At 43.4% G+C, this 72089-nt stretch overlaps 2 protein-coding genes and 1 pseudogene across 5 annotated transcripts; all 3 read left to right on the top strand.

Moving 5' to 3' along the window:
* Positions 1-11505: 11505 nt before the first annotated feature.
* On the top strand, positions 11506-14616 carry LOC133931026 (probable FAD synthase; annotated as a pseudogene).
* A 12518-nt stretch (positions 14617-27134) lies between these two features.
* LOC133909262 (uncharacterized) lies at positions 27135-35710 on the top strand. 3 transcript variants are annotated; one of them, XM_062351620.1, is made up of 18 exons: positions 27135-27425; positions 28021-28978; positions 29813-29938; positions 30968-31013; positions 31121-31284; positions 31389-31506; positions 31621-31703; positions 31793-31852; positions 32122-32367; positions 32808-32904; positions 33053-33103; positions 33178-33258; positions 33594-33665; positions 33787-33849; positions 34223-34369; positions 34763-34820; positions 34916-34968; positions 35322-35710. In XM_062351620.1, exons 3-18 carry the CDS (start codon positions 29925-29927, stop codon positions 35403-35405), a joined length of 1437 nt encoding a protein of 478 aa, XP_062207604.1. In that variant the 5' UTR covers positions 27135-27425; positions 28021-28978; positions 29813-29924; the 3' UTR covers positions 35406-35710. The 3 variants fall into 3 exon arrangements, with proteins under 3 accessions (XP_062207604.1, XP_062207597.1, XP_062207613.1); XM_062351629.1 differs by lacking the exon at positions 29813-29938 and having other exon boundaries at positions 27136-27425; XM_062351613.1 differs by lacking the exons at positions 28021-28978; positions 29813-29938.
* Positions 35711-56938: 21228 nt separating this feature from the next.
* On the top strand, positions 56939-68325 carry LOC133909250 (serine/threonine-protein kinase RUNKEL-like). Of its 2 annotated transcripts, XR_009908335.1 has the most exons (11): positions 56939-57130; positions 57300-57389; positions 57998-58050; positions 58205-58280; positions 60350-60411; positions 60497-60575; positions 60676-60735; positions 60981-62552; positions 65673-66542; positions 66729-67980; positions 68069-68325. XR_009908335.1 is itself a non-coding variant. In XM_062351601.1 (10 exons), exons 1-10 carry the CDS (start codon positions 57083-57085, stop codon positions 67845-67847), a joined length of 4029 nt encoding a protein of 1342 aa, XP_062207585.1. In that variant the 5' UTR covers positions 56939-57082; the 3' UTR covers positions 67848-68325. The 2 variants fall into 2 exon arrangements, 1 of the variants encoding a protein (XP_062207585.1); XM_062351601.1 differs by having other exon boundaries at positions 66729-68325.
* Positions 68326-72089: the final 3764 nt, after the last annotated feature.

Raw genomic sequence — 72089 nt, 5'->3', positions numbered from 1 at the left:
GCGAGTATGGCGACGGCGAGTTTGCAGCCATGGTTGGTACGAGAGGAAGAGGAAGAGTTGAGAGAGCTGAGCAAGGGAGAGGGAGAGCGATGCCCGGCTTTGATGGGCATCCCTTTTATAGATGCCATTTCTGAAGGAAAGGTCGGTGAGAAAATTGAATAGACCGCAATTCTGGAAAAACCTTGAATGCGCTATCATGTGCAGATTTTTCAAGGGGACACAACACAGACTGATTGGACAGGCTGATTCGATAGGATGATGCAGCACATGCATGCGCTTCGTGATCTTTGCTCCCTACGTGCAAATTGAATGCATCATGCCATTACGGATTGATAGACATCAACAGATGTACTGATCAAGCTTTGGACGTTTTGGTCCAAATAACATTGATAATTCCAAATCAAAGCTTCTCGAATACTCCCTTGCATTGCAGTACATACACACGAGTGACTATCGGGAATCAATTACAGTACTAATTATCAGGTAAAGCCATGTACTGAACGAAGCAGAAGATTATATACGAGCCCTTTAAGTGATCCTGAAAGCTGATGGACACCCTTTTATGTTGTTTTCCACGTCAGAGATTCCACGTCCTATGACAGACCAACTTTCCGACGACGAAAATTTGTCTAAGCGCAAAAGCTATGATGCGATATGTGTCCGAATGGAGCGCCATGCCGCCGTGCACCCAGCTCGACTCATGCACATGATTCTTGCAGCACGGCCCTGCCTGATTTCCTCTTGCCGTGTTCTGTCCACCCCCCCCCCCCCCCCCTCCATCACTCCCAGCCTTTCCCTGACAGGGAAACAGCTCGGTGAAAGGAGCTGTCCCGGAATTGGCAACGGCGTCCTTTTCCTCCCGTTTATGATTGCGAGGATTGAATCAAATCTGTGGCTGGCCGGCATGTCCTGGACGGCGAAAGGGCGCGCGCGGCACGATCGCGTAGGAGGATCGCCCGCGGTTTCATTCAAGCTGTTCAGACTGATCAGGCAGGCAGGAGGTGGTGTCAGCGATCAGAGCTTGCTCCCTGAATCTATTGGTTGGAACTTCTTTGAAAAAGTGAGTTACTGGTTGAAACTTGAAATTTAATGTCTTATATTTTCTTGTTATTAATAACCGTATTCGTTATAATTAGGGGTTAAAATTTTAACAAAATTTTATAAATTTTGAAAGAAAAACGAAATATCTAATTGCAAAATTTTCTTTTCACTGACGTATAAGATCGATAAAACACGATAAGATAAGTTTCAATAGAGACATCATTTTGCGATATATGTTTGATTTATAAGGCTCAATAATAAAAGCTCCATAAGATAACTTTGTTAATGTAAACTAAATTAACCTCGAACCTAATCGGACAACTCAAGCTCAGCTTGACAAGCTTAGTTGCAAGCTCGAGCTTGACTTGTTCACTATTCAAGCCCTGCTTGAGTTGGGGCTAAGTTAAGCCGAGCTTGAAGACACACTTCTAAGCCATCCAGTGGCCCACAAAATGATGCTTGATTGTCTAATCGGCTTTCCTCGTCGAGCACGGGTGTCGATGCGTTAGGATGTTCCGAATTTGATTACAGCCACTAATGGTGATACATAATTATTTATTATATATTTTACAAATATAATATATCTAAGGTTATCCGCATAAGAACACATAGAAATCCGTCTACCCTTTGAACTAGATCTACTATTCCAATTGTAATATATATTCTTAAGAATAATCAATGAAAATAGGACATTAAAATCCATATATCTTCCTGCAAGATTCATGTGACCAATAGGCATCTCTATATTACTTATACTACCTCTGTTTTTCAATACTTATCACTTTTAACCATTTTATTTATTTTTAAATACTTATTACTTCACATTTTTTAGATGTAATTTTCAATTTTATCCATACGAAATATCTCTTATCCACTTATTTACAGTAGATTCTAGAATATTTTAATTAAGTTTCTAAAAGTATTTTTGTTATTTCACATTTAATCTTTGATATAACTTAGTATGTGTGTTTGATAAAAAATGATCAGTATTGAAAACGAAGAGTAACTATTTGACAATCTTTTTCCAAATCGTCGACAGCCACTCTTAAATTGATCACTTCCAATGCTCCACATTGAACAGTGTCTTAAACATTAATTCAACAGTCACAGAAAAAAATGGGTTAAATAATTAAAGAAAATAGAATGATGGCGTTACATTGGATGTGCCCTTCTAAGCTTTCCCCTTTCCCCCTTTCACATCAGGGGTGCTCAAGGCTTAGGAACCTAAGACCCAAATCTTAGCCTAAGGAAACATAGGAAAACGTCACATCATCTCGACATTTCGGGCTGTTTGATATATCCCGCGGTTCAGTGGGCTTTCTTTTAAATTTAGATTATATACCTCAGCATACACATCTAAACACTAATTAAGCGATTGAGAACTACAACCTAAAGAATTATTCTTCATAATTTCTAAAATTATCGTTCCGAGTATGCACTCCCATTTTTAAGGAAATTCTCCCATTTTTAAGGAAATTCTGCATTTAAAAGAATCAGAGTTAAGTTTGAAGGGGGAGTTCACAGTTGTACCCGATATCTAATTTAATGTTCTGACTCTACGATGCAAGTCTCAATTTTTATTGAATCGAAAGTTGAATCTGATGTTTAAAATTCTTAGCTTCTCTCGTTAAACGATTAAGAGCTGCACCCGACAGAGTTCACAGCTGTTGTATCTCTTGTTTGCAAGTTCGTGCTCTCTGATTGCGCCCCGAAACCGCACGGTTGTATGCGCGTACGCATGCTCTTCGTTTGCGTTGAGATTCATGTTAGGGGTAGTGCAAAAAAATCACGAACATCTGAGGAAAACATTCCACGTGGTGATTCTAGAGCATCAAACAGAAGGAATGCGGAGTTGCATTTGCCCAAAGGACTCCGAAGCTGCGTACGGAGCACGGGGACGCAGCATGACCGCGTTCAGCGAGGAGGATTTGGCGAGCCACGATGGATAAAATGTGCGGCCAATCACAGACGGAGCGAGCAGATCTCGGAAGCATCTGCACACTCGAAAAAAGCGTGAATTCGCCAAGAGAAAACTTTCGCACACCAAGGTTAGGAGCCCAAGTATTCAGGATCAGAACTTGAGGCCTCTTTACATGTGCGTATTCGCCGGTCAAAGACAGAACAGATGCATGGAGCAAACATCGCGGCGGCGAACATGGCAAAAGCTCTTCCAACGTTCAAACGCGTGCACCGGAAAAACCAAGCGAGAACGGGAAGAAGAAAAAAAAAAAGCAAAGAAGACTAAGCAAACAGAGCAGAACGAATCAGAGACGGGCTTCTCCGGATTTTCGATCCAGAGGAGACGAGCGCCGCAACGACGACGGAGGGGGATAGGTTAGGGGGCGCGGTAGGGTTTAGTTGTTGGTTGGGGGGTGGCTTCATTTATAGAGGGGGCGGATCGACGTGGGCCGTCGGATCTGTGGCTGCCCCCACTCTAGCTGTAAGGATCTTCTCACCCCCGATTTTTTTTAGGGAATTCTCACCCCCGGCTGGACGACCAGTGTTCACTGGGCTGCACGACCTGCCCCACGCGCGCGAATAACATGGGCCCGCCTCCCGCGTCTCGTCAGCCCAATGGCCGAAGCCCGTGAACTTTCTATTTTTATATTTTAAATCAAAAAATTGTATGTATATATATATATATATATATATATATTTGAAAAATTGTAAGTCTACACTCGTGTAGCCTAGTGTAAGGGTAATAGGAACATGTCGTCCTACGGACAGATAACAAATTTAAAAATAAAAAATATTATTTCTAATATTTCAAAACCTGTGGCATTTCGTCCTTTGGCAACAACACTTAAAAGACTTGCAATTCTTCAAAATGAACGGATATAGTTGCAATTTTTTTCTTTAAAAATATATAAAAATAAAAAGTCGAAGCGTGTCGACCACGTGCTGCGCCGCTCGGGCTCATGCTTGTGAGTTGTGAGACCATCCTCAAGAGAGTCCTTTCACGGACAAGAATTTTTTCACGAAGTGATTTTTGTTATTTTCAGTTTTGCAACGGTTTTTCTTCGTAATTCTCATTATGAAAGAATTCTTAAGGCCATTACCTCTGAGACGAGATTATACCTCTTTTAACTTTCACAAATCTTTTTAAATAAAAGTTGTAAAGATAAGAGAAAATAAAATAGATAAGAATAAAAAGAATCATGAAGAGAAAAAATAAAGGAATGTGGTTCGGAATAATGTAAGAGCGCGCACTGTGCCCTTCCTACGCACCGACGCGGCACCGTACCGCCGGTGGTACTACATCCTACGTGGCAGCTAGAGCTAGGCCCTTCAGGTTCAGGATCTCCGCGGCGAGCCTCAACATGGCCGTGTGGCCGTGTGGCTTCAAAAAGAAAGAAAAAAAGTGTCTACGTGGAGCAACATCAGTTTACGAACATGTTATTTGAACGAAAAATAACCAACCTTTTTTATGCAACCGGAGGCCGAACCGGCCGAGCGCGAGCCGCGCCAGCGAGTTCTTGGCAAGGAACACGCTTCCGGAGAGCTCCAGCAACGCGCTTCCGTGATCGGCGTCAAGATGGGCCCACTGAAGACAATTATATCATATATTATTTCTAAATATATTATTTGTTTGTGGAACTTTTTTTATATCATTATATTATTCTAATTTGATCACTGATAATACATCATTATGATGATTCATAAGACTAGTAAATGTATTGATTCATGACTATGTTTCACGGAACATAGGTATGAGATACAAAATCAATAATGTGGGCATTCATATTAGAGAACATGATATTGAGATAGACCACTTTGTGTATATTCGAAAGTCAATATGTCCTGCAAGAGATCGCTATTGATTTCGATTTAGAAAAGATTTTTGAGTCATAGCCGTTTCTACATGTACCTAACATGTCACACACTTAATAGGTTGAAACAAAATATATTAATTGAATTTCGTACATGAGTTTGATTAGATTGTGATCCATAAGGTGTTTGAGTTATAAAGGGTTTTTAATGTGGGAGTCCATTAGCGAGTTCTTTATAAGGAAAGGCTTGGGATGGAGCGTGAGGGGTAGATCTACTTTGAAACCCTAGCCTCAACCCTCTACACGATCTCTTAAAACTGTGTGTATGGTGTTAGCACATCAGCGCTCATCGATTTTGTCCAATATGTGTGGATATCGTAGAGGCGCTACTGCTATTATAGCGCTGATCTCCTTGGCGTGTACATCTTAACGTTGTTGCTCGACTAGTCGAGGGCCTACTCGACTGGTTGATATATTTGCTCGGGGCTGGTCGCGGAGCGTGACGTGACCACTCGGAGCTGGACGATGACGCAATGGATCTGCTCAGTGGACCTACTCGACTGGTCGATATATTTTCTCGATGCTGGTCCCGGAGCGTGATGTGATCACTCGAAGCTAGTCGATGACGCAATAGATCTGCTCAGTGGTTGGTCGAGTAGCACAACCACCGGCTCGAAACTGGTCGATGAGCGCATGACCATGTACTCGGAGTTGGTCGAGAAGCATGACCACCTGCACGGGGCTGGTCGCGAACTTGATCGAGAAGCTGTTGGAGGAGTTTGACGCGTACGACGTTAGATCAGTCTGCTCTAACTCTTCTTTCGCTACACTGCGCGTCAAGTGGTAACGATATATGATCTCCTATTTGCATGTTTTTCTAAATGAATGCGGTCAATTTTTTTATTTTAGACTAGTGTAGCTTACCTATTTCTCAATAGTGATATCATAACCTATATACGTAGTTTTTGATCTGGATTACCTATTGACTTGATATGCATGTATGACTTGTTTTCTCAGCCCCTTATGCTATTAGTACTTTTATCATAGAAGGTTGCAACATGTTAGAACCTGCATGGTTCATTGCAATTGTTGTCCTCTGCTGATGAGTTTGAGTAACCGGTTCTACATATCATAATGATTAGTTGTGGTATTTGTTTGATAGAATCTTAGAATTTCGACCTCGTAGAGCTGTTTAATTTACTTGGCACTGCTTTTTGATCCTGATAATGAGAACTCTAATATAGCTCTGGAATCTATTAATTTTTGGAAAAACTTGGAATCACACTCTCTATGCTCCTTGTGGAATTGCTCTCTTGTGATAATTCTAGAATATTTCCTACCTACCATAGCCAAAATACAACAATGTTCATATGAAAAACCCTTTGATTTGGTGAGTTGAGACAAGTTTGTATTCATTTGGTAAGATACTTAGAAGCCGGCCATTCCGTTTTGAGTAAACTTCTTTATTGCTAGCTTTTCTATCCATGCATTGCCTATTCTATACTGGATTGTGTGTAAACTTTATAAATATTTTCCCTAAAACCGATATTTCCTTTTGGTATTATCATTGCTTGTCCACAACCCATTTATATGAGTTTCTCGTCAAGCCAATGCACTCCTTTATGGATCTATGCACATATTATGAAAAAAGATATTCTACAAAGACAATGTTAGAAGAAGGACCACGAAGCCCACACGACGATAAAAGCTAGAAAATGAAGCCAAGTACAGTGTTGCATGTCACCTCCCTTGGTGCCGCATGGCACTATCCTCTACTACCTCGGTTCATGTGACATAAAATTTCGAATTACAGAGTATAAAGTTCCAAGGGTATCTGAGCTTTGAGAGAGAGAAGAGAAGAAAAGAAAAGAAAAAAGAAAGACAAAGGATTTCAGATAAAGTTGAGTACACCTGATGTTAATCAGTGCATCTCCTCTAATGTATTATGCTTGAGGACAAGCATCATTTGAGCGTGGGGGAGGGTTCATCATATCTATTCCGAAGCGTTGTTTAATAAAGATTCATCATAAGCAAGTTCGTTCAAGAAAGAAGTGTGCATAGACCATTGCTCATCCAATAAGTGCATCCATCGGCTAAAACTCTATTCTTCCAACCATGTGCAATCCGATAATGAAGACTTCTCTTGTGCCCCGTGATCACCCTTTGGCACTTGCACATGTACAACTTCCAAAAGCGTGTGTTTTTCCTCTTTCTCTTACATTATTTTCTAGCGGCCTTTTTATTACAAGTCTTCTATAAATCTAATTTGAATTACCTTTTGACTGGACAACATTTTGAGTTGCAGGTTTACGCTACATTGGCATTTTCCCACCTAGCTACACATATAAGTCTTCCACTAAATATTTGTAGAGTAGGAAAACACTTTGTCATTTGGCTTGTGAGGATCTTTTGTGAGACGAGTGTAATCCTAGAATTTTGAGAAAAATGCTTTTATCACTTAACCCAACCCCTCTAGCTTAGTTAGGTACCCACTCATAGGCTGGTAGTGGCAACAGGAGGTAGGAGAAGGCTCGGACGATCTAAGTGAACTCTCATGATCCGGCTAGAGACTCTAAGTGGGCCATGTTTACATAAGTTTTTAGTTGAGTGTCCCATTGATGGTTATCTTGACGATATGAGGATGCGGTGTCCCATTACGCCAGCTCGGTCAATTGCTAAGATTAGAGTCTATGCATATCTTGTAGATAAAATGTGCAACATTTGTATAGTGTAAACATATATGAATAGTTGTGTCCATAGTAATAACACCACTATGGTTCGGTCATAATGATTAACTTCATGGTGTGCGTACTTTCTTGATGTGTGAATAGGCTATATGTCGCATTTTGGAAATTCAGGCTAAGTGTCGTGAGTTGGAGAGGATTGGGCGTCCGCAAACTATAAAATTTGGGAACTAAAAGAGATGGATGTATCTCTCACAGGGTCAACAACTGCCTAATATTGACTTAACCTTGATTTTCCTCAAATGCTTTAAAGCTTGTTTGCAAACTCTCTTGCATAACAACTGGCTTTCTGCTAAAATTAAGCTCTATATCCTTATCCTTGGCTTTCACATATCTACATATTATAGTCATTGTTCAAAAAATCAGTGATCGGTACTTGCTCGACCGGCTGGAGAGTAAGAATTAATCGGTTAATCAGGGATTAATTGAATTAATCGATCGACCATTAATCGGTTGATCAGCAAGAAATATACCTTATTTTTTATGTAATCTAGCAATTTAATATACTGGAATAGACATATATAAGAAGAAAAAAAATACTAAAATAGATATATCTCTCTCTGGGTGGGCCTCTTCCTGGCCGGTGGCCCACCTCTCTCCCCCTCTTTCTCTGCCTCTCCCTCAGCCCCTTTCTCGATCTCACTCACACGCACATAGGATGGCGGCGGCAGCGGATAGGGTTTGGCGGCGATGGCGGATAGGGTTGACAGTACCTCCGACGAGGGAGGAAAAAGGGCAGGACGGCGGTGGCTTACCTCGTTGGCGTCGAGGCGATGTAGTCGTGGCAGCAGCGCCAACAGGGAGAGGGAGGCGACAGTGCAGGAGGAGCTGGGTGGTCGAAGTGGCACCGACACATGAGCTGGGGGGAGCAGCATAGCGACGCTAAGGTGCGCGGGGGGGGGGGGAGCCACGGCGAGATGTAGGAGGGGTGGTGGTGGTGGTGGGCGGCGTGAATCCCCCAAGCGGGCCGCTCGGGACAAACCGATTGACGACGGTTTTATAGGTAATCAATCGATTAACTCCAATTAATTGGCCACCCTGATTTTCTCGCCGATAACCATGAAATCGAGTCGGAAGCTCACCGATCATAAGTTACTCGGCCGATTAATCGGCTGATCGACCTATTTTTTCAACACTGATTATAGTAGGATTTATGGAGTACCTTACTCACTCTTGCAACTATTAAATTTAGATGAAAAATCGGAGAACAACTATGCTGATGATGAAGACGAAGAGTAGAAGAATAAAGCTATGTTCGCGCCCAATTTGTCCATAGGCATTGGGCTTATCCCTTTTTTTCCATTATCACGGTGTTGTAGAATCCTTTTATTTAGGCTTGTCAGCTATGCATATATGAACTCTATGATATATGTCCTATGTAAGAATATTTATGTTATTGTAATATAATTTATGTATGATTTTTATGCTATATTACTAAAAATATGTATATTAGCTAGATTGATACAAGATACATAGTGAAACCCTAAAATAGGGTTCTAGCCAGAGTTTTATTTACCTTTTTTCAAACGGTATCTGCTCTCGAGCAATAATAAAAAATGCGTGGTTATCACGATAACCGCTCAAAATTCGAAATTTGGATAAAAAAATATCAGATTCTCCGTTCGGTAACCGATCGAATCGGACTGGTTACCGAGCGATTTTCTCAATTTACCGAGCGGTTTTCTCGAATTTTCTGTATTATCGGTAACTTTTCGGTTTTATCAATAAGCACTCGGTTTTCTCGATTTATCGAACGATTTTCTCGATTTTCAGTGAAGTTAAAAAACTCAAAAATTGGCTCAATCTTGTAAAATCAATAACTGATTCATCTGAGCTTCAAATCAAGTGAAATAAATTTTGTTGGTTTTCTTGTAACATGATCTACATGATAAAAGTATTTATACTCATAAAAAGTTGAAAATGTATTTGTTAAACCAAGTAAAATACATAGTTTACTCTTTGTTAATCCAAAAATCATGAAATTAATTTTGTTAATCTTCTTACATGATCCTATGTTTTTTAAAAATACATGAACTCATGAATTAGTTATTGTAACATGCAGTATTGTGTAAATATGTTGCGACTAGATTAATTCATAACTGAGCCATCACATCTCTAAAATTAGTGAAATCACTTTTATTAGTTTATTTATACTATTCTTTATGTAGAAAAAATAATGATAGATATGAAAAAGTTAATTACAATGTTGTTTCTTAACATATTCACTTTGTGCTTGTGAACTTTGTAAAAATTATGGAGAAATTAATAAAACTCTAAATGAAGTGAAATCAATTTTAAAGATCCTCTTAAGATATGTGCTACATAAAAAAAATATATGTGTTTGCATGTTAAGATTTTCCTTAACATAAGTTAATAACTGAGCCGTACGCTTCAATTTTTTTTATTTTTTTCAAATTTCCTCCCTATAGAATATAGTGCAAACGATATTATTTTTGATTTTTTTCACAGAAGGTCTTAGAATTATCTCTAGTTTTTTTACCGTTCGGTTTCTGAAACTGGATCGGAGCGGTAAGTTCGGTAACTGCGAATTTCGACCAGTTACCATCGATAAATTGAACATATGCCAAAGAACAGTAACAACTAACAAAACATACAAATATACAAGGGGTGCTACTGAAACAAAATACGCTAACTCAATTTGTAGCAAGCAGGAGCACATCTACCAAGTAAGTTTTAATCTGAACAAACACTGTCAAGTTTTTTATTGTAGACAGATGTTATGATCAAACTTAGCATTATTTCGTTGTATTCCATGGCTGGTGCAGTCGTGCTTAAGCAGTAACAAGCATCGAATCGCAATTACATAATGCTTTCACAGTCGAAACGATAATTGGTCCAGTTTATTCAGAAAAATGAGCATTCGAGCCGTCCTGCAGCGATGCAAGTTCCATGCAATAGAGAAACAAATCAAGGCCTGGTTGACTCTTGAGACCAACTACATGCCAGTACGAACAAAAGGAGAGCAGGAGAATGCTTGAATCATACGGAAACCTTGCTGCCCCCTTCACCGTGTCTTCTCTACCGCAGACCAAGCCTCTTATTTTCCCGCACCCGTACCTCGGGTATACTGATCTTGCGCGCTGAAGGAGAAGAGCCAGGCAACAAACAAATTTGGAAGTAAGAATCGAGTACCAGTACAGGGCGGGAAAGAAGAGGAGCCTGACCTCGGTGGTGGGAGGCCTGGTTAGTCGTGTCTCGTCGCCGAAGGTGTGTTTGGCCGGCGGTGATGAGGTGCCCACAACAAACTGTGGCGGCGGTAGAACAGCGAAAGGCAGAGCGAGCGAGCAGAAGAGGAAACCCTTAACCTTGGGCTCTTTGGGCCTCTCTTTCCCATCCTACCCGCTCGTCCGTGGGCTCAAGCACTCGGGTTGGCCCACTGTTTGGGCCATGCACCTCGAGAGTTCCTCCACCTTAGCTGCATGAATGCACATCGGCCTCCTGCCTGACAACCAGAGAGTAGATCTTAGAATTTTTTATTTTTATATTTTTTAAATAAAAATACAAATATATGCTTTCGTTTTAAAAAATTGCAGTTCATTCCTATCGCCCGTCGAAGGATATAATTTTTTCAGATTTTTTTATAACTATTTTAATATTGTTTTGAATTTCAGATGATTGAAATGTGAATTTTTTTATTTTTAAACATGTCTCGTTTGAACGGGGCATGAGTCTGTATCTGCAAATTTTCAACAATACGACTCCATCTATACAGTCTTTATTAAAAGTCCGGAGCTAGATGTGGAATGTGAGAAGGAGCCCACCCTATGCCCGACTCTACCGTAGAGTCAAGCCCCCATGTTCCGAGCGTGCTAGTGGAATGGTACGATATATTTATAATTTTTTATTTAAAAAATAAAAATGTAGATCTTGTCCTACTCTACAGTCCTACTCGACTACATCCAAATAAAAGTCATACTTCGTCCGTGCCGATGCCGTCTGACTTCTTCCCAAACGAACTTTCAGCCCTCGCCGATCGTCTGCTCGTGCGCCTCAAGGCCCAGTCATGCACGCACGCATGCGCGCGCCTACAGACTTCACCGCGTCGCCGCGCTGGTGGATCGACCAACCGTGCTCGTCTTGCTCGTGTGCCGATCGATTCCCCGCGTCGCCACTGCTACAGGTCATGTACAATAAAGCGGACGGGAGGGATGGTCTGCAAATTTGTGGATGAAAACCAAAGATCGTATCATTGTTTACAGAGTATGCTTATGGGTTTGAGAGGAGAAGAAGAGTAATAAAAGATAGGAAATAGAGTAGCTGTTAAAGATGAAAAAAATAAGCGATATTATAATAGTGTTAATGGATACTATACTTAATATTACAGAAACGAAATTTTGAAGTATCTGTTAGAAATGGTTTAGTCCGTACCAATGCCGTCCGACTTCTTCCCAAACGGACTTCCAGTCCTCGCTGGTCTCCTCGTCTGCTCTCGTGCGCCTCAAGGCCCAGTCACGCACGCACGCGCGCGCGCGCCTCCAGACTTCACCGCGTCGCCGCGCTGGTGGATCGACCAACCGCGCTCGTCTTGCTCGCGTGCCGATCGATTCCCCGCAAGCCGCGCGCAGTCGGCCGATCGCGGCGTTAGATGCAGATCGAACGGACGGTGCGGGGGAGCGGCGACGCGCCCGGCTGGGCGCCAAATACGGCGCCGCCGTCTACGTCATCCGCCGGGCCTTGGCGTTCCACCCGTACGCACGCCCTCCTCCGCTTCCTCTTTCTACTACACGTGCATGCACCATGGGTTGGTTGGTCCCTTCGTTTCGTCTGCCGCCTCGCGCGGCAGCGCAGATCGCCACCGCCTCGGTGTTTCTCTAGGGCGTAGCAGCGGTGCGGCGTGAGCACTCGTGATTCGTGAATCACACGTAGTATGCTTCGATCACAGATTAGTCTGGGTCTTCGCTTAAGGATGTTCATGCTCCGTGTAGGATGGCTCGATTCAGGGCCGGTCTATGATCGATGGGCATCAGTCATCTGAACTTAAATTTGGCTGAAGCTGTTACGGCACTTGTACATGATCTCTAAGGGCTTGTTTGATAAAACTTTAGCTTTAAGAAGTTTTAGAGTCGGTTATTTTTAGTTTTATAAATTTTTTAGAGCTTATTCTTATTTTAGATTGAAAACATATATTTAAATTATTTTATTTTATCTTATAAAGTCTAAATCCTATACAGATCTTGGAACTGGAGCCCTGCAAAATATAAGTTTGAGTATACCAACTAGATCCCCTTAAAAAAAAGGGGTATTAATTCAAACTAAAAAAATGCATGTGCTGGACATATGAGTAAATAATAACTCTGCTCTCGTTCTTGTACACATGGCACATGGTAGGTGCTTTGAAAAATGCAAGACTGCCGGTAGTTCATTCCAAAATCTCTTTTCTTCTCCCTTTTGTTTGGTTTGATTTATTTTTTCTATATGAAAGGTTTGATTTCTTCAAAGGATTTGAGCGTTGGTGGGTGATTGCAGTTGGTTTCATTCTCAGAATTTTCCCTTTTGCAGGTTTGAAGAAATAGCCTTCAGCTTCAACGGTGGCAAAGATTCAACTGTACTTTTCCTTTTGCTCTCTTCTGCCCATCGTTTAACTATGTTCACTGGTTGTTGATATCCATTGACAAGATGGCGATGTGATAAAATCAATCAACAGGTTCTACTGCATTTGCTTCGGGCTGGCTACTACCTTCACAAAACAAGTTCAGGCCATGGAGACAGAACGGACCATACCCTTCTAAACTGCCCTATGCTGACCATCTACTTCGAGCACCCTAGTACTTTCCCGGAAATCGATTCGTTCACGTATGAAACAGCGTCAACGTAAGAACTCGCAAGATTTGATTTAATTTGTTACTAATTTTTATGTTCGTTTTTTTCATTCTTGAGACGTGGAGTGGCATAAAGACTCAATGCTATTCTTTCTCATCCATGTTCCGCAGCTATGGTTTGCCACTGGAAAGTATTCGGACAGATTTTAAGTCTGGCCTGGAGGTCCTGCTTAAGAAGAAGCCTACCAAATCCATCTTCCTTGGCACTAGAAACGGCGATCCGAATGCGGCAACTCTCTTGGGTGATTGATTATTTTGCAATGGTCAAGTTTATAAAATATGCAATTTGTGTTTTTGCCCATCTTCATGCGCGATCTATCTCCATGTACCTAGCTGTAATTACAATGTGAAATTGATGTAGATTGGTCAACAACAGTTCTTCCCTAGTTCACCTGGCTAGCCTCTTTTCACGAGGGTGAACCCTATCTTGGATTGGCCCTACAGGTCTGCCTCCTAAATCCTGATCATGTAACTCGACCAGAGATTGCCTTTTCCCTGACTGCTAAATGCTAATTCAAATGCTGTGCTGTGACAGCGATGTTTGGTCTTTCCTGTTAACCTGCAAGGTCAAATACTGCAGCCTCTATGATCAAGGGTACGTTCTTCCCATATTCAGACTCCATATTTTTTGGTAGCTGTTAAGTTTCTTTCTGCCCTGTACGTCGAGGTACAACCTATCACGATGAACTAGTAACCCTAAAAACGTTCGAATTGTTTCGATCCCTTTGCATATATTGGGCGGTGTTGCTGTCACCTGGCACTCTGAACTTTCAGCTCATTTTGTAAAATGCAACTTGTCATCTCAGTAGCTGCAGAGAATTACCTCTGCTCTTCCATACCAATTTTTCTGAGCTATCATGCATCTTACTAGACTTGCTCTGGTTTCAGATACACTTCTATTGGTAGCATACATAACACAGTTCCAAACGAGGTCCTGCGTGATGGCTCAGGTGGGTTTAAACCGGCATACACGCTATCAGATGGAAGGCTTGAAAGGGCCGGTAGAGCAAAGAAGACGGGAAAGGAAAATGTTGCAGCGAATGGTGTGAGCAGTAATGAGACACGGCAAATGAGTAGGTTGTAGAAAGCAATAGCCACAGTAAATCTAGTCGTTTTCGTCTTCCCTGCGTCAAATTCCTTTGTGACGTATTTTGTGTAGAAAATGGCAGCTATATGTTCAGTGGTACCCTGCCTGAATATTTATATATACACAACTGAATTTCCTGGAAGTTACAAATTGGTGTATTGGTAAGACCAATCACTATTTCTTTACTTGTGGGTGTTGACCAAGTTTCATGTACGCTTTAGCACGGGGTAGATAAAGTGAGGCGGCCAGAAAATCGCAGGTTCAAAGTGCACATTGAATCTGAATACTTTACTCTAAAAGATACTCCACATGTGTTCAATCCAACAAGTAAAAAGTATTTTCTTTAGAGTAAAGTACATGAAAAAAATATAACGAGGTTCCTCACATGTAAAGCCATACTATAACGACATTACATGATATGACTGATCCTTCGTGCGAAGTGAAACGAAAAATTCAAACATTGGTCCTTCAATATAAGCCGATTTATCCTCTTTGTAAAGAAATTCAAATTTGTTATTTCTCATAAAAGTTTTCTTAAATATTTTTCTCTCCTGTGCAACTAGTGGCGGATACAGAATTGTAGATAAAGGTGATCCAACTTAACACAATTTAACATGCGGACCGTGCTACAGTACCTGTCGGTGACATGGGAACCAGGGGTCCCCGAGTCCCGAGTCCCCGAGATCCGAGAAGACCAAGTGTCGGGAGAGGGTGCTCGGGGCCATAAACAGTGGTCCCCAAGTACCCCGATGACCCGAGAAAGTCAAGTTCCGGGAGAGGGTGCTCGGGGCCATGAACAGCGGTCTCCGAGTACCCGAGTTCCCCGATGACCCGAGAAGGTTAAGTTCTGGGAGAGGGTGCTCGGGACCACAGACAGTGATTCCCGAGCACCCGAGTTCCCCGATGACAAGAGAAGTCAGTTCTGGAAGAGGGTGCTCGGGGCCATGAACCGTGGTCCCCGAGCACCCGAGTTCTCCGAGAACCCGAGCAGTCAGTTCCGGGAGAGGGTGCTCGGGGCCATGAACAGTGGTCCCCGAGCACCCGAGTTCCCCTAGGACCCGAGCAATTAGTTCCGGGAGAGTGTGCTCGAGGCCATGAACAGTTGTCCCCGAGCACCCGAGTTCCCCGAGGACCAAGAGAGGGCATATCCAGGAGAGAGTGCTCTGGACTGTGAACAGTAGTCCCCGAGCACTCATAGTTCCCCGAGGGCCTGAGGAGTCCTTCGCCGGTGGTTCCCACAGGGGCTCAGCGGTGAGGTGTCAACTGGTGAGAGGCCCGATGCTGCATTTAAGAGGGCGCGTGGCTTGTCACTTCCAACCACTCCTCCCACGCTTGCTGTCAGTCCCTGCAACGGTCTGGCAGGGAGGCGTGGGGACATTTAATACGCGGGTCCCATCGCACGTCATCCGGCACGCCTCGAGATAACATCGCAGGGCTCGAGGTGCGAAGCCTGCCGCTCTGCTGTGTCAGACTCGCTCTGATCGGGCGGGCATGCGGGGCTGCTCGGTGGCTGCCTGACGGGCCCTCCCCGCTGCATCCGCTGAAAAGCGGAATGATGACGACGAAGACCGGACGGGGCGCGTTTTCAACTCTCCCCGTCACCTCAAGCTGCAACCCATGATGGTTGCTTTCCATTTATGGCGCCTTGGAACTTGCGCCAATCCTTTCTGGGCACGCCACCCGCCCCGCCGGGTATAAAAGAGGGGCGGGCTCCCCGGAGAAAAGGGGACGAAGACAGAGAGGAGAGCCTGAAGAACACATCGGACGGAGATCGGTCAGGGCACATCCGACGAGCTCCAGACGACGACGATGGAAGAAGCACAAAGCTCTAAACTTAGACAAACATTCTTGTAACACAGCAGATCCTCAGAGAGAAATTCTTAGAGCATTTATAGCATACACACAGGACTATGGTATTTACGCTCAGTGCGACCCGAACCTGTCTAAAAATCCCCTTAGTATTTACTTCCTCCTGCATCCGATCATCAACTCCACTTGCATCTCATTTACTCCCATTTATTTCACGTACGAGGCGGACTCAGAATCATCCCCCGGCCGAATCTCAAAGGGGGTCCCTCCGGATCCCCGCTTGAGGAGTTCACCCTCCGACAGTACCGGAGCTACAGTAAAATTCAAGAGCTGGTGCAAATCTTAGGATGGTCCATGGCCCACCGTACCACCTGCTGGATACGCCACTGTGTGCGATGAGTCATGTGCATTTATGAAAAAGAAATATAACCTGGAAGATGATAAACCGTTGATGTCCTATTCTCAAAAAAAAATACCAAAGGTATGATATCAATTTTTTAATAATATTATTTTTATGAAAAATTGTAAAAATTATAGCCAAATTAAAAAAATTATAAGAATAGTTACCTGTCGACATGCGAAGTGCTGACTAGTGACTGTCGGCACTTCACGTGCCGACACCCTATGTGGCAGTGGGCCCGGGGTCCTGTCGACACGCATGTGGTGCCGAAAAGGCCTGTCGGCACTCCGCGTGCCGATAGGCCCCCGATTGGACATTGATATGGCTATCAGCCAAGGGTATAGCCGATCGGCTTATCGGTACTTGGAATGCCGATAGGCCTGCCAGCAAACCGAGTACTGATATGTGCCATTTTAGTAATTTTTTGATTTTTTAGTAATATTATTTATTAATTTTAGAATAATCAATTAATGAGATACATGTAGAGCAAAAGTCATTGTATATATCAAAGCTAAACAATACCACTTGTATCATTAAACTGTTGAAGTGCGGGAACCACCATAGGCCATACATGACTGTAACAACGATGGTGGCATGTTCGGTACATTTTTCACTCCATCATAGTCATGTACCGATGATAAACTTAATATGCCTTAGGGAATTTAAATAAGGCACATACAGAAAGTAACTACGACATTAGCATGCACGGTTCAATTTTGCAAGTAACCTAGATATATACTGATTCTAAACCTAACATACCTTAGGGAATTGAAACTAGTTGTTTACTATTGACACTCTATTGGGTGCAGCGTGGGTACTTTCCCTTCATCGCTGCCTCAGGTCTAGCTTCACGAGCCTGATGTGCCCTCTCGCGCTTCCGCTCCCTATCTACCTCACGCACTTCCACTTTGAGGTGGTTCCGCTCCTCTCTCCTATTCTGCTCTTCCTCCTATAGGCGTTTGCGGGTCACCTCTCTCCTCTCATCGGCTTCCATTTTATGGAATCGTCTCCATGTCACCCGGTGTTGTGTGTGCAGGAGGAACACATCTGCTTCACTCTGCTCATTATTGATCCACTGCATGAAGTTGCATAGTGGTAGCAGAGACTAGGAAATAAGGAAAAATTTATAAGTGGTAAATGACAGATAGTTATGTTTTAGTTCTGTAATATGTGAGTACCTGGCTGCGATAGCCACCACGAATGATGCCCTCAGGTGGGTCGTACTCTTAGTTGGAGCACATGAAGAACTTCCTGTCGTTAGTGTCCGAGAAGTCATTAGACTTCCAAACCCTACACAGGTCTCCACACTAGCGCAACGGAACTTCAACCCTAGTAGGCAAAAAATCCGGCATTGACTTATTCGAGGGAGGACTAGAGGCCATTTTTGTGAGAGGATGAGGCTTTGGTTTGTTGGGACAAGTTGGCTCCTAAGCTGCTATTTATACAAAAAATCAGTGCTAGTTCATGGACTGAGTCCATGGAGATTTCACTTGAAAGCCAGAGTCAGAAAAGGCTACCCCTGACAAGGCTACGTCCGAATAGTCTAATTCTAAAAAGTCTATTTCTGAAGAGCCAATGTCTAAAAAGCCTAATTTTGAAAAGACTATGCCTGAAAAGTGTACTTATGAAAAGGCTATGTCTAAAAGGCTATGTCTGCAAAGGCTACTTCTTAAAAGATTACGTTTGAAAAGGATACATCATAAAAAGCTACTTATAAAAAAGCATCAAGTTTTAAAAAGCTTACATCTTAAAAGGCTACATCTTAAATCGTTACGTTAGGGTAAAATGTTGCGATTATCATCGTACATAAGGCTTAACGGTAATGTTAGTGTAATTAATTTGTATGTAAGGTTTAAAAGTAATGTGGAGGGTTTTAATTTGGAAAGTTGTAAGTGAACGATTTATTGCCTGACACGTGGCATGCTAATACTTTTTTAAAAGTGGATACAATTGTATGATGCTATGCTTTGGGATCGAATGAGAACACATCTTATAAAGACATGCCTTATTACACAGTACCGATATAAACATTCTACATGACATGACAACCACATGATAGAAATAACATAAACATGTTAAAGTATTGTCTAATGGCGCAATCAAGGGGCATCACCATGGCCACGGGCGTGCTTGTTTGGCACGCCCACCCACCTACGCTGCCCAACTGCTCTGTGTAACATGTGGTCCATGGAGTACATCAAGGGATCGCGCGGAGGATGGTGAGGCTATGCAACGTTAGCAGGGGTGCTAGGGTCAGACTGTGATATCTGCGTTGATAGAGGTGCCCTGCTGTTTGTGACAGGCCCTCCTCATCGGGCGTGATGGTGAACCAGTCGTCTAGGAGGGAGTGCGTCAAGTCGAAGGAACATGGAACTGTTGCATGGTTCCACCATATCAAATATTTGTCGGTGATATGCCCTAGAAGCGATCGCATATGCAGATTTGATCTGCGAATGTGATTTAATATGATTGAATGTCCATTAGGGTTTATAGTCATGATGGGTTTTAATGCGATTAAAGGCATATTAGCATACTCTATATAAAAGGAGGCACGACCCGTGAGCGGTAGAGTTGATTTCGTCACCAAAACCCTGGCCGCCACCTCTTCGCGATCGAGGAAGTGGTCGAGGCTCCCTATCCATGGTACATGAGGTGGTCGACGTGATCAACTACTTTCTCTACGTGGTCGTGAAGCTGGTCGAGAACACGGTGCCCGTGGTTAGAGCTAGTCGAGGATGCAATGCATGTGGTTAGGGCTGGTCGAGGACGCGCATGAAGTTGGATCGGTCTACTCCCACTCTTCTTCTACTACGCCGCGTGTCAAGTGGTAATGATCTATGATCTCATACTTGCTTGGTTTCCTAGGTGAATGTGGTAGAAATTTTTTGTTTTTAGGCTAGCATAGCCAACCCGTTCCCAACAATATCATGCATAACATTTTAAGTAAACTAGAAGGTGCAAAGCTCAAGCAATCAAATTGTGAGTGACGAACCTGAAAATGTACCACCAAAGCAGAAACTAGGAGTCGACATCTAGCACAACGGTGGTGGCTGAGACGTCAATGCTAGTTCCATGTAAAAGCGTGGCGTCGTAGCCTAAGCACATGGCGGAAATCTCGTGTGTGTGGTAGGATCGATGACATATGGTAACCTCTAGCACGAAGTGTGTCGAAGCCCATCGAGGCAACGACATGTGAGCCGACGCAGACCAATCATTAGCTCGGCCGAGTCAACCTGAGGTGGGATAGACTCTCAGTGGTCCACAAAGTTTAGTAGCCGTGGGGAACTATCCAAATAGTATTCTAATTAATCATTAAGCTGGTCATTTATATAATCACAACTTCAATGATTAATTAGAATACTATCCTGGTAGTCCTAGTATGTGTTTTATGCTCAAGATCGGAACACATACCTTTACAACATGATTCACCATATCAAGATATAATAAAGAGCGAGTAATAAAATTAGATTACAAGTCTTTAAGTGATTACAATTTCATAATAATTTACATAACGAACACTAGGAGGATAAAAGATAGTTTTATCTCCTAGTGGGTTAGAATCACTACGCAGCAAAAAAACACATGAGCGACAAAAGATGGGTAGTGCTAGGTGCCCATAAGCACCACCCCAAAGACATCTCCCGAGTAGTTAGCGCTACTCTTGACCATCGCCAACGTCAGTGGGCGTGAAATAACCAAAAACTAATTCTTCCTCACCTGAAAAGCAAACAAGCAGCGTGAGTATGAAGGTAATCACAAGGCTTAATCTATATTGGGTACTTAGTAATAACCCGACTCCAAAGAGAATGCATTTGAGGATGTGTAGCAAGGGATTGGCCGTAAAGGTTAAATGAACTTATTATGCAAAAGCGATTTCGACTCAAGTATGAGCTTCTACAATCTAGCCAAAACCCTTCTATTATGAGATTATCATCATATCATATATGTCATTAGAACCGTCTCAACTCGCCATCAATATCACCATTCATTTCCCAACATACCATGACATCATCCAAATATCGAAACTCTAAGATTGATGCAAATTGACAGAAGCATGCTCATAGCCGAGAGCACGGTAATTCGAATTGATCTTACACCTTGTAGAGGAGTACATCTTTACCCACACGACACGAGGACCATTCAGCTTATGCTACCCGCTAAAGTACACACAAGGGGTACTCGTGACAATCTTTTTCCAATTGAGCCCCGACCATTTGAACATACACCTATAGGTGCGAAGGTCCACTAGGGCTACTCCTGGAGCACCCTAGTTATGCCTAATAGTTTGGAGGTAGCTAGAACTACTCATCGAGTAAAGTAGATACCTCTACAAGCCTATTATGCCCACAACACCTTTACAACGTTACCTCCACAAGCCTATTATGCCCACGACACAATAGGCCAACAAACCAAAAGATCAGAGCTACAAAAGTTATTCGGATCATCTTACCATTATCTCGATATGTGGTAAGTACAGAAAGTGCTAGAGCCAATTGTAATAACGGACGGTGCTTAATTGATGCAAGCCGTCTATGGCATCCGAGACTCCATTCCCGACCTACCCCTAGTACCGCCCACATCTCGTCTCATCCTCACACTCATACAACCCAACATCTTCATTATATTTATGAACAAATAAATAAGCTCTAAACTCAAAAACGATGGCCGAACCACCGCTCGACTTCTATCGATGACCTAAGTTTGCTAAGCACATCACATTCATTTTACGTTTGACAAATACATGAGAGCCACCCAGGTTACAACGGATCAAGGGATAAACAAGGTCAAGGTAGGGCAATGCAAAGTTAGGATCCACCCTCAAACCGACATTGACTCGCTACCATGCAAACATACATAAGCATAATTTATCATATTAGCATCACATGATCCAAAGTAATAGGTAGAGTATGTGTAGATACTTGCCTTGCTGCTCAGCTTCACAACTATCAACCACAATGTCTTGATCACCCCCGATCACATCCACATCACACTCTGGTCTTTCGTTCACTAAAGAAGAGCATATGTAATGTGATGAGCATGAATGAGGTGCAAAGATGTATGCTACAAGATGAATAGTAGTAGAGGATGTAACACAACAACAAGTGAAAAGTACAAGACATGCGAAGGAACAATGAAGTCTACAATCTAAACAACATCAGAAAAACTGACAGAAATCTGAAAGTTTCGGGTTGAAGTAGGAACTTCGGGGTTGGGCCGAAACTTCCGGGTAAGGTTCCGAGTAGGGCTCTCGGGTTGCAAAGAAGATGGATTAAACCGGAAGTTCCGAACTAAGGTTGAAACTTTCGGGTTGAGCTGGAACTTCCGTGTTAGGTTCCAAGTAGGGCTTTCGTTTAAATTCAACTCGAATTACCCGGAACTTCCGGGTAAGACTGGAACTTTCACGTTCTGGCATACTTGAGTTTGCGATGATTTTGATGGTCGATTCAACATGCATGTTAAAACCTATCCTCCATAAACACGTATAAGCATTAGCCCAAGGGTTTTAGACTCAAGTTACACACTAAAGAACACGATTCTCGGGTTGGTTTTAACTAGGTTTACCTGTAACTTTAGGATTATAACCCGGAACTTCCAGGTTGTTCTAGAGAGCTACTTCGCGAAGGAACTTTGGTCGAGATGATTTACAGGTTGGATTCTAAACCACATAAACAAGTAATGGCACAAAAGCATGGATTCTAGACCTATTTTACTCACTCCACAACACGAATCACTAGCTCAACTCAACCCAACTTCCCCTGCGAGCTTCATTTCATCAAGAATGGACATGGTGCTCCGCCACTTCAAGAACACAGCTCCTAAACTCAAAATCAACCAGCTCAAGACATGCATTCACAGCAGGGGAAACCTAAAGACTTACCCTACATCCTTGTAGAGGTTGGTGACCATCGGCGAAGGAGAAATTGGAGGGGAAATCTTGAGGATTGCTACTAAAATTTCAGAGAAAGAAAGGGTGACGAAATTGGATTGGAAAACACCCAAACCTTCATGCATGCAGGAGATTTTTGGGTGGATGTGAAGCTAATGAGCTAGGGATTTCATTGGTGTGGCATGCATACCTCAAATCCTTGCTCTTGAAGGAGAGATTTGGGGGAGAATATGAGAGGGTTTGAGAGGGAGGAGAAGAGCAACAGCTTTGCTGCCTTTGGCCAGTTGGAGAAGAGAGGGAGGGAGCACCTGAAAGAGTGAGGGAGTGAGGTGGAGGGGTGGGACTGCTACCCTAGTGTTGACTAGTTAGGGGCGGCTTCATCCTCACCATTCTCGTCATGTCTGGATTTATGCTCTCCAAGCTCCTTATCAATGATGCCCCACACAACCTTACACTCGGTTAGGTCATGGGTAGGGATGGCAATTTATCTCGATTACCCGTTTACTCGCGGTTAAATATCCAAATAGGTTAGGATATGGGTAACAAATGATACCCACATGTATGTTCGTGGGTAAAAAATAAAACCCGACAGGTAAACATGTATGGGTATAGGTAATACATACCCATTCCCGTGAAACACGTATACCTGCCATATAAATATCTCACCTTCAAACCCTAACATTCTACAGCATATAAATACCCCACCCCACCGTGCTACCGCCGCCCCACATCACACCGCCCTAGCCCGCTTCGTCTCGCCGCTGTTGCCATGTGCCTCTCCATGCCACCCTGCCCCAGCCCACCCCACCGCCCTATCTCGCCACTACCGTCGTTGCGCCACCCACGGGTAAACATGTATACCCACGGGTAACGGGTTTGGGGCCGGCTCTTTATCCACGGGTGTTCGTGGGTATACCCGCGGGTGGGTAAAAAACCAGTGGGTACAAGTATGGGTGAGTACTACCCGTACCCGTCATACCTGATTACCATCCCTAGTCATGGGCATCTGTGCGGTGGATCGGGTAGTAGTCACTGCCCTTCTTCCCCTCCTTTTTCTTGAAGAGTCAACGCGGTTGGTCGGTCTGCTCAACTATCATGACGTTAGACGGTCCTTCCTTGCGTTTGTTCTTTTTCTCCTTCTGGCTGACCCCTTTGGAGGAGGCGGGCTGATCGGAGGTCGACCGTGACCTGGCGTCAATCTGATGCTCTCGGGCTTTAGCGGCCTGTGCACACTTGTCTGCAAGCTTGAAGAGCTCGGTAGTGCTTCGAATTTCCTTGGTGGTTAGCTTCTCGACCATCTTTTGGTCTCTAACCCTCTCTTGAATGCTATGACAACGGATTCACCCATGATCCTTGAAATGGTGTTTTGACGCTCGATGAAGCGCCCGGATGAAGTCTTGCAACGACTCATCTTGTCGCTGCTTGACTTGGTATAGGTCATCCTTGACCCCAGATCGGGCATAGGTCCCTTGGAAGTTAGCGAGAAACTGGTTGCGCAGATTCTCCTAGGAGCAAACCAGCTCGCGAAGGAGGTTCATAAGCCAGGACCGGAGTGAACTGGTCAAGACGGTCAGGAAGTTGGTGGCCATGACTTTGCTGTGGCCTCCCGCGGCCTACACCATGGCGGTGTAGATCTGCAAGAACTACTCAGGGTGGTCAAGCCATCGTACTTTTCAGCTAGGACTGGCCAGAACTTGTTCGGCTAGAGCACCTCTCATAGTCGGGCTAAAAGGGCATTGCACCATGTTCCGTAATGGGGAGTCACCTGCTGATGGGTAACAACGCGTGCTTGGGGAGAGAGACGACGGTCACACGGTCATGGGGAGGGGATGGAGGAATCTGACGCCTCCCTGTGTGGTAGAGGCGAGTGGTAGGGCTGCTTGCCCTTTTCCTGCTCTCGTCGGGCACGGTCCTCCTGGTTGAGTGGCCACCTAGCTCTAGATCACGCTGCGGAGGTCGTGTTGGAGCAGAGAGTTGTGCAGGTCAGAGGGTTGGCTGTCCCGACGTGGCGGGGGTCTCCGAGTGCTCTCTGTTACCAAGGGAGGACATGATCTTTCCCGCTGTGGGGCCTACCACGATTATTGGTGATCGCGACCTTCATCAGTCCTAGCGACGGACGTGGTGTTTACCGCAGCAGTTTGGCATCGGGTGGTCTCAACTAGGAGGACGAGGTGAGGCAACCATGGTGCTACTGGCGAACCCTCCAGTACTGCTACTGGTGGGTGGCTATGAAGCATTCGCACAGTCTACAGATTCTGTGCATGCATCATGGCCTCATAGTCGAGCTGCTGAGTGTGAATGATGACATATCGCGAGGGGGGGGGGAGCCCATGGTTTTTGTGTGACGTGATAGCCTTGGTGACGACACCGCCAAGGATCGTGTCCTCTGCGGCGGTCCTCTGGGCGACGTTGTGGTGGTTGGGGCTGTGCCAGAGCATCCCCGTGTCCAGCGCTGGTCTGGTTCCCCTCTGGCACGTGGCCTGGGGATCATCGTTGGCACCCGGAACACAAGAGCCTCCGCTACCCCCTGTTGCATGAACTGTCATGCAAACTTCTTGTTGAGCCTTAGAGCCTTCGCACTAAGATTAGGTGTCCCATGATTGGAGCACACCTAGCTCATCTAGGTTGTACCCCATGACAAATACCTCACGGTGACCGGGGTCCTCGGAACGTGACTCAACGGTTGTTGTGGATCCAACCATGGGTAGCCTACTAATCTAATCTCCAAAACTTACTGAAACGTAGAAACACGACCCCTATCCGGCGCACCAACTGTCGAGGGTTAGTCCCTGACAATGATTCTAGAGTGTACCAGTTGATGGGCGCATGAACAACGCTTGTGGTGTGCGTATGTTTGTGATGAACTTAAGAACACAAGGATTATCCAGGTTCAGACCTCCCGAAGGATAACAACCATATGTCATGTCTATTTTGTTATCAATGTTTGTGAACTGGTTACAAATGAGTCCCCCTTTGCTAGACTCATTCTCCTTTTTATATACAAGAGAAGGAGAACTTACAAGTGAGCCTTTTTTAGCTGACCCATACATAGCTAGATGTACTTTTCTCAAGCCCTCATCACACGGAGCATGCGTGTCACACCTTGCGTCGGTGGTACTGCAGGGCCCGTCCCATCCTCTTGGACGCCTCCACTCTTACCTTACCTCGGTAGCCCTACCTGTCCCCTCGCCTTGCGTCGCAAGCTCATTGCTAAACTGTTCCGTCCCAGCCTTTCATGAGTCCACCTGCAAACTCGTCAACTTGCCTAGTCGTTCTGCAGACCATGCCCTATCTATTGCGTGGTGCTAAGTTGGTCCGCAACAACCCACTTTGTAGCAATTAATGCTATGGGACGGGGCATTGCCCATTTGCGTCGCCCACGACTTCGTTCGCTGGAGGAGGAACCTCAGGCAGGAAAACACTTGAATAGATATCAATAAATGCAACTAAACAGGTTAGGTATAAATGCCCCGCGACCAATAAGGGCTGGTCACAGATCACATTAAATTGCAAGGAGGCTAGTCGTGCAAGCCTCGTGTTGGTCGTGCGAGCCAAGTGGTGGTCTCACGATGGGTCAGGGTTCAGGAAATATCTCCCGCCGGACGCTACATCCTACGTGATGCTTGTTAGCCAGGATGCCCTCTTACTCAATACTTTGACACGCCTCTCTGTTGCAATGGTCGTGTGTGGGAAAGAAATCGGTGATCGAAGAATATAAATAAGCATATCGACACTCCGCGTGCCAATAGATCTAATGTGGCACATGTCGGTATTTCTTATACTGACAAGTAATGACGCATCATCGTCCCTTTGCACCGTAAACAACCTACGTGGCACCCTTTTCACTGGGCCCACCACTTGTCGGCAAGTCCTTGGACCCACAGCCACGTAAAAAGTCGGCACTCAAAGTGCCGACAGATCACTAGTCGACATTTCGCATACCGATAGATATCTATTCTTGTAATTTTTTTAAATTGACTATATTTTTATAATTTTCCAAGAAAATAATATTATTAAAAAATTGTATCATATTACTATTAAAACCTCTGTCATCTCTACGACTCGGACCGCCACGTTAACACAACACTGGCTGCTGCCTTGCCGCATGTAGCACTAACAGGCACTGGCCACTGGGGTCACTCAGAGCATATATACAATGGAGTGTTTAAAAGAGATGATTAAAAAAAAATTAGGTTTTTTTCTCAGCCGCAATGGTACAGGTGTTTAGACGGAAAGAAAATGCTTACTTAAGCAACGTTGTTTAAGTAAGTGCTAACAAGTTAGCTACTCATGTTTAAGCACATGCAACAACTGTTTATATTAAAAATTATAATTATATATAGATGCTTAACTTTTTTCTTAAACATCTAACTGTAAACACGTAACATTGTTTATGCCGTCGTAGGACTCGGGTCTACCACGTCAGCGCCGCACCAGGTCTACGGCACCGGGAGCAGTACCGTATATCGGAAGGGGAAAAAAAACTTTAGATATACCTGGAGGGCGGAAAAAGATCCAACGCATAAAACGCATCCGAAATGTGGCAGTCTATCCACGCAGGCGCAGCAGCCTTGGTGGTGAGCCTTCCTCCCTCCCTCCCTCCCATTCGACTCGCTTGATCCCTTTCCATTTCTCTCCACCTCCGCACCTCCTCCCTCACTAAGCAAGGCAGCCGAGTCACGCCTCCCTCCACTCCTCTACCGCTCCCGCTCTCGCTCCGAACCCATCTCGCGTCGCCGGAGGAGGATGGAGATCGACGAGGCGGTGCGCGGGTGCAGCGACCTCCGGCTGCGCACCAAGTACGGCAACGCCGTCTACGTCGTCCAGCGGGCCTTCGCGCTCTACCCGTAAGATCTCCCTCCCCCTTATTCTTCACCCGAGACGGGGCGGGCGGATTGGATTTGCGGCGGCGGGGATAGCGTTGTGCTGGTTCCGCGATGATCCGTCCAGTGGGAAGCTTCAGATTCGGGGTGGGGGCGCTCGCCGCGCCGCGCATGCGATCGGGCCGGGGTTTAGCTGCGAGGCGCCGTGGCTGTGTTTGTTGTTTGGTTGACCCAGCGGAGTGATACGCTTGAGTTTGGGGAAGTGGCGGGGGGATATGTCTGTGGGAAAATCAAGTTGACGCGTGCTGGTGGAGTAGATCTCAAACTGCGTGGCGCTGCAGCTCTTCGGTTCCAGCGTGCAGCCTGTCTCCGCGTCACTGTGTGTGCGCTTATGCTTGCCCTGCTGTAACGCAATTGTATCTTTGGGGCGGCGGTTACGTCTGTGGCATCTGTTGGACAATTGTGTGTCTAAGCTTTACAGCAGCATACATCTACTGGGATTTTAAGACGATCTAATTTGGCTGGCAGACCAGCAAGTTTTAGTTACTAATATTAATTTTTTAGTGATCAGCTTTCAGTTCGAGTCCTCAGTCTCAAACTATTTTGTCTATTGCCTTAGATCACTGGTTGGAGTGGATGCCTTTAATCCGCGTTCTGAAGCAGCTGAAAGTATGTACATTGCTCTTGTTGCAGTTTAGACAGGTTTTGTTGGCTGTTCTTGTTGGAATTTGAAGGGGTTTTTCCTTTAAAATTTGAATTTGAGTTGGAGTCAAATTTGAATTGAGCAAATTCTTTAAAAAGAAAAAAAAAGGATGAGGCCAGACCGAGTGGGCCGCTTCTAGGCTCAAAGGCCAAGCAGCCCACCCGGCCGGTTGCCTAACCTAAAAGGGTGCCCATGCCCTGGGGTCTGGCGGTGGCCGCCACAGGGGCACGTGGGGGGCTCCGCCCTTCTCGGTCGCCCGTTCGCCGCCCGACAGAGTCAGTGCGCCGTTGTGGCGTCGTGGGATGGATGCCGGGTCTCTTCCTCTCCCTTCAAATGCAGGTGAACTCACCTGAGCTCCTCCCTAGTCTATTCTGCTAGCTGCTCTCCACTTGCTCTCACGGCCACGGTTCTCTCTCTATCTCTCTCTCGCGCGAGGCTGTGCCGGCTTCTTCCGGTGGGGCGTCGACCGACGCGGTAGAGCTCGTCTTTGGTCGAGTTCCCGTCGGCTCTCTCTCGCCGGCCTCGTGCGGGATTTGACGCTGCGCCTTCTGCCTGTTCGGTGCTCGGCGGTTCGGTTGCCGGCTGCGCGTGTGCGCGAGGAGATCCGTGGTGTTGTCGGCTTGGTGGTTTCTGGGCTGTGCCTTCGTGCACGCCATAGCTTGCAGTGTTCGGCTTCTTCACCTTGGCCCGGTGTTGGATTCTTGCTGTTGTGGTTTTCTCTGCTTCTCGGGTGTCGGCTGTGGTGTGCCTCGCAGCCGGCTCTGTGGCATTGTATCTCCGAAAGCTATTCCCAGTTGTCCTCGGCATAGAGGGGGAATCTCAGTTTTCTGGGACAACGCGTTCGCGTGCCTTGCCATCTTCATCCTGCTGGACAGTAAGCTCGTTCTAATCCCTCCTTTACATTCTAGCGTGCAATTTTGATTCTGAATTAAGTTCATTGTATATGCATGCTAGAATTGGCAATATTCTACTCTGTGATGAATGCGAGCTAAGTACGTTTAGTGTGTCAATTGTGCTCTTAAGTTGGGCCGTAGTAGCCGGTTATTGATCTAGTGGAATCTCTGTTGATCAGCTGTGTGTCCAATGTGGTGTGTCTTTTGACGCCCTCTGTTCAGTGGCTCTGTGTTGGCTCAGTGACTCTGGAGAGCACTTGAAGTTCTCTATTCCTGTTGGCAAGGGCGCCCTTGAATATTTCTCTTGATCTGGTGCCACCTTGTGGCACCTTGTATTGATCTGTTGCTTTCGGCTGTCTTTGTTGCTACCTGATCCTGGTGGGCTTGGGTGCCCTGCTGTCCTCTGTGTTCAGCTCTCTCTCTGTAATCCATAGAGGCCGATTGGTACTGTGCTTTATATTTTTCAGAGTTGTTCACTTGATCAGAAACTAGGGTAGCTCGGCCTAGCTCTAGAGGTGACTTGATACACTGATCGGTAACATCTTATTATGTGTAGGATGGCCGTTAATTCGGCAACTCGCTCTGAGAGCCATAACTTTGTTTTAACAATTGTTCATGTGTTATATTGCCTCTCTTTGTCAACTATCAATCTTGATTCATTTGTATCCATGAGTAGCTTATGTGCTTTCATATATGCTTTTGAAATGCTCATGCTTACCTATATGATATATGTTGGCAGTTATGCTTTTATATATTCATGTAAATTCGGAATCAATTTAATCGGAATGTTGCTAAAATGTACTTTAACACAACAGTTCTTAGGCCAGTCAGGAGCAAACTGCTTACAGATTACTTTTACAAGGCGTTAAGCTGTGAATAGTTTTGTAGTTCATTGAAGTTACTAAGAGGAACTGCGATCAAGTCAATATGCACCTTACAGGGTAAGAAAACCCATGATGCATGTCTATTTTTTGGAAAAAACTGTTCCGGCCTTTGGCATCATGCGATGCATACAGCCTTGTCCCTTATTACATCATTTCAGTTCAAGGCTGTAGTCTCAAAGCAATAATATAGCAAGCCATATGATGTTTGGCATCTCAAGCAACACATAACCTATTACTAAACCGCCACCCATGCTTGGCAAAGAATTCCATGGCAACCACCTCCAAAGCTCGGCAGGTCATGTATGCCGGCTCCCTTTCTTCCTCCTCCTGCAGCAACACCCAATGTCTTAGCCAATAAGCTCCCCTAAAGATAACCTGCATGAAAGTTGTATGTTTCTGTTTGTCGAAAGTAATGTCATTTTGGTATGGCCATATAGTCCAGCATAGAGTGGCCACCCCAACCAAAATCTTTTTCATTTGCTTACCTCCCACACCCAAAAGCCAATCCCCTATCATATGAGAAAAACTCCTCGGTGGATTAATGCCTAGAGAAATTTAGACTATATGCCAAACTGCTCTAGCAAAGTTGCAAACAAAGAAAAGGTGTTGAATATTTTCATTGTTATTACAAAAGCAACACTTTTGACTGCCATTCCAATTTCTTTTTGCCAAGTTATCCTTGGTCAAGATGATCCCTCTTCCCAGATACCATAAGAAAATTTTAATTTTCAAAGGAAGTTTCAACCATGATGCATGTCTATGATTTAATCTTTACCTGAAGCTGTCATCCTTGTATAGAATCTCCTTCGAAAACTCCATCTAATTAAATCTGCATTAAATCTGTGGGAACTCTGCTTTTCATTCTGCTCTGCATCGCAAATAGGGTACACGCATACAAGGTAGATGTCCTCAAAATGTACAATGATAGTTTTTTTTTCTTCAGAAGATACTTTATAATCCTTCGATTCCTTTCTGTGTTTTCTTAAAAGGTTTCATGTGTCTAATGTTTGATGTTGGTGGTGGGTTGAATGCCAATATTACGTGAATACCGTTGCTGTCCAAATCTCATTAAGTTTCACTTTGCAGGTTTGAGGAAGTTGCCTTCAGCTTTAATGGTGGGAAGGATTCAACTGTAAATATCTTTATGTTCTCTTTTTCTCATCATATTGTTTCTATGTTTAGTGCCAATTAATATCTCTTGATAAGTTTGACACGATACTGAATGTTATGTATCGATAGGTGCTCCTGCATTTACTCCGGGCTGGTTACTACCTTTACAAAAAGGATTCTGGTGATGTAGCCCAAATGGATGCTGTTAAAAACTGTCCAGTGCGTACGATCTATTTTGAGAGTCCTTGTGCTTTCCCTGAAATCAATTCATTCACTTATGAGACCGTTGCAACGTAAGAGCTGGCTAAGATTTGTTTAGTTGTTTCCTTCAGCTATTTTCTACTTGTGAGAAGCCAAATTGAATACTCCTTTTTCTATCTTTCTCCTCACTCCACAGTTACGGGTTGCCACTGGAAACTATCCAATCAGATTTCAAGTCTGGCCTAGAAGGCCTACTGAAAGAGAAGCCTACTAAAGCAATTTTCATTGGCACAAGAATTGGTGATCCAAATGCGGTGATTCTCTTGTTCAGTTGCTAAGTTGTTCTTCACAATCCCATATACCTATTGTGTGCAATACTTTTTGGTATCTCTACAGACCTCTGAGTAACTACAATTTTGAAATTGTAGGTTGGTCAAGAACAGTTTTCTCCTAGTTCACCTGGCTGGCCTCCTTTTATGAGGGTGAATCCTATCTTGGATTGGTCATACAGGTTTTTCTTCTGATCATGTAAATCAGTCAAACCTTCCCTTTTCTAGTCTGCTAATTCAGGTGCTAATGAGCATTATCTTTTCGTGACAGGGATGTTTGGTCGTTTCTCTTAACATGTAAGGTCAAATACTGCAGCCTTTATGATCAAGGGTAGGCTCTTTTTTTTCTTATGTTCAGAACTTCAAATATGCAATTGCTTGTATGCATACCTTTTATAGATGTTAGGTTTCTTGATACCTTTAGCATTAAACACACTTTACCGTGCTGTTGATTTAGAAAAATGTCATCTAAAAAGGATGTGTTTCCTCTTTCTTTGGATGAAGCCACCTTGTAATTTAAGCCGCTGCACAAGTATTCTGATTTTTCATATGAAATTTGCAATATAACTTACATCTTTCATTTACTTGCCCTGATTTCAGGTATACTTCCATTGGGAGCATACATGATACTGTTCCAAATGCGCTTCTTAGTGATTCATCGACCAGGGCAAGCTTTAGACCAGCATATATGCTGTCAGACGGAAGGCTTGAAAGGGCTGGTAGAACAAAAAAGACTAATCATAAAATAGAAATGAATTATGTTGCAAGCAATGGCATGAACAATACTGAGGCAGAACAGATGATCTCACGCTCAGCTTCAATCATTGTAGTCGGTGACGAAATATTGTGAGTAATTTCTTCTACTTATCACAATGGCTAATTTTGTTATGATCAAGGTTCTTGCACTTGGAGTTTTTTTTTCTTGGTAGCAACGGAAACCAGATGATCTATCTTTCTAGAGTTTATGCCACATTTCTGTAAGTTCTTTCCATTTTTGGCATTGCTTTTTGGATGAATGCTTGAATTATATCATCGGTAGTATGGACACTGCAGAGCAAACAAGAAAAGTGTAGCCAACCGTTCCGAAATCCAGATATACATTGTATTATTGGATTTATTTAATAATGCCAGAGAACTTCATGTTGCTATTTCATTTGTCACATTTATTGAAAATCCATTGATTATCCTTGATTGGTAGTCGGACCTGGGTTTCTTTGCTGAAATTTTCTCCTTAATGACCTTTATTTTATACAGTTAATAGATATCTATCCATTTTGATGCTTCAGGTTTGGCTCAGCTGAGGATAAATTAGGGGCATCCTTATGCAAGAAGCTTCATGCAATAGGCTGGCGGGTTTCTCATGTAGCAGTTGGTCGCAATGAAGTAAGACAGTTCACATATTGGAATTGTAGTATTTCCTACTATTTTATGTGGCAGCTCACATTGCCACAAATAGATTGCTGCAATTGCCACTGTTGTGTTATTTTCCGGGCATGAAGTCTAACAGAACATACCTGTGATGGCCGTGCAGATTGATTCTGTTGCTGAAGAAGTTGAACGTTTTAAGTCTACAGATGACTTGGTTAGTATCTACAGGCTTTTCATTGTATGAAGCTTTCAAGTTAGTTGTGTAATGAGATTAATGTTGTATTTAAGGTGTTTATTTTTGGAGGACTTGGGCCTCTACATTCAGATGTTTCTTTGGCTGGTGTTGCAAAAGCATTTGGAGTTCGTCTGGTGCGTTCATTAAAATTTTCTTGCTGCAAAAACAACTTCTTGTAGTATTCCTTCATTTCTGACCTTTTCTGTATAAATTCTCATTGTTCTACAATTCTTTGGTGTGTTTTCTGCATTTTTTTTATTCAATAACCAAGAAAGCTTGCGCGTTAATCTATACGGTTGCACTATTATTGTCACAAGAAAGCATGTTGTGACTGCATTATGAAATGTTAAACATTCTCAATTGCGTAACCATAAATTGTTGTCATGCATCAAATGGTTATTGCATGAATTTTTACTTGATAAAATGTCATTTCCTAGTATCAACTTATCTGTGCTTTGAATTAGCATAGGCTCCTGATGAAGAGTTTGAGGATTATCTTAGTCAACTCATGGGAAACAATTACACTGGTGATCGAAATGAGGTAATCTGGACTTCAAATGTAAATCTTGTGAATGTATATTGGTGTGCAGCCATGCACCGCTTATTCTAGCAAAGTGCAAAGTGCAATCTTATCACTTAACTCCTTTCTGTTTCTTTTCCAGATGGCTTTGTTGCCAGAAGGTATTACTGAATTATTGCATCACAAAACACTATCATTACCATTGGTATGTCCTGTTGTTTTGATACATCTGTCCTGAAGTTACATATTTGGTGATTCTCCTTGGATTTCCTAGGGACCTAGGTTTCAGAATCTAGCATAGGGCAATGCTATAATATAATTCTGAGCCAGTAGTGGTAAAGTGCATATATATATATATATATATATATATATATATATATATATATATATATATATATATATATAATGATATCCATTCTTATCTAGAAAGTTTAATGGGTAGGCGAGAATGTAGAGTCTGCCATTTAATTAGCAAGTGCTAAGAAAATGCATACTGATATACGTGAAGCATTCTCACCTTGCGACTTTTAAAATATATTTTTTAGTCAGTTGCCTTATAGATATTATTTCTTATGCAGATCAAATGCAGAAATGTCATCACTCTTGCTGCAACCAATGTGGATGAACTAGACACCGAATGGGATTGTCTTCTAGACACCCAGGAGAGTGGTTTAGTGCGGGCAAAACCCTTTGTGTCAAAGCATCTCAGCACTACGCTTTCAGATGTATGTTTCCCTGTCATAATGGATTTATCCTTTAAGTAATTTCACTTCTCAACATTTAAAGTAGAAAAAATTACATGTCCTTTATAGTTAATTTGTGTATATCCTGATTTTGATCGAACATTATGTTCATGCCTAAATCTGTTTGTTCTTCCAAATTATGTTCATTTACCCTTTGGGGATGACCCTATTTTCCCAGATGGTACCTTCCTAGGGTTTACAACAGAATACTGGCTAATTGGATAAATATCATAGTCATGATTCATGAATTATATTTGTGTTCTAACCATTCTCATTATTTTCTTCCAAATATTATCCTTCGAGGTTTTCTTCGAGAGATACATTATTGGTTCACTATTTATCTAATGTGAACTTACTTGCTGCATGTTTATTCAGGTTAAAATTGCTCCGGTCCTTGCAAAACTGTGCTTAGAGTTTTCTGATGTTTACATCGGTATGATGCGTGTGTGGATCTAAGGATCACCTTTTTTTCCAGCTTATGTGCCCTTGGTCCACTTGATGACGCATGATGATTTATATTTCATGCAGGGTCTCATCGGATATCTAGAACTGGGCCTTTGGTTGTGAATCTTACCGGAAAGGTAAATGATGAATTATTTTGAGAGTACAGATGACTACTTTAAAACCACTAAATATTGGTCTAAAAACACTAAATATCATAAATATTAGTGTATTTGCAACTCCATTTGTGCGCTACCACTCGCTAAGGAGGAATTTGGTTACTGCGCTTTTTGAGCTCTCCTAGAAATAGCATTGCAGTAATGTAAACTGTTACGCCCTTTTCTCCAAATCAAATTTTGAACATCAGCTTATGAACACAGAAGTACATTCGAACTTTCTAGTAGCGCAAAAAGGAGCAGCTTAGTTTACATCAATGCATTGCTTTCTACTTCTATGATTGACTTCACGCAGTACCTTTTTTTATTAATTTCAGGATAACCAGAGGGTAGAAGCGGCTGTAGAGAAGCTTACAAGTAGCTTTGAGGGACAATTTTCCCAAGTCGACAGTTGCAAATAAGCTCACTTCCACATCCTTGCCATATTCTTTCCGCCTGAAGCTCTGAAGTTGTGCAGGACTAATGACAGTGCATTGCGGTGTTCAAATGCCTTAAACCGAGGACCAAAATAAACCACTAAGCTGCCGGATATTATTTAGGAAACATAGGAATTTTGTTCGAGAAGATTAGGAGTAAACGGTCGTGAGGCCCTTGACTGATATACAATGGTAACTTTGCGCGGGCAAATATTGGCCGGGCTTAGAGCCCGTAGCTATTCATTGGAAATCAATTCAATTATATTATTATAGTTTATAGCATAGCTTTACTTCCAGTGTCTTCAGTTGTTTGATCTGTTGGTGCTCATGGCATTACTTCCTGACGCAAATACTTCCCTGGGTAGAACAGCAGGCCCAACAGTATTACTTGAGATGGAAAGTCAGCTAGCTAGCTAGCTTGCTCAGTTGGCCCTCACTGCACATCTTATTACAATTCAAGTTGAATTTTCTCTGCTTTTGTGTGCAGTAAAATAAAACGTTAAGTTCTAACGAGCATATCCTGGGTATGTCCTCTCGTTCAAAGTTTCCGGAGGAACGCTGCCGCCCAACTGAACTGATGTACTACAAGTATGTTTGGTAGAGATTTTCTGATTTAAATTTTCAATAAAAAGTGATCCTTCAAAGAAAATGATTTTGTGTTTGAAAATGAATTTTTAAGGATAAACTCTATAAAGGAAATGATTATATGAGGAAAGTGAATAAAGTAAGTTTGTTTTTCCAACTCTCAACATTTAGTTTATTTTAAAAATTTATTTCTATAAAATCACTTTTTTAGGCCCTACCGGTGCCACCATGATAGCTTGAGATGTGTCGTGAAGGGGTAGCACCATAGCATACGCACATCTGAGTACGCCCGACGAGAGTCGTACCAATCAAACTACGCTTGACTTGCAAACTGAAAGAGTTGAAAATGCAAACGGATGTTTGAAAGAGCTTATACTGATTTCACTTTTAAGAGCTCTTCTCCTATGACAGCACCGGTCAATTCTGCGTAGGCAAACTGTCGTGTCGCCTGCTGATATCCTCCTCACCGAGTTGGCCATTGCCGAACGAACTCGCAAGGAAGCGGGCAATCGTCGTTGCTTGGGTTCAAGCGTTGCGTGCACGTGCGGGGCACGGGGGTGCTGACTGCTGCTCCATTCGTGACCGTTTTTCCTGGGCCGGGCCGAGCTAGAGAGCAACGCAAGACGCTGGTGGGCTGCACGACAGCCCAGAGCAACGCTTGGGCTAGTGCTGGGCTACTATAAATCTGGGTCTAGAAGTACGTTATGGATGGCAATTAGATATGCGCGAGATACGAGTAGTGCTTATACGTATTCATACTCATCGGGTTTTTACCCGCTCGCGTTATACATGTGAACACTCATGGGTAAAAAGTCGGCATCAAAACCATCGCTTGCAAATATACTCATTTACTTGTAGGGTGATGGCACGACAGGGCAGGGTGGTGACAGGGGAGAGAGCTAGGCTGTCGGGGCGAGGGGACAGGGGGAGGGGCAGAGCTAGGCTACTAATGTGAATGTGGAATGTTAGAATTTAGAGGAATGTATCTATTTGTTATAGATCTATATAGGTAAACGGGTGTCATTAGTATATGTATGTCTTATACATAGTATATGTATGTCTTATACATATTCATATTCGTATACTTATTGGGTAATATTTTTTTCTCACAAATATATTCACGGGTATCAAATGCTATCAATACTAAGCCCTAGTAGGATATTTACCCGTGAGTAATAGGCAATCGGGTTAAATTGTCATCTCTAGTCTGAACTTCGAATGTGTACATTTCAGAGAGGTTTTATTGGAGACCATGCAATTTCTGCAGGAATTCGAATTTTTCTCGCTTTCAAACAGACCCTTAATTGGTTATCTGCTTTATGTAAATTTAAATCTGGAGCTCTAGCCCTCCACTATCCAAGATATTGGTTACTGCTTTGGACCCACCCAAGTGCGCCCGGTTGTGAACACGTCCATCAAATCATATGCTCTCGTTTTTCAAAAAGGTAAAAATCATACGCCGTAGCCAGAATCACATGACATATCTCCGCTTTATTTCCCTTCTAGCTTCGGGTGCTTCAGCCATGATACACTTCTTTGTTGCCAACCTTATGCACTCTTTTTTTTTTCTAACGCTTCAGCTCTAGTTTTTTCCACTGTTGTTCGTATTCTCAGTGTTTGTAAGCTTATTGTCTCCTCCATTGTATGCTTATATCGATCCACTACTTTTGGTTCTCAGTTTGCTCTATATCTAGCTGTCCCATGAAGTTACATATAGGTTGTCAGGGGTTAATCCCTGACAATGATTACGGGGTGTATCGGACGACGGGTGTATGATCTGTGTTCTGGAGGATGTGTCTGTGCTAATCTAAGAACACCAGAGTTTATTCAGGTTCAGGTCCCCCTTAAGGTACTAGTCCTACATCCTGTATATTCTTTTCATTGAGTATAGTTTCTCCTTTGCATCTTTTTCCTAGGCCCTCCTCTTGCCAAGGCAAACTCCCTTCCCCTTATAGCCCAGGAGGAAATAAGTCTTACACGTGGGCCCATCAAATAGACTCATGCCAACCTAAATGATCTACATAGGCTATCATTACAGGATATGCTTGCAATGTGCCTACCCTAGAGCACTAATATGCGTGTCCTATCCACTGGCCGCATCCCCACTTGTCGCGTCTGGGTCGTCCGGCCTACCCTATCTCATTGACGGTTTCCCACGCGCGCCTGCCATGCCCTCTGTCACATTTGCGAACCCGTCCTGTAATAATTAATGTTGCGGGATGGGACACGGTGACCCTGCGCCGGCCATGTCGCCTCTGCTGGAGTGAAACGTCTGGGGGAAGGAAAACGGCATGAGTAGCGATATTAAATGAGGTTTGACGGGTTAGACGAGTAACTGCCCCGCGACCAGCAAGAGCTAGTCACGGGAAATTCCCGAAGGCCAGTGTTGTGGTCGTGCTAGCGCCGACTGGTCGCGCGATGGGCTTGGGCTAGAGAACGAAAGCGGATAATGACAAAATCGGTCATCGCGGGCCATCCCGGTGGGGGACCCCTATACTCTTTACATCGACAATAGCCCAAAGCTCCCTCACGGATATGGTGATCTGAGCTGCTTTTTATAAAGGCGCGGTCGGACCTGGTCATACCACTTGGGTCCCTGGTGAACAAGAGCTTTGTCCAGGGAGTGGTTGGCGACATGGTCCACCACTGTGGCTGGCTTAGGAAACCGCATCCCAAGGGGAGGTTAACCGTTTATAGAGAGGATCGTGGAAGAGATAAACCTTGACGGCCATCGGACTTCAAGGGAATTTCAGTTCCCCAAACGACCCTCGGAATTTGAGGCGACGAAAGCGAGTCGATCTTATCAATCGAAAGGTGAAACCCCCCGGAAACCCCTTCACACTCTAAAGCCCTTGCGCCAAATCCCATTGCCCCCAATCTCCTCCTATCTTTCTTGTCAAAGCCACCGTTGTGCTCCCATGGCACCGCGCACTGGAAAGGAGCTTGACTTCCCCAAGTCCAAGTGCACCACCACGAAGCTAAAGCAGATGTATGAGAATTGCATGCTTCCGCATCGCCTGTCTTTAGGATATCATCCTGGGGGAGGTTCCTGCTCCCCACCAGGGAGAGATCGTAATCTTCGCCTCGTTCTTCTTGGCGGGTCTCGTCCCCTCCTTTTTCCGAGTTCTTCTGCACCGTCATCTCATTCTACGATATCTACCATCTCCATCTCAACACCAACTCCATCATCATGTTGAGCATCTTCGCTCATATGTGCGAAAACTTCATTGGGATCGAGCCGTGCCTTGTTCTCTTCCGATTTTTCTATACGACTAGGGTGCAGCCCAGGCCGGCCACTAGGAGTTATGACTTTCATCTCCGTGATGGTGTCGCGAGCTCCTATCTGGAGATGAATCTCAAATCGTCGTGGTCAGGCTGGAGAGAGGAGTGGTTCTACCTCACGATCGATGACTCTTTTGACAACCTCCGCGTGCCAAAAGCGTTGGCACGCCTCGCAGAGAGCTGGGAAAGCTCTCCCACGCCGTCCGTCAAACTACTGTCCCTTGCCAGCTGGGTCAGAACGCTTGCGGAAGCCGGTCTATTGGGGTCAGATGTCATCCGCGACTTCATCAAGTGCTGGCTGTGTCTCCTGCGGTGGAGAGCACACCGGGCATATCTGTACATCGGGAGCAATGATGACACCCGGGAGAGCTCTACAGGTAATATCACAGTTGTCCTTCTGTCACTAGGTGTTAGCCGAGTGGTGTCTTATTCCCTTTGATCAGATCTTCCCGACAAGGTCATCAACTTGCGGGTCAGGTCGCTGATGGTGACGGTCGCCAGGAAGGGTGGCCCTCTGTGTGTCCCCTTGTGTGAGCTCCCCCGTCGGAGAGGGCTCGAGTTAGACTGGTATCATTTTTCTAGAGTTTCCTACTCAATCCTTTTCCTTGGTCAACGTCTTATTGCTCGAGTCATTTTCAGCGTCTTCTGGGAGATTGAACGTGAGGGCCGCCAGCCCTCACCGTATCCTATTGCTACCCCCGACACCCACTGACCTGGTCGCGACATCAACCCGTTAGGTCAGGGAGGCGACCAGTCTACTCAGGGTCAGGCGGTGATCGCGGGCAGCGGCTCTACGAGCGGTGCCAGGTAGCAGGAGGCTAACCTGCAGCGCCCCGACCAGACTTGCCACGACCCGGCGCCCCGCGACCAGACTCGACCAGGCCAGGCGTGCCCCGACCACGTTAGGTCCGATATGAGGCCTCACGACCAGGCCCGCGCTAACCAGATGCGCCCCAACCAGACCATCGTGGAACAAGCATCTGCACAGTGTGAGAAGAGGCTGGCTGGGGACTCATCCACCGTGGAGTCATCCAAACGCGCTCGCGGGACCCCGAGTACTAGCCGCCCCATAGCGGGGTTGTCTTCCCCGACCAGTCGGTCCGGTGGCTTCGTGAGGAACAGACTTGTGCTTAGCTCCCCGTTGCCGCGGTAAATTTCTCTGGGCAGGTATAGATACCTTGAATTTCCTTTCCTTCCTGATTCAGTAACTCTGTTGTTTGCCGCAGACCCGTGGTAGCTACTGTTGCTCCTGTCATGGCTCCTTCGATGGCGCCCCCGCAGGATGTTCCAGTCTCTCCGCCAGCTCTGGTTTCATCCTTTGGAGCATCAGCGGTGGCTCCAGTCCCCGTGGCCCTGGTCAAAGAGTCTGTGCTGGCCCCTAACTTGCTTGCTCTGGTCAGCCGTATCCCCTCTTCTTTTCGTAGACTAGTCGAGGAGAAGGAAGCGATAGCCAGCAGGTGTGCCGAGCTGGAAAAACAGCTAGCCCAAGAAAGAGAGGACGGGCGCTTGCTGCAGCAAAGGTGTGACGAGCTCCAACGGGAGAAGGCTGCGCTTTTCGTTGAGCACTCCCAGCTCAAGAAGGACGAACGCACAACCCTCAGCATTCTCTAGGATGCCTTCAAGTCTTTGGCGAATCCCCTAGTGAACCTCGAGCTGGGAGCCACCGAGCCGAAGGACAACCGCACCGCCCGGGTCTGGGCCTACGCTATCAAGGTCCTGGCGGAACACTTTTCCAAGCTCCCTGCTACCCTGGCACTGAGGGGTGCAGAGGACATGGCGCAGGCGATGAGGTCGATTGCAAAGTACATTTTCTAGTGCTACCACAACCGTGACCCAAACTTCAACCTGGACATTATCCGGGAGGGAGCCGTGGTCGTCAGACCCGAAGCGGAGGAGAGACTGCAGCTGGAGTGTCAAGGGGCGGTGGACCACGTGGCGTCTATCTTCCGGGTGGAAGTTACCGAGGAGTAAAAACTCTGATTGTAACTTTTGTTCTGTAATATATTTGAATGAAGCCCCCCGTCCCGCTTTTCGCTCTTCTGATGAGTTTGTGCCGTTTGTGATCGTAGAGTTCCTGGAGTGTCTGAACCATCCTCCCATACCGAGCCATTTACGCCGACCAGTCCCCAAGCTCTCGATCGGACTCCTGACTATCCCCACCGATGATCCTACCGACCGACATATTTTGGGGGTGGTGACCGAATGTGAGCTGGGGTTTGCGGTCGAGTGAGCGAGTGCGCTGAGCAATCTTCAAGGTGTGTTATTCCAACCACCTGAGCCACATGCTAGTCCCAAGTTACCCATGTAGGACTTGACCAGCTAACTCTTATGTGACTTATGACCTGTTTCTTGACCAGCTGCTGGGAGGAGCTACTCACGGTGCAGAGGGATCTAGAGCAGGTGACCAGGGAAAGTGTCCTACAGAGAGAGGAATTCTATGACCACCTTCGCCGTTGTTGGGAGCATATGTTCGCGACCTGGAAAGACCTAGAGCAAATGACCAAGGAGAGCAACGAGCGATGAGTGACATTCTATAACCAACTCAGCCATGCCTTTACCCCCTTCAACTCATTGCTTCAGTCCGCCGGTGTTCAGATTCACCCGACACCTGGGAACACCGTGACCAATCATATTGAGTGGTTTCTACGGCCTCCAAAGAGGCATGTGGCCTTGAGCAGACAATTTGCGAGACCATCGGCGACCACCTTTTTGAGGTCAGAGTTTCCGGCACCTGCCTTGCCCTTGCCTGCGTCCGTGACCACTTCCCCGACCTGGACCTCTTGCCAGTAGTCGGTGCTGGTTTTGAAGGTGCTCGGATGACCATGGAGGAGCTCGGTGCCTGTGCCGACTCATTTTTGTATGCCATTCATTCCTGCCTTTGGACCGTCCGGTTCGACCCACTTAGGGGTATTTTTGGGTCCTAGGAGGAATGTCCTGAGGTCGTTTGGAAACAGCCCATGGGCTTTATCTGAGTGGTCGCTTTGTAATGAAGGATGATTGTCTTTATGTGGATTTTCTCTGTGATTGGGCGGCGAGTAGCCTCGGAGTGCTCGTAGTGTCCAGGGAGGATCACGTCAGCCTGCTCACTTAGTAAGGTTCCCGGTACTAAGGATGAACTTTAGCACGACAAGCCTTTCGGTGGCGACCAACGCTCGACCTGAGCTAGGGCCTACGGCATCATAGTCGTTAGCCCTCGGGCGTCTTTCCCCTGGCAGTGTGCGAGTGGTCAATTTTGGATCACGTCCCATCGATATGAGCGCGTGGGCTAAACAGACCTCAAACCTGGTTGTAAGAAGACAAATCGCATATCCTAATAGTTCTAGCCCCTGACTATCTGGTGGGCGGAAGAAATAGCCGACCAGGCAGTCAAGTTATTGAAACGGAAACGCTTATAATTTGGTGCGATATCGTGCTTGTCCATGAAGTCCTGCAGCACAGGAAGCTTGGTTTTTGGATTTGAAATACTTACAAGTCATGTTTTATGCTCATCCGGAAGGTCCAAAAAATAGACAAACAGGCTCATCATCGAGTAGCCTTATACACAGAACTGGCACTTCACGAGTTATGTAATTTTCAGCTGACCCCCTGGCAAAATCGACCCCGTGAGGTCTGGAAACTGAAGGTCGCCAACGTCCTGCGTTCAGCCCCGCGCTTGGTGGTCGCGGCCACGCCTGAGGCCCTATTAGGACCTGGCTGCTCGGGCCATAGAGCAAGCTCGCAGAACTATTCACTCGATTTTTCATCATTGTATTCGCCAGGCTATCTGGTCGAGCCCGACTGGCTGGCCATCTGAGACGACCAGCGTGTGACCACCAATTGGCGAATCGGGTTCCGTTGTCCGTATGTGCCAAGCCACACTACCAATGCTCATATGGACTTTAATTGTTGTTGCGATGGTGATCTCCATAACGAGCTCAGTTTTGATCCACTTCATGAATTTTGTTGATTGCCATGCGTAGGAATTTAGGATCGCCTGGGGCTTTAGGGAACGGTCCCACGATGTCGAGCCCCCAGACAGCGAAAGGTCGAGAGAGTGGTATGGGTTGCAGTGTCTGGGCTTGTAGGTTGGTATTTTGGTCGTGAAACTGGCACGACTCGCACCGTTTCACATGCTCAGAAGCTTCCTGAAGGGCAGTGTGAGGTTTGACCTCTACGCGTGCCTCCGAGGATGTTGGAGAATGCTGTGCTCCCCCCATCATAAGCGATGTATTTCAGTAAAGAGTCATTGCTCCCTTGGTGGTAGAGGCGTCCCTCTAGCAAGGAGGATTCTCGCGGTCTGCCCGTGTGATCCTTTCTACTGACACATTATCGCCAGGGGTTGCTTGATTCTTAAGGTAGTCCGAGATCTGATCCATCCAGGTCGTACCCAAATCAAGCAGGACGACCACATGATGGCCACCCAAGGACGACGACACCGAGGGAGGCGTTGCCTCCAAAGGTGTTGCCTCTGGTGTTCCATTTCCAAGTGGAGAATCCCTTCCACGTTGGCCTGAGATCGCGGTGGGTGGTCGTGTCAATCTTTTTTCAAAGATTTCGACCGAGGTGGGTTCGTATGAAGAGGCAAGATGGACCAACCCATCGGCCAAGGAGGTAGTCCTTGCGAGGGACGTACGTGACTTCCTGGTCGATGGCGCATTGCTCTAGCTTTCTCACTTCGAAGTGGTATGTCTCCATCGTCTGGTCCGAGCACTAAAAACCCCTTGGTATCATAGTTACACCTAGTAGCGACTCCATCATCGCTAATAAGTGTTTCTTCCCCTGCGTGGGTGATGCTCGTGTTCCAGTTAAGAGGCCCTCATACTCCGGTACGCATTTAATAATTGGAAAACAGAATTGAACCATGTACCTGACTATGCAGGGTCCTGTGCTCATTCGTTCTTGGTCAGAGGAAGCATGCCTCGTTTAGCGACCAGTACCATTTTGAAAGTCTGCAAGGTAGGACAAAGATTCTCTCTTCCTACCGATGGGTGGTCAGTCCCGGAGGAGGAGAGGATTACCTTTCTGAGATCCTGTATCCAACAGGAAGTGGTTGTTACCCATGTCAAAAGTGCAAAGTGTGGACCCTTCTGTTCATCCTCGGGTTGAACCTGCTCGAAGAAACAACACACCTGATTAGTTTTTGGGTATTCTTTTACCTAATTGGATCATATCTGGCCGATGCTTTCGGTTTGCGCCACAGGGATGGGTTGTTGGCTGTTCCGATATGGTGAGCACTCTTCCAGGTGGGGATGCCGCTGATGAGACCGGTTCCCCTAGAGCTTGCGATCCGTGAGCCCCCGTCAGCGCCAGGAACATGGATGCTTCTGCTCCTCTTCGTCGAATCCCAAAAGCCTTCAAATCCTGATCCAATGTCCTGAATCTGGAATATATCGGGTTTGTCTAAGTCGTATCCCATGAAGAACACCTCGCAGCGACTTGGATCCTCAGAGCTGGACTCACCGGTCGTCGGTGATTCAAACATGGGTAGCCCAAAATAAATTAACAGCACTTACGAGAACTCGAAAACGCGCCCTCTACCTGGCGCACCAAATGTCGAGGGTTAATCCCCGATAGTGATTTTGGGGTGTATCGGACGACGGGTGCGTGATTTGTGTTCTGGAGGATGTGTCTGTGCTAATCTAAGAACACCAGAGTTTATCCAGGTGCAAGCCCCCCTTGGGGTAATAGCCCTACATCATATGTATTCTTCTCATTGAGTACTGTTTCTCCTTTGCGTCTTTTTCCGGGGCCCTCCACTTGCCAAGGCGGACTCCCTTCCCCTTATAGCCTAGGAGGAAAGGAGTGTTACACATGGGCCCATCAAATAGACCCATGCCTACCTAGACGATATACATAGGCTATCATTACAGGATACGCTTGTGTTGTGCCTGCCCTGTAGCACTGAGATGCGCATCCCATCCACTGGCCTCATCCCCGCTTGTCGCGTCTGGGTCGTCTGGCCTACCCTGTCCCATCGACGGTTTCCCACGCGCGCCTGCCATGCCCTCTGTCACGTCTGTACCCCTGTGCCAGCCATGCCGCCTCTGCTGGAGTGAAACGTTTGGGGAAGGAAAACGGCATGAGTAGCAGCATTAAATGAGGTTTGACGGGTTAGACGAGTACCTACCCTGCAACCAGCCCTTGCTCGTGGGAAAATCCCGAAGGCCAGTGTTGTGGTCACGCTAGCGCCGACTGGTCGCACGATGGGCCTGGGTTGGAGAACGAAAGCAGATAATGACAAATTGGTCATCACGGGCCATCCCGATGGAGGACCCCTATACTCTTTACATCGACATAGGTGGAAGAGACTGCACAAATGAAACGAGAAGGGAGATTAGTAAGGCGGTGCATGAAATCGTATGGAAACTGCCACATGAGTGATCTATGTCACTATATCGGTGGGTAGTCATACGGTCCATATCGAGGCAGATCGTATTGGTAGTTGGCACATAAAGAAGCGTCTGCCATATGTATATGAGATGTCATGTGACTCGCGAAGCCTGCAAGTATCGCTGCAGAAGAACATCAACTATTCAACCCATAGGATGGAAGTTACCCAATATTTCTTGGGTGGGTTTGGTGGAGTTAAGGAAGATATCGCAGTTGAGAAATATGAGGAAGTAGTGGTGTACCCATGATTTAGGCTGGAGTTATTTATGGGGGCTGGGGGTCGGTGCATGGACTGAGTGTATGGGTATGGTTGTGGGTTAGAGCATGAGAGTATTGTGCACAAGAACAAATGACCAAAGATTCCCTATGAAAGCTAGAAAAGTTGTTTCATTGATATTTGGTAAATGTTGCCTATGAAAGTTGTTGGTTGGTGTGGTCATCTTCCTCTGCAAAAGTTTAGCAAGGAGTTATTGTTGTCTCTGCATGGAAGATAGCGAATCCTATGAAACAATTGGACGTAGAAAAGATATATTGGCATAATAATAAATTTTGATCATTGTATTGATGAAAGTAAAGTACATCACATATAAGACTCATCATAAGCATTCGTTGCATGTATGTGGCTACAGTATATAAAGCAACATGCACCGACTTACACCCTATCCTTAGACAATCGATGATAAGTAACAATGACATGTAGTACCCTATCGCTAAATGAAACATGTCTTATGGAAAGACAGATTATCTGGTGCAAGAAAACTTCTACTGGGTTGATGAAAAACGTGAAGACTTCTCATCTAGATATTCCCAGCGGATCTCTTGAAAGTTGCATTCATGGGGGTAGAGCTTGTTGTTCACGTACCCATGTGCCAGTTCACATGCCACAGGCCCTGGTACAATCAGTAAGTCTCACACGCATTACAAATGAACTTGCATGTTACTACATGTAGTGTGGTACTTATCCAACCACTCTTCATTGAGCTCATGTAGCCTCATCTTCGACCGTTCGACACCCACGTGCCTCATTGCCTCAGCCTCCTTGTAACTGTAATTGATGTCCGCGTACTCTACTTCATTCGCGTACCATTTGTACTTGCACCTAGGCTTGTCATGTTGTTAGAGGGAAGAAAGTGAATTAGATGAAATTCATAGCATGGTAGTATGTCATGTACACTTACCCCACATTGGTACCAAGCAACCGTGGCAAGCGGGAATGGTTTCTGACATGCTATTTTACCGTAGTTGCATCATGGTATGCGTGCCTCGTATGCTTGTATCTGTAACTCCATCTCCCTCTTCTTCTGCTCTGGATCTTCATTTCTCTTTCGCTCTTCGTCCTCACGTTTGAATCTATCAAGTATGTCGCGCCATAACTCATAAGGATCCATCTTGCCCTTACCCTTGTTGGACCTAGACCCGAAGCCGGAAGCCATGAATGATATTGTGGTAGAGATGAAGTAATCAGTCTGTATGCACTGAAGAGTAGTCATCCTTGGGGTTACCCTTATATAGAGTAGGTGGTGGTGGCATGTGTTAGAGTTCTCAAGGAATCCAGCCATGTGTTGGAATCGAGTCACGTGCACGCAGCTTCCATTCACAGGCGTGGAGTTTCATAGTGGTGGTGCACGAGCCAAGTGATTGGTCATTGCACATGCCATTAAAGCCATGATTCACGTATACGCCATCGTTCTATCCCCCCCCCCCCCATTTCTATATTTAGACACATGCCAAGAGTGAAGAAGACAACATTTTCAGTTCCTTATTGCAACAATCAAAGCTTACAATTTGAATTTTTGGATACAATATTGAATTACCTTTCTAAAGATGTTTGCGGTGTTCCTTGACTGTGGATCGATTTCGAGTAAAACAATGCAGCGATTAGTGATACCGTAAAGACTCTTGATACCGTAAAGACTCTTATATGAACACACTTAGCTTTATTAAATATTATATGAACATAAAAATGTTCAGTGGTACCTCTAATAGGTCGATGCACTCTAGCCAATAGGCTTTTCAGTGCTACCATATCTATCAACTACTGTCAAAACTTCTCGTATATAAACAAAACACAATCGATTCTCTACTCACACATCTCCTGACCTCGAATTTAATTGAGGAAATGATATATCCTCATCCTCTCGAAGGCCCCATCAATCCACCACATTCACACCCCCATTTAGACGTCTACGGTAGAGATTACTATAGAAACCACAATGGTCTTCCTTGCTTGTTTTGGCCGCCATATTAGCATGGAGATGACATTGTAGTCCAAGTTTATGAGCATTTCGGTGACACAAGCCATCGATTCTTCTATTGTCCACCTCGGGATCCAGCATTGGTCAAGCCTCCAGAAGTGGTATAGAGTACATAAATGCAAGGTGGGGTACAACTCGATGCCCTCAAACTGTGCTCGATACGTCGTATCGATCACCAAGTCGATAGGCTCCATACCTACAAGAAAAAAGATTCTATTGTATAGCATAGTGAATATGACAAGCACATAGTAATGCAACATAGAATATGCAAAATAAAAATTGAAATTGAAAGAAATAAAACATAAAGAATAATGCATAAATGAAACACAATATGCGGAGAAACATAACAGGTTGTTCAAAGTTATCATATTGTACAACAAATTATGAATACTTACAATAGTTCACAATATTACAACAAACATTTAGATAGTCCGAAAATTAAAATGTGGTCCAAACATTACACCACATACTAATGTTGTTCGGTACTCCGAATAAAACATAATACAACATGGTCCAGATACAACATGATCCAAATATAACATCACATACTCAGGTTGTCTGCTAAATTCAAATAGTACATAACACAACATGCTCCTAATATTACAACACATACTCACGTTGTCCTAATATTGCACAATACAATAATGTCCCAATATTACAAGAGTTCAACACATAGTCTAATGAATATTACAAATATAGAGCACCATCCAAATAGTAATACAATATGGAAACACTCACACCATGCTTCAAATATGAGTCTTGTTTGAAGGGTTTTCTTCTTCAACGGCTTGCATACCGGTACATGCCTAACATGCTCGCCTGACGCTAGAGTGTTCACCGGATATTAATCGCACTGCCCCCTCGAATGCGGACCTCCACATACCAAGTGCTCCTTGCGGGTCCGTCCTCCCTCAACATCGTCCATATTGTTCTTGATATGCTGAGTCTTGTGCGCCCCTTTGTGGTGACCTTGTTGTTTAGATCTAGAATCCAATACAGATCATTTTTAGGCGGCTTCGTGAAGTCTTTACTGCCTGCCACCCAAGCAACTCGCCAGCTCAAGTACTTTATATGGCTTCCTTATGGTAGTACGGTGACAAGCTAGCACATGAGAGCAAGGCAAATGCATTAGTGATGGCTTGTTGCATGTGTACTCGCACTTGTTATCCATTGACCACAACCTGCATTCCATTGTAATTTCTTGCCTTCTAATACCTAGTCCGCACTTGTCACGCAATATCACTTTGAAGACGTGCTGACGGTTACCAACAACATGAACTCTGTGGGACTTGCCCTTCCTGCTCTTCTCTTTCACGTAAGACGTTATATTTTCTGTGTACACCCTTTGCAGGTTGCCCATATGTAGCACGTGACCTTATTCTATTGCTCTCGGAGATACCGTTGTGTTCCATGAGTGACTCTATCCACAATTGCCACCAATAACAGTGACATATTCCCTTTTATTACCCATTTGTAAACCTCGGTGAGGTTAGTTATCATAATTCCATAACATGAACCATCAATATCTGCAATAAGTGTTCATTTCTCCAATGGTTCATGTCTGATCCAGTCAGAGAAACATTTAACCCTCCTTCCACCATTCATTCTCCTGGTCACACTCTGCAGCTCAAATGGTAAAAGGCTCTAGGCCCTCGGGCTCCTCCTACCTTGGTACAACTGGCTTTTACAAAACTTTGTCCATGTGCCTACCAGTTAGTTTATTCAGCTCTTCCCACAGAGTATCAAACTTTGTCCTTTGGTTCTGTTTGCACGACTTCTTAAAAGATTCATCAACTTCTTGCTCCTGAATTGTTTGTAGAAGTTTGCTCCAAGATGTCGTATGCACCAATGGCTATGCAAACCTGGCCACGATAATACCTCGTTGCACCACTCTGCAATGTGTTGATAGCATTCAACAAACATGCATGATGATCATGGAGGACACACACGTTAGGCCTATTACCATAAACATCTCTCTTTACCCACTGTAAAAACCACAACCAACTATTTGTAGACTTGCGTTCGACGAATGCAAAAGCTAAAGGTACAACCTGGTTCTCACCATCTACCCCGATAGCTATGAGTATGTGCCCCTGTATTTTCCTGTGAGGAATGTCCCATCCACGCACATTACTGGCCGGCAATATTGGAATGCCTCGATCATACAATCAAATGACCAGAACGCCTGCTGAAGGACTCGATCTCATCTAAATTGACAAAATCATTAGTAGCAATGCAGGTGCCCAAATTTCTCCACTGAATAACCTCTAGCAATAAAGGTAGATTGTAATGTCTAGTATAAGTTTCTCATATGGTAGTTTTCTTGTGTTTCTCTCTAACCCATGAGCAACCTACATAGTTTATTAGTTGTAGATTCTTTTCATGACACTTGTTTTCAAGTTTTTTATTTATGTGCTATGAGTCAAATCTATAGTATAAATTCTCCATTGTTATCAATGATAAGTGCATGTTTCTCACAAGTATTCGACACTTATATGCACACATTTAGAGTGAGCATATCATATGGGTTATGATTTTGAGACTAACATGTGTTGTAAGCTATATCTTTTGTAGTCTCATAGAATAATATACAAGTCACTGGAGGTATACAATGTTTAAAGGCTTCAATTGGTACCATTGTCAAATCATTTGTACATTTAAGCTATCTCCATGCATAGTATGACTTAAACTTCCTATCTTAATATATTGTTTAGTGTGCAAATATTGTCTCATACCTACAAGTGGTTCATCATAAGTGAGTCTAATCATATGCACACACATAGGAAGAGTTTAGATAATATTATATGAGTTTCATGAATTATGATCTATATTCATTCCTACAAGTGGTATCATCTTATTGGATCATGATTTATAAAGCTCTCTCATGTTTGATCTAACATTTTTCCTTGAAGTCAACATATGTTTATAGCCTTTTTGAGATTATTGATAAAGGAGAAAAATTTTAGCGACCAAAGCAAGATGGCATGCCTATGGAAAGAACACGCAAGAAAGCAAAATACATAGGGACATCAAGATTTACAAAATGAGGACAAAATGAAGGAACTTTTGCATGAGTCGATCAAGGGAGATAGTGGCGATAGGGGGAGAATTATCTCCATGATAGCCACAACAAAAGTGAGACAAAATAAAGGTAAGAACAAGGTATGACAAAGAAGGGATCTTTCCCTTACAATTGCTATTATTGTTTATTCTTACCATGCATCCAAGCAAGTAGATAATGTCTTGTGCTATTTATATTTGATTTTTGGTTTTCAATTAGTATATTTTAAGTATTTACCTCTTGCTTTTGTTGTATTGTCATCAATCGCCAAAAGAGGGGATATTGTAGCGAACATGACTCTGTTAGGGCATGTATATGATTTTGATAATTAATGATAACATAGTCAATGAGACTAACATATTTGTCAGGTATATAGTTTAGCAGGTCTCATGGATGCAATACATGAAAAAGTTACCGCAGCCGGGACAAGAAAAATGACATCATCGGATGGTCTGGTATTCAATATAGTGCACACACTAGAGCATTTTGTATCTGAAGTAGTTCTGCAGTTCAACACACCAGATGGTCCAGTGTTAAAAAGAAGTGAACGCACTGAAGTATTTTACAGGAGAAGTGCGGTTCTCAGAAGAAAATGATGAACTCACTGGACGGCCCGGTGCTCAGCAAGATGTGCTCACCGGAGCACTTTTCAGGAGGTGTTTTCAGTGACAAAGAGTTTGAACACCAGATAGTTCGATGATAAAGAGAAGTTAACACCAGAGTATTTTCTAGGAGATGTTGAAAATTCTAGTCTGGTGTGGTTGTATACACCGGATGGTCCAATGATTAGAAGTATACACACCAGACAATGAACAATGAAAAAGATGTGGCTCGATCGGCTCAAGTATACACACCGGATAGTCCGGTGATGGAGTTCAATGTTACACCAGAATATCCGATGTTCATAATAGTTTTGAGTGGGGTTCTAACGGCTAGTTTTCTACTACTGTACACACTGGATGGTCTGGTGTTTGTACTAGTGTTAACAACGGATCAAATTGCCAAATGGGAGGGTATTTATAGTCTCAAACCCACGCACTAGTCGTTGCTCCAACGGGACACAAAAGACAGTGAACACCAGATGATTATGAAGTGATTAGTGCTAATAGGCTTAGAGAGATTTGTTGTTAGGTGTTGCCTCCTAGAGAGAGGATCAAGGAGTGATCCTAGTTTGTACCAAGTTCTACGCTAACACCTTGGGCCTTGGTGGCTCAAGGTTGTTGATCCTCTGATTTGGTTTGGAGCGATGACAAGACTCTTGTATGATGATGCAGAGACCCTTACCTTGGTGATTCAAGCTCTGAAGTGAAGACAACGACAAGTGACCAGAAGAGAGCCTTGTGGTGGGGCCTTTTCTTGGTGGCTTGTCGGCTCAACCTACTTGACGCCTAGGTGGCTCAAGTGCTATGACCGGGTATCGTCCGAGAGCTATAGCCTTGGTAGCTACTCCAATATGGACTAGAGATGATGTTTATGCCATTGATGACACGAGATAAAAATTCATTGTGCCGAGTTTGCTCTCTCTCTCTCTCTCTCCACCTTATTTACATTTTCACATTTACTTTTTTCAATCTATCCTTGCATGTTTACTTTCATAGAGTAGTTTGCTAGAATTAGTTATAGGTTGCAAACCTTTTGAACCGTAGAGTAGACACACTATATGAACCTAGAGCACATTTAGATAGAAATTGATATAGGTTTATCTTGTGAAGTTTTTAAAGCCAATTAGTTTTAGTTGTCCTTATTCGCCCCCTCTTAGATTCTATCACTGATCCTTTCAATTAATATCAAAACCTCGTGCTCTTGATATGCTTAACATCCTATAGTTGTGACGTACAGGGTAGGGATGGATACCGGTAGTGCTCCATGTTTTGACGGCACTCACTCTCCTTGTTGGAAAATTCTAATGACTTATTATTTCAAACTAAATGTTTAGATATTTGGAGAGTCACTGAAGAAGGGATGAAACAACGTGTCACAAACAAGGAGAAATAATTTGATGCTTTAGCGAAAAGTATCCTTTTATCATTTCTAAGCATTGATGCATTTAATCGAGTTTATTCACTCGCTAATGCTCATGATATTTGGACTAGTCTCACTGAAATACATGAAGGCACAAAGGATGTGCACAATGAGAAATATCATGTGTTAGTCTCTCAACTCAATATCATTAAACACTTCCTCATGAAAGTGCTAATTACATGTACTCACGTTTGAATATTCTTGTCAATAAGATTAATGGGCTAGGGTTGACGTAATTAGAGACGATCAAGCGATAAGAAGAATACTTCAAGCTCTTTTTCTAAAGTACAAGTTTATAGTCTTTATCATCTATGACAACAATAATATTAGCGAGATGAATATATGCCAAGTTTTCAGTAAAATCACCACATATGAGATGGCCATGATCATGAAGGTTGAAAGCTCATCCTCATACGATGCTAAGAACTTTGCTCTCATAGGCAAGAAAGCTCATTACCCACACATGAAAGAGAAGATGAGAAGACAAGAGCAAGAGCAAGAGTCAAGCTTAAGCGAAGATGATGATGATGATGATGAAGATGAAGATAAAAATAAAGAGAGCAATGAAAAAGATGAGCAAACACCTCAAGTGATGAAGAAATAGATCCCAAAATTGCTAAACTCATCTCAAGATTGGAGAAGAACCTCAAGAGGATCAACACTAAGATTGATCATCCAATCTCTATGAAAAACTTGGTCAACACAATTGTTTATATCAAGAAGGAGAAGAAGACCAAGAACAAAAGGAAGACAATGGGAAGAGGCTAAGAATTTGCAAGTATAGAAAGATGGGTGAGTGAAGATGAAGATTCGAGCTCAAGTGACAAGAGCTTCATCATCCACTCCTTCAAGAGAAGCTCTTCCTCAAGATCATCATCACGCAAGTCGTCATCACACAAGTGCTTATGGCGAAAGGTACGAAAAGCGATGTAAGTGACGATGAATACGATAATAATTCACCATCTCAAGAAGAACTTCTTAAATTGATCAATGAACAACAAAGGACCTTAAAAGAAACAATCCTCATCTTGTGAACAAATGACCTTAAAGAAACAAGCCTCATCCTTGCATGTTTACCTTCATAGAGTGGTTTGCTATGATTAGCTATAGGTTGCAAATATTTTGAAGGGTAGAGTAAACACACTAGATGAACCTAGAGCGTATTTAGATAAAAATCTATATAGGTTTATCTTGTAAAGTTTTTAGAGCCGATTAGTTTTAATTGTCCTAATTTACCCCCTCCTATTAGGATGTCACCGATCCTTTCATCTGGGACATCTCCTTTGCAACAAAATTAGCAATCATGCTCCCGTGTGCGTGCAGAGGTCGCCTCAAGTTGCAAGTATGTAGCTCAACAAATGGACACTACCCATACAGTGTCACAGACCAGCGCGTGCAACCTTCACCTAAACATTTCACGTCGTATGTCTGAGGATTGAAAATTACCACCTTGCACTCCCTATTCTCTAAGAAATAGCATCTCTTCACTGCATGCTGCAAATAGACATTGTCATGAAACGTCTGGCCTTTGGTCATCACGATGGAATCATACTTCCATTTTGACTCGTGTTCATCGTTCACTGTCAACTTCTCCAATACAAAATTCGACCATTCCTCCGGGATTCCTGCACCTGTGTCCATAAATATGTGGAACTCATTGTAATCTGCCTTCATCTGGTACACAAGTGCTCCGTTTCACTACCCCTTATCAGCACTCATCGCGACCTGATTATCTTCCCCATCGTTACATTCTTCTCTTATCGTCTGTTCTCAACCGGTGCCCTAGTCTGCAAGGGGATCTTCAGAACCACACTCTCCAGCACCTCCTCATGGAAAATGTTTTCACCTACAGCTTCTATGGTGCTAGGCCTGGCTTATATCGAACCAAAATCACTCGCTTCAACAAGCATGCAGTGGGAAAAACCCTGTCTCAACCCCAGTGACATAAATTGTTGTCATTGTTTCGAACATGTAAGCTCCCAGAGCTCCTACTGTTAGTCGGTTTCTCGATGTCTAGGAATCAAAACCCTCACCGTCAACCGCTGATGTGTCGGACTAAGTTACAGCAAATTATACAGTCAACCGAACACTTGGGTCTGCCATAACTCTCCTAGACTATTCAATCTATGTCCACATACTGGAAGCTACTGAAATCCACCCCATTGTCACAATGCATGACATATCAAGTATCGTAAAAAACCATAAACCCCACTATAATCAACATCCTTGATTCAATATACAATATCATTATTCTGTCAGCTAAATTTACTCTAATTACCTTACACATTATACTAAAATAACTATACAATGCTAAAAAATATTGTGTCAGTCTACCTAAATATTCCAACCAAAAATCTAATTTAAACATACCGCAAATTCCTATATACTCTCTATATTCTATACCTATAATTTTCACCAACATCTAATACCTATTGCAAATATTCTCCTCTAGTTTTCTAAATTTCCCTAAATATTGTAATCCTAGAATTCTACTAAATCGAAATGAAGTACTACTACATAATATATTATAAATAATTTCAACATTGGTAACATACTCTATTGCAACTATTCTATATTTCATCTACTATAAGTCTATATCTCTATTCTTGTTTGGATCTAAATTTCTATAATCCTAAATTATATATATATTTCCTAATCTAACCAAACCTATAAACTAATAATATATCGATGAACATTGACATCGCATTCTAAATCAATGCTGCATAAAATTATCAAATCTAACCAAAACTATAAATTAATAATAAGCCACACCTAATCAATAATATGCCTCAAAAATATTTTATCAAACACTATCAAATTTCTACCAACTCTTTAAATAAATAAACATAATTTACATTGTACCGAATCTTTGCATATCTTAAATGTATTGACTATTTCTACTCTAAATATACCAAAATTTTCTAAATTATAGGCCTACACTATTTCCTATTCTACATGTACCGCAAAATTCTAAACATTCTACTAAAAAAATTCTACATATTCTACTTACAAATATTAGTCTAAATATTCTTCACATTCAACTCTAAACATTCTATCTATATTACAGAAATTCTACTCTAAATTTTCTATCTATACCGCGAAAATCCTACACTAAAATTTTTAACCACTCTAAATTTTCTATTTATTATTCTACATAACTATGTCTCTAACCTAATTTTATTCTACCCGAATTTGTCTCTACTCTACCTACATTTTTTCTATTCTACTTAGTACTATTCCTATTCTAATCTAAATAAAAAAGAAAAAATGTACTTGCGAATATAGCCATACGACGCCACTGGTTCCTCCCTCCGCGTGCCACCGCTCCCTCTCCTCTCTGCGCCCCGCACTGCCCCTCTCTCTCCTCCGCTGCTCTCAGTCGTGAGCATTGATGGAAAGAAGACGAACCAATCGGCCGGCGACTGTATCGAAATAATAGGCATGTCGACACTCGAAGTACCAACATACCATGACGTGGGACCTGTAGGTATTCTAGAGTGCCGACATGTCATAACGTGGTACCTGTCGACACTCAGAGTGCTGACTTCTCGATCCACCAAAAGCCTTTGCGGCACCCTTATTTTGTCGAGCTCACGACCTGCCGATACTCCGCATGCTGACAAGACCTTGGATCCATTGTCACGTAGGCTGTCGGTACACAAAGTGCTGACATTATCTATTATTATAATTTAGTTAATTGACTATTATTTTTTACAATTTTTTAATAAAATAATATTATTAAAAAATTCCTCGTAGTGGCATCAATCAGGGCAATGTCCCATATGGAAAACGCAACAAAACCAACGGTAGAAAAAACTAAAGAAATTCAAAAATGAAAAAAATCAGCAGGAGGAGGCGAGCGCCTCCGCAGTCCGTACCGGCTAGCCAAAAACTTGAAAACTAGCCGAGCGTTGCGCAGCGGCCATCTCAATTCAAAATCCCTCTTTCTCTCTCTCTCTCTCTCCCCTCTTCAGTCTTCCCCTCCCCCCATTCCGTCCTCCGCTTCCCCGCCCCGATTCGCAAACCCTAACCCTTGCCGGCGGCGAGAGGGCGAGCCCTGCCTCCGCCTCTCCTCCTGGTCCTCCGCCATGAACAACTTCCACGTCTACGAGGCCATCGGCCGCGGCAAGCACTCGGTAACCCTCCCTCCCTCCCCTCCCCCGCTTTGAAAGGGTTACGCTCCTCCCTCTCTCCCGCCCCGGATCCGCCGAGATCCAGCAGGGTTGGGATCGCGCGCGAGTGACTTCTGATTATTTCGCTGTTTTTTTGGTGTGTTGTGTGATTTGGTGGTGGTGGGGGTTTTAGACGGTCTATAAGGGGCGGAAGAAGAAGACCATCGAGTACTTCGCTGTCAAGAGCGTCGACAAGTCGCAGCGCTCCAAGGTCCTCAACGAGGTGAGCTCGCTTCACCCTGCTCGAACCATGATCCTTATGACTGAATCAGTAGATCTTTGGTTTCTCTGGGTGGGGTCTGTTTATTTTTTCTCTCGAGAACATGGTGCAGGCTGTTTAGCTATCAGGATTTGGTTAATTGTTGTTCTCTATGCAGCATTTAATACTAATTTTGGAGCGCTGGCCAAACCTTGAATTGATGATAGTTACGCATATTGATTTTAAATTTTCAATGGTGAATTGACGATAAGATGTGCACAGAAGTTACATTTTGCACTTGCTTATGACAATGCTGTTTAATTTGCATATGCTGTTTTATATGGTATAGAATATACCTGTTTATTTTGTTTTACAAAGTAGAATCCATTTTGTGTCACCTATTTTTCTCTTGGATGCCCCTTCGAGCAAACACTTAATGACGAAGGTTAATAATGTAGTAAGATGTTACTGGCAAGGATATCAGTCTGGCGTGCATTTAGTTTCAGATCGAGGACACATTTCTGGCAGCATGATTGTACAGCTATTTCACAAGTTTGAGGAATGCTTGTATTCGTTTCTTTGTCTAGTTTTATTCCATTGTACTAATGGCGTTTTTGAACTTATATTTGCAGGTCCGGATGCTCCATTCTTTAGATAATGCTAATGTCCTGAAATTTTACTCCTGGTAAGATTCTTAGGCACTCTCATTAAGTTCAGTTTGGCTAATTTTGCAGAGTGGCAATGGCTAGTTTGTTAATAGGTTGAGAAAATATCCTTATTCCTTTTAACTTGTGACCATCCCAGTTCATACCGTACTTATGTTGTACTTGTCTTCCTAGGTACGAGACCTCTGCACATTTTTGGTTAGTGTTGGAGTATTGCGTTGGTGGAGACTTAAAGGGCTTGCTTGAGCAGGTATTTTACTCATCAATTTTATTACTCTATGCAGTTCTCTAGTTTTGAAAAGGATATACAATGCATGACATATATTTTTATGCTCCGAAATTTGTAACCAATTTTTTAAGTTAGCAAGTATTGGACACACACACTACGAGGCTATTCTGCGCCTGAATAGTCTCACGCTGCGTGCTGTCCGCCCCGCTGCGTGTTGTCCGCCTGATCGAGTCAGCTTCTTCCCCGCGCACGGCCCGGCCTCCAACATGCACAAAACAAAGGAGCCAGCGAACCAGTTTGTGCTACGTCACATATCATCCTACCCACCTGACTTATACGTAGGAGATCTTTTATTGATTTCAATCGTTAAAATGCAATATCTCTAGAACCACATATTCGATTTTCGACCCGTTTGAAGTATATTGTTGGAAAAAATGTGCATGACAAAATGAGATCCATGAAGGCTATATTTTGATGAAGTTTTAGGATCATAAAAGAGTTACGTCCATGTAGTTACAACATGGTGAACTAAAGTGTTGAGTGTCGACTAGTTACAATAAGGTAGACATTCTAGTTACGACATGATGAATACTATAGTTACAACATGGTAGACACTCTAGTTACAATATGGTGAATATTGCAGTCATAAAATGGTGAATTGCAATGTTGAGTGTCAACTAGTTACAATAAGATAGACATTCTAGTTACAATATAGTGAACACTATAGTTACTACATGGTAGACAATCTAGTTATAACATGCTGAACAATACAATTACAACATTGCCGATTGCAACATAGTCATAATTAGTTACAATCAGTCAGTCTGGACAGGTAAGTTGCAATTATTCTATACTACATGTTGTAACTCATCTATGTGTGTAGTTGCAATCGTTGCTCACGAGGTGAAAACACACTCAGTCATCCAATGGGCCTGCTGGGTAAGTGGTGGGAGCACGTTCGGTCGTGTGGGGTTGGCGCTCGTCATACACACACACACACACACACACATATATATATATTTATATATGTATATGTATATATATATATGTGTGTATATGTGTGTATGTATATATATATATATATGTATATATATAGATGAGTTACAACATGTAGTATAGAATAACACACATATATACATATGTATATATATACATATATGTATACATCTATATATACATATGTAAATGCGTCTTAGATAGATGCATAAGAAACTTATTTTATTAGGTACTAAGTAAATTCCACATGAAACATTATGTTGTACCTTGCATATCTCTGTTGAAGTGGGAAAATGTCCACATCATCAGTTTGCATTTGCTACTTAGCTGGATACCTCAAAGTAATAGCGGTCAAGCTAAAATGTTGGAAGTACGGACTACAATATAAAATATACTTTGGCTTGAGAAAATGATAGAATTATCATCCATGTATGTGGCCTTCTATTTGATTACATTGAGGTATGAATGTATGGTAATCTTGAATCAACTGCTTTTATGTTCTAAACCTGATGTGCCCTAGGTGCACATCAAACCATTCCCATCCAACTGCTGCTAAGCATTTGTTCTCCAAAAGCGGGAGAGCATGGAAACTGCAATGAAGTCTTGAAAATCCAATATGCGCACTGCAGAAATACAGAATCTTCAACTCTAAGGAAACTAGAACTACTTGGTATCCTGCTAGTGCTGTTTGTTGTTTTTAGTAGTTCAGTAGTATTGTTACTATTATGGGCCATCCATTTATACGCCACATTTTGTTAACAACCCAATAATTCCTTATGATAAACGTTGGGTAGTATTTCCTGGAAATTGTAGTTTTCTCTATGCCATGAATTGATTTTAATCTGCTCAGAAGGTACACAAGGCTGTTGCAAGGCATGTTTACTGCTATTTAGTTATTTGCATTTCTGCCTAGACAAAACAAGGGTAGCCCATGAAGTTCTTTTCTGGTACTTGTGTTGCCATGATCCATCTTATAAGTAGATATATGGAACTTTTATTGTATGTTACGTAGTTGAAGGCAAATGCTGCTCCATTCTTGCTGTTTTCCTTGCCTTTATGTATTGTGCCTCATCATAGATTATGTTTCCCTGCAGGATAAGAAGCTGCCTGAAAATTCTATACATGACCTGGCTTACGATCTTGTCAAAGCTCTTCAGTAAAGTTCTTTTTGGTAACCTTGTATCATAATTTATTTTGTATAGTTGGTAAAAAAACTGATTTATTGGGAATGTATTGGATAGGTTCTTGCATTCTCAAGGAATTATATATTGTGATCTGAAGCCATCAAACGTTCTACTTGATGAATTTGGATGCATGAAGGTACTTACTGAACCAGAGCAAAGACTTAATACGCCACTACCAAAGCAGGGCGTAATAACTTGGAACTCACAATACTTTTTTTTTCTCTTTGTTGTTCCAGCTGTGCGATTTTGGATTAGCAAGGCGCTTAAAAGACATCGAGAAAACCAATCCTGGAGATGTAAGCTTTCACTTTCTTTTGTTATAGTGTTTCCTTTCCTCATGTCTTCATCTCCAACAACAACAACATCAGCCTTGTCCCAAGCAAGTTGGGGTAGGCTAGAGATGAAATCCACAAGATCCAACTAAAAAGATGATGTGAAAACAATAATGATAATAACGGTACTAGTAATAGTAACAAAACAATCATGTTTTCATCTCCATTTGATTATTTTTCTCCTACCCTAAATTTCTACTGGCTTGTAGGTGCCACAACCCATGAGGGGAACACCATGCTACATGGCTCCTGAGTTATTTCGAGAGGGAGGAGTTCACTCATATGCTTCTGATTTCTGGGCACTTGGTTGTGTTTTGTATGAATGCTATACAGGCAGGCCCCCTTTTGTGGGCAGAGAATTTACGCAGTTAGTCAAATCTATAATTTCGGATCCTACACCACCTTTACCTGATAACCCATCAAGGTCCTTTCAAAATCTGATTGATTGCTTACTCATGAAAGATCCGGCAGAAAGATTGCAATGGTCTGAACTTTGTGATCATAACTTTTGGAGAACAAGTATACCGATGATTCCTTTACCACCTCAGCCTGCTTTTGACAGCATGATTGGACTTTCTGCTACACCATATTTAACTGAGAGAAATGGTGATAAACCTTCCAGACAGTTAACACCACCCAAGCCCCGTGAGTATAATGGCCTTAGGAGGAAGGATGAAAATTCTAGTAAGACGTTCATGACACCTGTTAAGAATGTGCAAAGTGGCAAGAAAAATAGTGCAAAACCTAAGGCTGATGGTTTCAAAGGTGTAAATATCCTCAGGATGTCTCGCATAGCTAAGATGAACTTGCAAAAGGAAAGGGACAAGGAGAACTACAGGCGCCCTCCCACTGAAACATCTGAGAACGAGACTGAAGTTAAGATAGAAAACAATGACATGGAGCTTGATTTTGGTGAAAATCCAGAGGGTGATGCGCCGGATGATGCTGATGGATCAGATAATCCTGGATCCACAGTAAATGAAAAACCTCAAGCCACTGATGGTAATGAAGAGAATCAGGTTGATATGCTCACTGATGAGGGTTCAGTTAAGCCTGATATCATGATGAAAACTGAGCAGAATTCTTGTTCAGATAACCTTGATGTGGTGGCCACTCTACCTACTACATGTATGAGGAAAGCACAACATGCAAAGGTAAATCCAGGTGCTGCAACTGGTTCTGAGCCATCTAACATCTTTGAAGCATTCTGGCATCCTACAGATCTTGCAGTTAAACCAGTTATGCCTAGTAGGAAGGCAGATAAAGCTGTGGACACAGTCCCCACACTTCCTTTTGAAACTCTTGCAGCATGTGACTATATTAAGTTACCACAGGAACAGATGAATGCATTCAACAGTCAGATACTTCAGAGTTTAAGTGGAACTTTTCAGGTTTCAGAAAAACAAAATACTATCAGATACCTGGAGATGTTAAGCATGAACTCAGATGCTGCAAACAAAATAACCAATGGCCCAATTATGTTACTACTTATAAAAATGCTTCGACTGTCAAAAACTTCAGTCTTACGTGTCCAAATTGCCTCACTTATGGGGTTGCTAATACGCTATTCCACTGCTCTTGATGTGGAGCTGGCAAGTTCAGGAATTTTGAATGCACTATCAGATGGGTTAAGGGATAAGCATGATAAACTCCGGAGATTCTGCATGGCAACACTAGGAGAGTTATTATTCTACATTTCTACCCAATCTGATCAAGATACGAAAGAAATCAATGCCCAAGAATCTCCTTTGAAGGATAACAGGTCTGCAACTTTGTGGCAGGTCAGAATTTAAAATGAAGAGTATGTTATGTTTTTTGGTTGTTTATCTAGTCAATATCTTAGATCATATTGTGTAGTTAGATGATACATTACCTTAATACAGTAGTGGCTGGTAGAAATATCTAATACTTGGTACTGATTCCATTGTGGAACATCTTTGCTTCCCGTCGGCTATGTTCCTAAGTAGAAATTTCTAGGAGTTAAAATTATCTTAATTTATATAAGCACACTGCAGTACTGCTCACATACATAACATTGCATAGATGTTCACCACATGTGTTCATACTCTAGACACGCTCTTGTCTTTATTTACATGATGTCAACTAATGTGTTCAGTGTTCACCAATACAATACTATGGTATAGAAACTTAAAACTAATTGAACCATACAAGCTCAGTTGTAGTGATCGTTCCATTATACACTAATTTATGGTATTTTTTTCCGAAAGGACGGCACTAGTGATACCAATGTTATTAAAAAAAGAAGAAAATTGACCCTGTTTATGAGGAAAATTGGACTGAATAACCTTAACAACTCTCAACTCCGAGACGACAATACGACATCGACTTGAACAGAACGACGTCTACACTAACTAGCATCACCAGACAAACAGAGAAGTCCAACCCAACTCAACCCATGCGCTAAACCAACCAAACAACTACCTCTCACACAACTCAATTGGCGGAGCCCTGCTCCCACGCCTCCACTCGATCGGTAGAGCCCTGCTCCCATGCCACACCTCAGAGACACAAGTTGGCAGCGTGTCGCTTTGGAGCACACATTGGATCACATCGCTGTTGAGAAACGCCAATCCAGAATGAAGAGCCTTTGCGAAGCGTGGACGTAGGGGTAAACCAACAGAAGAGAACAAGCACTTCTCGAAGCGATGCCTTCAGGAAGGAAATGACACCGATGCCACCATCGCTCATCCAGACACTCGGACAGGGTTTTTACCTGGAAAAGCATCTAGGGCGAGGGATATGTGAAAATGCCGCATCCAGGGAGGGAATGGCGCCCGAGGGTGTCATCAACATTGGCACCGGCAAGTTGGGCATAGCTTTCGCTCGCAGCTCCCCGTCCTAAAAACCTGCACATAAGGTGGAACGGGCAGCCCACGCAAGGGCCAATGCCAAAGCAGTAGCAACGCAACCCCCTTGTAGCCGCGCTGTCCCACGGTCAACCTAGCGTTATGAAACTCCCCACTGGCCAACCTGCAGAACAGTAAGAGGCTGGGCAAGGGGAGGAGCAACGTAGAACGCTAAGGCTACGATTGGCACGGATAAAAAGCCGAAGGAGTGCACGAGCAGCAGCGGCTCAACAGGCAGCCCGATGGCGCAGTCGGCGACTCAGCGGGTGGTCCGACGGTGCGGTTGCCGTTGTTTCCCTTTGTGTGCTGAGGCCTCCCTCAAGCGCCGACTCATCGCGGCATTAGCAGCAGCCGCTAGCCGCAAAGCTGTCGACCCAGATTGACTGGGAACGCCGGATGGACAGCCTCCCACCGTGCTGACGAACCACAACAACAACATCCGTTGCTGCCCACAATGCCATTGACCCAGATCGACTGGAATGTTGGAAGTACAGTCAGCTGTCAGCACGGTTGGAACTCTGCATCTATAGGCAACTGCACGAAGAGGATGGTCGGGAAAAACCGCCGGACAGCAAGGAGTAGCAGCAGGCCGTTGAGTCCGCTGGATCGCCCGCCTGCACCGGTCCCGAAGCCCGCCAACAAGGAAGCACCCTTACAAACTGGAGATCGACCCATCCAACGCCCGACGGAGCGGATTCGACCACCAAGGGGGTAGATCCGGCCAAGGCGGGGAGGAATCGACCGGTGGATGGTCCCAAAACATGGTGACGACCGGGGCAAGGGGAGGGAGGTGGGGGGGGCAACCCCCGCCTCGGCACCGCACCCAACCACTGCAGCCCGCCGACGCGTAGATCCCGGTGACAGCGCGGATTTAGGCGTGAGGACCGGCCACTGGTGCCCGCCGACGTGCAGACCAACCATCAGGCATCACCACTGGCCGCCAACCGCCGCCGTTTGGATGCGGCCGCCGGTCGCCGCCAACATGAAGACCCGACCTTGGGCGCCAACCGAAGCACAGATTCTGTAACTGGGAGCTGCCGACACGCAGACCTGGGTGACAGGGCGTGGATCCATGCTTCAAAGTGCAGATCCGGGAGCTGATGATGCCACCGAACACCACCGTGCCGCTACACCAGAGAGGAGCGAGATAAAGGAAACCGACGGAAAGAGAAGTGGAGGGGAGTGGCGGGAGGGAGCCGTGACGGCCGCCGCCACTGCCTGTCGGCGATGACGGCGAGCCCTTTTAGGGTTGGAGGAGCGGGGCGACGAGGTTGCCCCCAAGTCGCCAGAGGAGGCGACGCGAGGGTGCTATAGCTGATATCCTTATGGTATATTTCCATTGTAGTGCTCATGATGAATGTATCTTTAGGTTGATACAACATGCATAGATGTTGAAATTACATTTGTTAATTAGCATTTTTGCTCTTACAATATCATGGCTCAACTTTACTTCCAATGAAAATAATAGTCTGATCAGTTTAGGTCCTGAAAGATTGGGAGTGGGGGAATAATCTCAGGCTTGATTATTCAGAGAGCCTGGGGGCTATATATAGTACAATGTACAGAGGTCACTTCATCTCTAAGTCAAGTCTATCTATACAACAAACTCTATCAGATGGGAGAGGGAGTTAGGAGGCAGCCCGTGCTGGGCCGCACGACTGCAGTAGGCTCGGCCATGCTGGCTGGCATATTCAATATTCCAACAGGTCCTTATGATTTTTCCCACAAATTTGGGAATTTTCATAATTTATTTCTTTGAGTGGAGAGTTTTTCACCTAATTTCTTTGAATGCAATTATACTTGTTTTTGTGGGATCATTTATGGGTCAGCTGAGTAACTGCATATGTGACTACAAATGAGCGATCTAGCCTCTGCTCTGCTATTTTCTATGAAACAACTGCATAGCTCTTTTAGCTCATGTAATTTTATGTGGTCATTAAAGTAGCATATGATGACCCTTTCCATTAATTTGTATGTTCAAATCAAACTAATGTGTTTACTCTTGATTTAACTTTGGAATTGGAAATTGTACAGGTTCCTAGTGCTGTAATTGCGCTGGTGTCATCTATCTTGCGTAAGGGCGAAGATGATCTAGCCCAGCTATATGCCTTACGAACAATTGATAACATATGTAGCCAAGGAACAGAATGGACATCACGTTTTGCTTCCCAGGATGCGATTGGACATCTGTGCTACATCTATAAAGCAACTGGAAAGCAGGAGAGTACAAGGCTTGTTGCAGGATCTTGTTTGGCCCGCCTCGCTCGCTTCAGTCCAACATGCATTCATCTAATACTGGAGAAGCTATCGTTCAAGGATATTGCATGCACACTCATCAAGGGAAATCCACGTGAACAGCAGATTAGTCTGAATATTCTCATTTCAGCATTAGTTAACAGTCACACTGTAACAAATATGAACCGCTGTATTCTTTCATTATCGGATGACAAACAATTGGTCCCTGGGCTCATTTCTCTGATAGAACAGGGAACTGATGTTCTGCGTGGGAAAGCCCTTTCGTTTGTTGCTCTTCTTTGCAAGAACAGTCGAAGGTGGCTTCCTCATTTCTTTTGCAATGCAAAATTAATATCGGCGGTTGATAGATTGGGAAAGGAGAAGGAGGGTTTCATTCATCAATGTACAGAAGCATTTGTGCAGTTGGTTGCTTCTTTGGTCCCTGCTATTCTTGACACCATCTCCAGTGACGTACAGCAGGTCATGGCTGGCAAACGCCATGGACCCATTACTGTTTTAGCTGGACGAGCTCATCCAAAGGGCACAATTCATTCGTTTCCTGTTATCCTTCATCTTCTTGGAAGTGCATCCTTCAAGCACAGAGTTGTGACAAGTCATGTATTGCTTCAGTTGGCAAATCTTATTAAGATTTTGGAGGCACCGTTTCAGGTATGATTTGTGAACTGTATGGATATTACACCCTGATGAGAGTATATGGAGACTTCATTTATTACGTAATGGCAACTTTGGTGCTGTCACGCCTTAACAATGTCTTTGTTTTGTATTGCACAATGTATTAGCTGCACAAATCTTGGCCTTGCTGGATTATTTATGTCCATCTTATTGTATTTTCAGGCTAGGGATGATTTCCAAATGACATTGTTGCGAGTTCTTGAGGCAGCTACAGAGGAGCCTTCTGTTATACTCGGTGAACATACAATATTCACCAGTCGTATCCTTCCAAGCTTATCCATCTTATACAAGGGCAATAAAGATGGTGATGCCAGATTTCTGTGTTTGAAGATACTCTTTGATGTGATGATTGTGATCTTCAGTGACTCTTCATTAACTGCTGACGAACAAACAATAACTGACTTGAAATTGATCTCTCAGAAGCATTTTCTGCCGCTGTACCCTTCATTTGCAGAGGATGAAGATCCCATACCCATATATGCACAGAAACTGCTAGTAATGCTAATGGAACATGATTGTGTGAAAGTCTCTCATATTCTACACAAAGCGACAGTATCCCAGTGCTTTGAATTTTTGCTAGGCGATCTATCAAATGCAAATGTAAGCAATGTCAAGCTTTGCTTTGCTCTGGCATCTGCTCCCGAGATGGACACCCATATTCTTTCTCAGCTTCAAGTTGTTAGAAGAATAGGGAACCTACTTGACTTTGTTGCTGCAAAAGACATGGATGATTTTCTTGAACCAACCCTGGAACTTTGCAGAGCTTTCATTATCCGTGGCACTGGCAGCAACAAAAGTGTCACCCTTTCCAAAGAGCCAGCACTCCTTGTTGATAGTGCCTTCGGCATGAGCATTGTTGTTGATCAACAATCTTGCGTCATGGATATATGCGACTTTGGTGGCAATATGGGTATTTTTCTTGAGCTAGTTGGTAATTCAGATCCGCAGATAAGTGATTTAGCGTCAGATTGTGTGGTGTTGTTACTCAAGGCAGCACCTCTAGAGGCTACAGTGGGCTTGTTGACTAATCTTCCTAAATTGAGTGCTATGCTGGACTTGCTGAAACATGGCAGCTGCCTACAGCTGACTCGCTTACTGTATGGCCTAGCCTTCTCTTGCAGACAATATCTAGCCCAGGGAATGATTCTGTCAATATCAGTATCGGCTTTGATGCGAGTGGAAGCACTTGTTTCAGCTTTCAAGGGCTCCAATGACAGCCGTCTTGCTGAGGCTGCTTCTTATTTGGGCGCCGAATTGCAGCTCTTACCTCGCTGTGGTTGAACCGCAATGTGGTCGAGCAGGCAGGTTGGCTGCTATTGTACAAGTGATCTTAATAGGATGGCCTTGGATTCCTCCACCCTTCATGCACCGTGTACATGAGCTGAGCAAGTGAGCATGACCTCATCGAGTACAGGTATTTTACTTCCGTGGCCATCTTGCTGATCTCAATTGATACTCTTTGCCACTATTGCCAATTGGTACCCTCGCTCATCCATGTGCAGGATGTTTTATGTTATCATTCATGTGTGACGCGGGGCTGCTGTATATGGTGTTTTTTACCATATCTGGAAGGTGGCTAGAGGCCAACACCCTATTCTGCATTTCCTTGCCAATTTTGGTTGGCATCTCTTTTCAGTTTCATGTAATTCTGCGGTACCTGTAATTTCTTTGAGAATACTATAGTCCCATATAATCATTTGTACATCATCAACAAACTCCTATTAAGTTACATGCAATTGTGTTGTTTAAGAGTTCCCTAGCTCCTGAACCATGTTGCTATTTGTGCAGCTTTCACAATAATGGCACGGTGGTCCATTTTAGAGCATTTTCCTTTGGATCCTTTCATGAGACATGTCTTTCTCCATTGTTTAGTCATCTACTCTGGACCAGAGGTTCATTAAAATAGTGCGTTTATCTTTTTTGTTTTAATTGTGAAGAGTACATACTCCTTTAACTTTTAACAACAAATTTTCACATAATTATTCTTCTGTACTTGCATCCTCATTCTTCATTGGCTGAAGAACGCACTAATGATCAATAGGGTGAGACGGAAATTTCGCTTTCATGTTTCTTCGCCAATGGTTTCTGCGTGTGGTTCTGCAGGAGTAGGCACTGACTTGACCATATCCTTCTGGTCTTTATTATTCCCGTAAGAAGATTGTTATAGACTTTCTGTATGCGCTGTACTTATCACAGCTTGCAAAGAGCTTGTGCAGAGAAAAACGTACATTTACCATTTGTTGTTTGCTTATGTTGTTTTTCTTTTTTTCAAAAACTGATCCTTGATAACGACTTGTCCATGACTCTGAAGTATTTGTGGCTTTGAAATTTTTCATCCATAATAAATTGGTGTCTACCTAAATCGTATTTTTCTTTGATCAAGATGTTACAGGACCGAATTGTAAAAAAATCTATAATGAATACTCACATATAGGTAGTGGCAGACCGTAAAGTCTATACGGGTGCCTTATTGGTCGGATGAGCCAACGATTGCCAATCCAAAGCGTGTATTGGGTATCTGCGTGCTGGATTGGCAAATACTCCCTCCAATTTTTAATATATGACGTTTTGGCCGGAGGTTGCGATTCAATTAACAAAGGAGGTTACGGTCAGAACGTTAATTATTTGTGATCGGAGGGAGTAATGGTTGAATATTCATACATACGGTGAGCTTGTCAAATTCAGGTCCAGTTGTTCATACTCATTGTCAATTTGTATTAGTGACTCTTTAACCAATCAGTCATCACCGAACTCTTATAATTCTATGATGTTTCCAACTTAATTACTCGAGGCCTTGGGAGTTTTTTTGGCAAAATTACATTTTGTACTTCATATGTTCGTTCATGTACACTAGGTTACTCCAATCTAGCTCAGTACATGCTTGTGCAAAGTTACATGCATGTTTCAGAAAAACATGTGGGATTCAAGAAAACCTCTGGTTCATCAAGAGAAATATAGAAAAATCTACAACGCTTGTTCGGTGGGGCCACAACATGACGGCATAGATTAATCGAAGTAACACGAAGTTGTTACGGATGCATAACAAAATACAACTATACTTTCAACAGTGATGTCCTAAATGAATGATGAATTATGACACTTAAAACTATTCGGTTCTAAAAATTTCACAAGATATATATATCAATTTCTATCCAAATATGCTCTAGATTTAAATAGTATGTTTACTCTACCATTTCAAAGGTTTGCAACCTACTCTAGAAAGTTGATTGTAAGTATGTAAATGTGAAAATATAAATAAGGTAGAAAGAGCAAACTCCATAATAGTTTTTTATCGTAAGGTATCGATGGTATGAATGTCACCTTTAATCCACGTTGGAGTTTCACCAAGGATATACTTTCGGTTGCCAAGACTCTTTCGATCACAGTTCTTAAGCCACCAAACCACTAAAGTGAGGTATCACCACTAGTCGCTCTTCTAGTCACTTATCATCATCTTCACTTCAGAGCTTGAGCCACTAAGACAAGGGTCTCTGCGTCCCCATACAAGCTTCTTGTCGTCACTCCACACCAAGTCAGAGGATCAATAAGCATGAGCCACCAAGGCTCACGTTGCTAGTGAGTCACTAAGATTTTAAGGTGTCGGCGTATCATTTGGTATAAGGTAGGATCACTCTTTGATCCACTCTTAGACAGCAATTACCTAGCAACATTTCTCTCTGAGCCTATTAGCACGAATCACTCTCTAATTTTGGGCTTAATTGTCTTGGATGACAACTTTAAGTATTTTGGTGGTTTGGATGTCTTCACAAGTATATGTGTGTTTCTCTAGACTCTAGCTTCTTCAAATGACGTAGTGGAGTGATATTTATAGCCTCAACTTCACGGACTAGCCGTTGCCCCAATGAATCAATTTTTCTGTAAATATCGGATGATCCGGTGTAAATATATTGTACTCACCGGACCATCTGACGTGTACATCATCCACAAACTAGCCGTTAGAACCCCACTCAAACCTTCTATACACACTAGATGTTCCAACATATTCACAAGCTCTATCACTGGATCATCTAGCATATACACTTAAGTCGACCGAGCCACTGAAATTTTCTCTGCAATAAATGCTCTAGCGTATTAATCTTCAGAGCGTCGGACCTTCCAATGTGTTTATCTTCATTCTTCAACACATGCAACCTTCTCTGCAACAAATACTCTGTTGTGTAGAACTTCTGAGTGTCGAACCATCCGATGTGTTGATCTTCATTCTTCAACACATGCAACCTTCTCTGCAATAAATACTCTGGCGTGTAGAACTTCAGAGTGCCGGACCATCCAACGTATACAACTTTTCTGGAACTTCTTCAATTCAATCAATCTTTGTCTCGGCTTCGGTGGCTTCTTCATGTATTTCATCCATGAGACCTATTTAAGTATATACTTGACAAATATGTTAGTCTCATTGATTATGTTATCATTAATCATCGAAATCACATACATATCCTAAGAGGGTCATGTTTGCTACAATATCCCTCGTTTTGGTGATTGATGATAACACAACCAAAGCAAGTGCAAACAAATGATACCAAATGTATATGGCACAGATAGCGCAACAATTTTGTAAAAAGCACAAAGCCTTTGTTGACTTTGGCATACCTAGTCATCGTGCTTCTTTGCTTATTCTTCCCTAGATATGACATCTTCCTTATCATGCTTCTTGCACTTGTTTTGATCATCAAAATTCTCTCTCTTTGTCAACAATCTTAAAAAGGCTATAAACACATGTTGAACTTAAGGAAAAACGTTAGAGCATTTGGGAGAGAGATGTATAAATCATGATCTAATAACAAATGGTATTACTTGTAGGAATCCAACTGGAATGGTTATGTGGATATCGATAAAAACATATGGTCACAATACATGAAAATAACATAATATAGTCTAAACTACCCCTATATGTGTGCATACATGTGATGAGGGTGTAACATATTCACAACTAGACAATATGTCAAGATAGGAAGTTTAAGTCATATTATACATGGAGGTTTCTTAGAATTACAAATGAATTGACAATAATACTAATTGAAGCCTCTAAGCATTGCATACCTCCGGGTAGGGATGGAAACGGATTGAATACAGATCGAATAGTCCATTTTTTACATTGCTATCCATATTTTAATACAAATACAAATACAAATCTGAATATACTCGAATGCGAATATGAATCGGATTGTTCGAACCTGAATCCGTATTTGGATATCTACTTGATCGGGTTTTATGCAAATATCATACACCTTTAATGATTATTTTGTTCACATTTAGAATTACTGGAATTACCAAAATTTTAGAAATTTTGTTCAAAATTCAGTTCAGAAAATTAAATTTTTGATCAAATTTGAATGAAATTTATTCCAATTTGATTGGACCGGAATATATGAATTCCGTTCACCTCTAAAATGTCTAAACTTTAGCAAAATTAAGTCCCCTAGTTGGCGGATACAGATATTATCTATTTCCACATCCAAATTAAAAACAATTCGGATATCCATATTTGAATCCGAATCTCGA

Source organism: Phragmites australis, chromosome 1 (genome assembly GCF_958298935.1).
Source record: "Phragmites australis chromosome 1, lpPhrAust1.1, whole genome shotgun sequence".
NCBI classification, from domain to species: Eukaryota; Viridiplantae; Streptophyta; class Magnoliopsida; order Poales; family Poaceae; genus Phragmites; species Phragmites australis.
Note: the sequence above shows the minus strand (reverse complement) of the source record. Positions and strands in the feature narration are given on the sequence as shown.

What these genes read in the sequence shown, in the direction of transcription:
- LOC133909262 (XM_062351613.1), top strand. Translation starts at nt 27,325, where the DNA reads ATGGAGATCGACGAGGCGGTGCGCGGGTGCAGCGACCTCCGGCTGCGC. An exon ending in GAATTGGTGATCCAAATGCG is followed by an intron (nt 31,507 to 31,620) that starts GTGATTCTCTTG and finishes TTGAAATTGTAG; the next exon opens with GTTGGTCAAGAACAGTTTTC. An exon ending in TCAGCACTACGCTTTCAGAT is followed by an intron (nt 34,370 to 34,762) that starts GTATGTTTCCCT and finishes ATGTTTATTCAG; the next exon opens with GTTAAAATTGCTCCGGTCCT.
- LOC133909250 (XM_062351601.1), top strand. Translation starts at nt 57,083, where the DNA reads ATGAACAACTTCCACGTCTACGAGGCCATCGGCCGCGGCAAGCACTCG. An exon ending in TCGGCCGCGGCAAGCACTCG is followed by an intron (nt 57,131 to 57,299) that starts GTAACCCTCCCT and finishes TGGGGGTTTTAG; the next exon opens with ACGGTCTATAAGGGGCGGAA. An exon ending in GCTCCAAGGTCCTCAACGAG is followed by an intron (nt 57,390 to 57,997) that starts GTGAGCTCGCTT and finishes TTATATTTGCAG; the next exon opens with GTCCGGATGCTCCATTCTTT.